General features: G+C 46.5%; 3 protein-coding genes across 3 annotated transcripts; 1 reads left to right on the top strand and 2 right to left on the bottom strand.

Annotated features, from left to right (window-relative positions):
- Nucleotides 1-52,799: 52,799 nt before the first annotated feature.
- Nucleotides 52,800-55,417, bottom strand: LOC124673296 (chloride channel protein CLC-b-like). Its single transcript, XM_047209408.1, has 4 exons — nt 55,203-55,417; nt 54,747-55,125; nt 52,995-54,656; nt 52,800-52,898 (listed from the first exon to the last, which is right to left on the bottom strand). Exons 1-4 carry the CDS (start codon nt 55,415-55,417, stop codon nt 52,800-52,802), a joined length of 2,355 nt encoding a protein of 784 aa, XP_047065364.1.
- Nucleotides 55,418-57,890: 2,473 nt separating this feature from the next.
- LOC124673295 lies at nt 57,891-61,308 on the bottom strand. The gene is made up of 3 exons (XM_047209407.1): nt 60,790-61,308; nt 58,154-59,425; nt 57,891-58,010 (listed from the first exon to the last, which is right to left on the bottom strand). Exons 1-3 carry the CDS (start codon nt 61,306-61,308, stop codon nt 57,942-57,944), a joined length of 1,860 nt encoding a protein of 619 aa, XP_047065363.1. The 3' UTR covers nt 57,891-57,941.
- Nucleotides 61,309-66,298: 4,990 nt separating this feature from the next.
- LOC124677861 lies at nt 66,299-70,303 on the top strand. Its single transcript, XM_047213816.1, has 3 exons — nt 66,299-66,498; nt 67,923-68,035; nt 70,033-70,303. The coding sequence occupies exons 1-3, from the start codon at nt 66,325-66,327 to the stop codon at nt 70,151-70,153; spliced, it is 408 nt and encodes a 135-aa protein (XP_047069772.1). The 5' UTR covers nt 66,299-66,324; the 3' UTR covers nt 70,154-70,303.
- The last annotated feature ends 995 nt before the right edge of the window (nt 70,304-71,298 follow it).

Genomic DNA, 71,298 nt, shown 5'->3' with positions numbered 1-71,298 from the left:
AGCGTGATTAGCGTCATAGCGAGACAAATGTGAATAGCGTAGCGTTCACTTTCCAAACACGCTATAGCGCCGCTATAACGCCAAAATAGCGCGCTATTTTTTTCGTTGGTCCTGACATCGAGATATTTTTATTTCAAATACTTAGTCAAGATCCATTGGAAGCCACTTTTCAGGAGAATTGCTCATTCAGCGAGAGGATTGACCACATGGCCAAGGAACATTGTTGTAATAAACCTGCACTCCTCATTCAGGGTTTTAGGACTATTTTCAGTTTCGTCAGAATAAAACACTTGCCCGTCTGCGAACAAGGCCGTAGCGATAGGATCGTGCGTTGGCACCCCGTAGCTAGTCGTTTTTCCCTTCCGATAAGTTAGCTAGATCGAGCTGGAGGAAGTAGTCGTGGGATGGCGCGACAAGATCGGATCCCAGATCGTTTTCCCAACGTGGCTGGACACGTTCTTTGCTTTGTATCCCTTATATTCAGTTAAGGAAGAACAGAAAAGCTGCAACGCAGTACGCAGCACAAAACTCTCCTCTTCTTCGTGTTTGATCGAGTGTTAGAGCGAGAAAAACCAGTGTGTGTGCAGGTGTTGGCAACTACAAACAGCACTGCACTAGTCTTCTCCTCGACAATGGCGAACAAGAATGGCTGATCCGCCACGAAATCCACCGGGAGGCCGCGCGCTTGCACTTTGAAGCATGACGATGGCCGTTCCTGCGGCGCGCGGCGACGGTGCCCTGCTAGCTCGTCCACCTCGATGGTGGCCTTATGGTACACCTCGATCTCGAAGGTGAGCTTGAGCTTCGGGACCATGAACCGCCTGGCCAGGACCTCGTCTGCCGGCGTGTGGCTGCTGTCCTCCTGATGAACCCCGGCGTCTCCACCGCCTGGTCGTACAGATCGGCGAGGCTGTCACCATCCGGGAGAAGGATGAACATGTAGAATGCAGCTTCTGGGGGCGGTGTGCTGGTCGCTGTTGGAGACACCCTTGTTGTATAGGTTTAGTCTCATATTTATTTCTTATTACATGATGTTAGAGCTAGCTGTATGTATGTAAACATGGCAGAGAGGCATCGGCAAGAGAGCACAACACGCAGCGATAGAGGGAGTGCAGTGCACTGGCTAGACTGCTAGCCATTAGTCGGGTACTTGCATACACGTGTTGTTAGGAGTAGTCAAGTGTTTGTTAGTGGATGGTACATGCATGGATCAAGATGGTCAGAGTTGTGTGGCCGTTAGCGATAGGATAAGCTAGCTGTTAGTGTTGACCGTGTGTGTAGTTAGTGGTGTAGAAATAGGATCAAAGGAGTTGTAGCCCTGACCATGTGTGCGTGTGAGGCTATATAAAGCCATGTGCCCGTATGTATTTCGTGGAGTTTAGAACAAGAGAAAACAAAGCACAAGTGCGGTGCTGCGAAAATACTCGTGTGTTCCTCTCCACCATATGTATGTGTGGTGTATCTTCAAATTCTGTCAGTCACTGTAGTCGATCTTGTAGGGCAGCTTGAGGGCCCCGGAATCCAGGGTAGACGCGCGGCGACCTGCCGCTTGAAGCCGAACCGTCCCGTGGTCATGAACGGCACGCGCGCGCACGACGCTGCCGTCCGGGGTGTGGAACGGCGCGCGCGGTGATGGTCGAACGGCTGCGCCCACGTCCCCTTGAAGTAGAGCGCGCGCGTTGGCGAGGACGACCACCGTGGTCGAGTCGATGGAGCCCGGAGGGAGGACGTTGTGGACGATACAAAATAGAGCCTACACCCAACCTCTGCATAGCAAGATGCACACAACCGTTTCAAAAAGTCTAGAGAGGACAACAAAAAAGTAAAAAAGCAGGATACAAAGTTGAACATTGTTAATGACATTTCTAGTACTCCCTCTACACACACGACTTGTAGCATCTACAAAAGCTTGGAGGTGGTCGGCGCCTCACAGGCTAATCACATTGGTTAATCCGACCACCGGTGATGTCCTTGCCCTACCGCCGATCCTGCAGTCAACCACACAACACACAAAAAAAGATCTTCAGTGTGCCATGGGGGTATTAAAATGCCCGATCTGTACTAGTAAGAACACACTAGAAGGAGAATTTTATGATTAAAAGGTGGAAAAGATGACGGAAGAATGAGTCTTTAAATGCAGTCGCAATCGTCTGCTTAACTCCTGGTCCGACGGAGGGAGAATATTCAAATGCATGTATGAGTAGGTGCTAGAGAGGTAGACTAAGATTTGAGACCATCTTGTACTACTCCAATTCTATATCCTACGTCCGTGTGCCTCTACACCAACATAAATTAGGAATTCATCTACTTTGACAAAAACAACAACTTGAGAGGACCTCACAAACTCTAGAATTCTCTATGAATAACCTAAACTTAATAAGCACATTCTATATGAGGTTATGGAAAGTTCTTTGCTATATTAATACCCGTAACTTAATCTGCCAAATTACGTAAACAAATAAATAGTAATGATACAATGAGCAAGCTCAGATAAACACCTAATGCATTAAGGACTATGAATTTGTTTATTTTTCAGTCGTACAATATTTATTGATGAAATATGTGGTGAATTGTCTTGCAAGAAAATAATATTAAACATTGCAAATTAAATTTTCAATACAGAACATTTATGTGATAAACAATGATATTGTAGAACTACATCAAAATATGTATCTTAATACAAAAGAGAATAAATGTACATCAATAGGAAAATCATATTATTGCAATATTAGTCATGGCCGAATAAAAAAGTTCAATATAAATTGACATCATAATATACAAGTGGTCATTCAATAGAAATATGACTGAAAAAACAGAGATGGAGTGTTGCTAACAAATCTGAGAAGAGCATGAACAAACGTCCCAGAACACCCAATAAAAATTGGAACTTGGACTAATATCTCCGATTCCCAATTCACATCAGAGAGCAAGGCTACAATAAAAGAACAGGTCTGACTTGAGTTTATCCATGATTTGCTCAAGCATGATCTGAATGTCACCCTGGAAGTCGGATTTCCACCTATTTTCCATTGTCAGCAAGACAGTGAGAATGGTGGTCACCCCGAAGGCTAGCACCGCAGTGCTCACCCGTCGGGCAACCATGCTTCATGTCAGTGCAGTCTCGGCGGATGACAGGCTCCCAACAGAGTACTTCTTAACCATGTCTAGCTCAAATTCCTTCAGCGCATTCATATACTCCTTATGACGGGCTGGATCTGCTGTTGGAGATATGCCCAAGATGCAATAATAAAGAGTTATTATTATATCTTTGTATTTATGATAAATATTTACATCTCGTGCTATAATTGTATTAACCGGAAACATTAATACTTGTGTGTTGTGTAAATAGAAAAGAGTCCCTAGTAAGCCTCTTGTTAAACTAGCTTGTTGATTAATAGATGATCATGGTTTCCTGATCATGAACATTGGATGTTGTTAATAACAAGGTTATGTCATTGAGTGAATGATATAATGGACACACACCCTAACAAGCGTAGCATAATATAAGTCATTAAGTTCATCTTGCTATAAGCTTTCGATACATAGTAACCTAGTTCTTTGACCATGAGATCATGTAAATCACTTGCACCGGATGGGTACTTTGATTACAGCAAACGCCACTGCATAAATGGGTGGTTATCAAGATGGGATTAAGTATTCGGAAAGTATGAGTTGAGGCCTATGGATCAAGTGTGGGATTTGTCCATCCCGATGACGGATAGATATACTTCGGGCCCTCTCGGTGGAATGACATCTAATTAGCTTGCAAGCATGTGACACGGTCACAAGAGTGACATACCACGGTACGAGTAAAGAGTACTTGTCGGTAACGAGGTTGAACTAGGTATAGAGATACCAACGATCAAACCTCGGATAAGTAAAGTATCGTGTGACAAAGGGAATCGGTATCGTATGTAAATGGTTCAATCGATCACTAAGTTATCGTTGAATGTGTGAGAGCCATTATGGATCTCCAGGTCCCGCTATTGGTTATTGATCGGAGAGGAGTCTCGATCATGTCCGCATAGTTCACGAACCGTAGGGTGACGCACTTAAGGTTCAATGTTGTATAGTAGCTTCGGAATATAAGATGGAGATCAAATGTTGTTAGGAGTCTCAGATGGGATCCAGGACATGATGAGGAGGTCCGGGTCTGGATAATAAGATTCATATAAAGGAAGTTTATTTCTGGGGTTCGGAAAAGTTCGGGATTTTTTTAGTGGAAGACCAGGAATGTTCTAGAAGGTTCCAGGGGGACCACCAGTGGGCCCACGAACCTAGGAGGGACAACATGGGCCGAGGGAGTGCATCCTAGCCCTAATGGGCCAGGGGCACATGCCCCTCAAGGCCCAGCTGGCCAACCCACTAGGGTTTCCCCAAAACCCTAGGGGGGATCAACTTGGGGGGAAAGAAATCTCCCCCCTCTTTGGCCGTCGGCCCTAGATGGAGATGGGGCGTGGGGGGCCACCCCAACCGACCTCCCACCTATATAAAGAGGGGAGGGGGCAGGGGGCGCACCCCACCCTGAAACCCTAGCACTGGCCGCCCCCTCTCTACTCCACCATACACCTGCTCCGGCTTGGCGAAGCCCTGCAGGTTTTCTCCTCCACCACCACCACCACGCCATCGTGCTGCTGGGATTCCGAGGAGATCTACCACACCTCCGCTGCCCTCTGTAACGGGGAGAGGAAGGACTACATCGACACCGTACGTGCGACCGAATAAGGAAGTGCTGCTAGATTACAGCACTGGGACGATCGACTACATCAACAACGAGATCTGATCTCGTAAGGCGTTGGATCTTCGAGGGTTAGTCTCTCATATCTCTCGTTGTTCAGATCTTCATAGATTAGATCTTGGCTTTTTCTAGATTGGATCTTGGTTTTGTTCTTATTCACGGTAGAAATTTTTTGTTTTCCATGCAACGAACCCATCAGTGGTATCAGAGCAGTGTTTATGCATAGATCTGTTGCACGAGTAGTACACAATGAGTTGTGGGCGCTGATGCTTTTGTTGTCTTTAGTTATGTGTACTTTGATCTTGCGGGATGGTGGGATGAAGCGACCTGGGCTAACTTTACATGACCGTGTCTCATGAGACTTGCTCCACACTTGACATGCAACTTGTATTGCATAAGTGGCTTTGCAGATGTCTGTCTCACCATATTTAAGATTCAATTTACTATTTCAATCGACAACACTAGTATCACCGTTGTGGTTCATGTTCGTATGTAGATTGGATCTTAATCGAAATCCCTAAACCACGTAAAATATGCAAATCAAATTAGAGGCGTCTAACTTATTTTTGCAGGGTTTGGTGATGTGATATGGCTTTGTGATGATGAATATATTTGATGTATGAGATGTTCACTATTGTACTTTAAAGAGCTGCTGAAGGGCGGCCCATAGTTTGCCAGCCGTGGCATCGTCGGTGGAGACCAGGTTGAAGAGCTCGGTGGAGATCCTGGTGTAGATCCATTCAATGACGGTGAGGTCGTCCTTGACCCAGCATGGATCGGCAGGCCGTGGTGTCGAGGCAAGGTTAATGTGATCGCGGAGGCCACAACGACCGACACTAGTAGGAAAAGCCTCATCAGTGGCGCACCAAAAACACATTCTGTGGCGCATGGGTGGTGCGCCACAGAATTCTCGCCACAAAAATAAGGATTTTTTGGCGCACCAGCCAATGCGCCACAGAAAGCTTATTTCTGTGGCGCACCGGCGGTGGTGCGCCACGTAAACAGGAAGTCTTATTTCGTGGCGCACCACCGCCGGTGCGCCACAGAATTTTTTTTAAAATTTCAAAGAAAGTGGCGGCGGATCTAGATCTAGATCTAGATCCGGGGCCGCCGAATTTTTTTTTTATTTTTCTGGAAGGTCGCCGGAGGTGGGTGATTGGTTGCGTGGGTGGGGTGGGTGGGTGGAGGATGAGGCCGGCCGGAGGAGGTGGTGGTGGAATAGGAGGAGGTGGAGGTGGAGGTGGTGGTGGTGGTGGTGGTGGTAGAGGAGGAGGAGGAGGAGGAGGTGGTGGTGGTGGTGGTGGTGGTGGTGGTGGTGGTGGTGGTGGTGGTGGTGGTGGTAGAGGAGGTGGTGGTGGTTGTTGTCGCCGGAGGAGGAGGAGAAGGTGGTTGTTGTGGAGGAGGTGGTCGCCGGAGGAGGTGTTGGTTGTGGTCGCCGTAGTAGGTTGCCGGAGGAGGTCGCCGGAGTTGTTGGTCGCCGGAGTTGTTGGTCGCCGGAGTTGTTGGTCGCCGGAGTTGGTCGCCGGTGTAGGAGAGGAGAGAGGAGAAGTGGAGAAGTGGAGGAGAGGAAGAGAAGAGGAGAGGAGGAGAAGGGGAGAAGTGGAGAAGTGGGAGGAAGAGAAGAGGAGAGGAGGAGAAGGGGAGAAGTGGAGAAGTGGAGGAGAGGAAGAGAAGAGGAGAGGAGGAGAAGGGGAGATGTGGAGAATGGGAGAAGGGGAGAAAAGTGGAGAAATGGAGGAGAGAAGGAGAAGTGGACGCCAGAAATTTCAAATTTCGAACGTTATTTCTGTGGCGCATGGGCACTTGGTGCGCCACAGAATTTTTTTTTCTTTTTTTGTATTTTGCAGCAAAAAATCTTTAACTGCCCGTAACTTTTTACTCTTTTCGAATTTGTAGATTCTAAAAATTGTCCAACCGGGCGGCTGGCCGGCGCGGATCCTCCCTCGTCTGTGGGTGCTCCGCGGTTACCACATCAGCTCCGCGTGGTGCAGCCAGTCACCGTGCAGCGACACCATCAACCGCCGCCGCACCGCCGCCTCCATTGGCGTCCAAGGTCGAAGCTTCCTCCTCCGGCTGTAACGCCGAAACCTTGGGTGAATAGGGTTAGTGGTCACTAGTAGAAATATGGCCTTTTGCACCGGTTGGTAATGGCCATATGCACCGGATGGCCAACCGGTGCAAACCATCCGGTGCAAAAGGCCCCCCCCCTTTTGCACCGGTTCGCTACTGAACCGGTGCTAAAGGGGTCTCCACGTGGCCGGCTGTGGGGCGCTCGGCGGGGAGCTTAGCACCGGTTCGTAATACGAACCGGTGCTAAAGGGTCCGCCGCGGCGAAAAACGTCCCAAAACGCTGCCGCGGCAGAAAAACACTTTTTTTGAATTATTTTCTACTCTTTTTTTTTCTTTTTTCGGAATTTCTAATATTTTAGTTATTTCACAAGGTTAGTCTCTAACTACCCTTATCTCTAATCCAATTACTTACTCATGCTCAAACTTCCCGCTCGGTCACCCATCCTCCCACTACTCTAGCACTAGCACGCTTAACTTTCAAGTTCCTTTCCATCCCGCATCCAAGTGCTTCGCGCGCATGTATGTGATAGTAGTATCATATCAATCCTATTAACATGTCGATCGATGTCATATTTCTTTATTGTTCGAATTTCAAATAATTATTTTAATAAACCAAAGTAATGTTGTAATAATAATCTTGAATAAATAAATAAACATTAACTTTATAATTTGTATTATTTTTAATTATTTTCAATTTTTTAATTTTTAATTTTTTTTGCCAAACCTAAAACCTAAAAATTTGAAAATCTTATAATTTGCTAAAAGTAATAGCAATCTTTATGCAGGATGCAATTATTAATTTTAATTTAAAAAAATAAAAAAATATGAAATCCTAAATTTCTGCAAAAAAACTAAAATATTCCTGCTTTAATATTTTCATTTGGAATTTTCAAAATCTAAAAATTAGCTAACCGGGTAAACCCTGGTGAATTCGGATGTAATTTTGTCCCACGATGATTTTGATATATTATACGTTTTTTTTCGACGTCGTATGCAAAAGTTAATGCGGTTTTACTATTTTTCAAACATTTTTTGCAATAAATGTGAAAATTCAAATTTGTTAATTTTCCCTAATAGTAGGTTGCATAACATACATGAATCTCAAAAGATTTCATTTTTTGAATAATCTATCATTTTCTTTTCTATTTTACAGTGTTAAAAAGGCGATCCACGGAGGGGGGGGTGGAGGTGCGTGGGGAGCAGAAAAACCTTTTGCACCGGTTCGTGTTACGAACCGGTGCAAAAGGGTAGACCTTTTGCACCGGTTCGTGTTACGAACCGGTGCAAAAGATCCCGCACGAACCGGTGCTAATGCCCCCTGGACATGCAGACCGCACGAACCGGTGCTAATGACCCCTTTAGCCCGGTTCGTGCCAAATCCGGTGCAAAAGCAATTTCGAGGACAGGATAAAAGCCCTTGTTTCTACTAGTGGGTGGGGCTACAGAAATACGGTGCTAGGCCATGGAATGGGTGCCGGGAGCGTGGGATCGCCGGCCAGAGCTAGCCGGAATCGGCCGGCGACGGGGACGGAAGAAAGGGAATCGTGGAGGAGGTCAACAGGAGTGATTTTCGTCTCGCGGGAGCAAACATGGCATGCATAATTACTGCTACTTAACTACTCTATGTGTCTTTTGAGATTGGAAACAAACCAACGCACAATCCTTGCCCAAATGTATGGGCGTGGTTAATTATTTGGCACCGCTAGGCATCGGATGCCGATTTAGGCTTCCCATCAGACCACTGTTCACCCGTACGATCGGAAGCTGCCGCACTGTACGATCGAGTCAAACAGAGGCGCATCTAGTTCCTGTAATTTGTGGACGATTGAATGCTTCCATATTAAATTTCGATTGCATGCTTCCGTAGTTGCAATTTCCGTAATGCACGCTGATGTGGCTATCCTTTTATTCTTATTTTTGTCTGCTTAATTGACTGTTTTTAGGAAACAACTTCCCAATATTAATTGATGATTTTTAGGAAACAAATTCCGAATATAAAGGAAGCAGTTTTTTAGAAACTTATTTTTTTCCTATTCTTGCTTCCGCTATTAACATTTTCTTCCAAATATTCCCATCTCGTGGATAATTCGTTTCCATGCTGAACAATTTTTTTATTTAATAAAAATATTTTTTTCCAATGAAACTATTTCCAGAATTGCTTCCATGGAATAGAGATTTATTTTGCGAGTGAGCAACTGCGGATCTTTTGCAAATGCTTCAAGGTTCAAGCGAATACGAGACTGTTTCTACACAAATTGAATCTGCTCCTATCTAATCTACAGATTACTTCCGTGAACCCAATGTTCAACTCATAACCACATGTGTTCGCATGGTTTCGGCTAGTTGCTTCATACACTGGAAATTAGAGCTTTCAATCCATTGTATATATACAAACACCAATCAACTATGCTCCCAAAAAGATTAATACAGGCTTTTCGTCAATTAGAACAATGCTTCGTATTAACATTATGTAAATTTCAATTCATAATTTTCTATGTTTCCTTTACTTCATCTATTTGCTTCATATACATCTGATCAGTGCCGTGTTAGATTCATGAATAAAAAGATGCTCCGAACGAACGCATTACATGGTTTCTGCAAGGATTGTTGATGCAGGAGAACATGGGAGCATCCGCCGTTGCTGGCTGGGGAAAATTTTGCTTGGTCGCCGACGCACCGCTTCACCATGCGTCGACTGTTCTCATGTGGTTGCACTACTTTATGACTGTGAGCGTTGCGTCGATGATGCAATGCATTGACTACTCGTACCATACATCATTCAACTGTCCTGCTAGACTCTTCAAAAGACGCTTAGAATCAACCTCCTTCATGATACCTAGAAATTATAAAAGGCATATCATGGAAAGTAAAAAAATGAACATGATTTGGAAGCAAAAGGAATAAGAATATGGAGCAATATCTATGTACTGAAGAAATAGTACTACCTCTATAACGAAGCAAATTGAAACCTTGACGAAGCCCAATTATGGACATAAGAAGCATAGTAAGTTCTTGACTATGTACTGAGAAGCGTATGTAAGAGATATAAGAAGCATGGATACAAACTTATGAAGCCCGGCCATAGTGCCATCTAGACATGAGAATCATGTATGGCATATATATGAAGCATTGGATCTCTGTAGCAGTTAAATAGCTGGGTGGCTGGCTGCATTGCATCTTACCTGGGAAGCGTATGTAAGAGATATAAGAAGCATGGATACAAACTTATGAAACCGGGTCATAGTGCCATCTAGACGTGAGAAGCACATATTGCATACGGAAATTCAAAACGAAACCCGGGTCCAGATGATCCTGATATCTGGACCACTGAAATTTCTCGGGATCTGGGTGTCAGAGAGTATACCATGGTGTATTACCTACCGTATGCTTATTTTTGAACAGTGTGCTGGCCCATGCATCGACGTTTAATGAAGCCCAATTGGCCGTTGCCCGTGCTCGGTCCAAGAGCTAGGCAGACGATATGAACCTTGGTGGACCGACTACCAGGGCGACATGCCGCGGCCACGCGTCTTGGCACAGGGTTCCTTCTTTTTGTGTGCACACATATTCACCGCCGCATCAGTCTCCCCCAATCTCTGCCCCTCCGATTTCTTACCAAGCCCCCACCCCAAGTCCCAGATCCATGGCCTGCTCCGCTTCATCGTAGTCGGGCGTCACCGGAGGCAATGGAGCTCCTGTAGGAAACAGAGGTCCCGGCGGCGACGCCAACGACCAGCTGCCGCTCATCCCTTCCCCATATTGCGACAGCCGGATCTCGACATCTGTGGCGCGAAAAGGAACCCGCCCCGGCACTAGGTACTACAGGTGCTGATGTTTCAGTGTGAGGCTCCAATCCCTGACCTAGTTCTTAAATCACGTGTTCATCGCTTTTGTCCCCTTTCATCTTTGCCGCTCTGGATCTTGATTATGGGCGCCATCCGCTTGTACGCAGACTGGAGGGAGGGATATGCATAGCTCGTCGGTGCCAATGCCGGGTAGGTTCAGCACGTCGCCCCCAAGCACCAGCCCCTACAAATGCTCAGCACCTGCCGAGGCTGAATCTGCTGGTCACCCACACAGTGGCAACCTTCGCCGTTCTGGCAGTTGTTCTGCTCCAACTCATATGGGCTAGCCGCTCTTAACCACCCCGTGCGCGACTGAACTGTCGCTAGGAAATTAAATAGCAGTATTAGGCAGTGTGTGATCAACTCTATGTTTGCATGTTGTTACCAGATTAAGTATGCTGGAACGACGGTCTGTCTGTGTGCGTGGCAATGGCTACCTAGTTAAAAGTGTTCCCCATTGCTCACCAGTTCTAATCCAACCTTCAGATTTGAGCAAAGTCGAGCCTCTTCCGCCAGCATCGGACATCATCATCCAGTTGAGGTACTTACAACCTACTCTTCTGTCTTTTTTCCTAGATGCAGCGATGCTTCTGTTTCTTCACCCCTTTGCATGCATGCTCAATCAACCACAAACATGCGGTCAGGTAATGTCGGGTCGGCCGCGTCGGAAGGCCGCATGGACGATGCTGCGAGAGAAGGCAGCAAGGGCGAGTCCAAGCACCGTGATAGGCAGTTCACCTCCAGAATCTCTGTAAAGCATGTTGTCAATGCCATCGAAGGGTTCAGTCCTCCTCCCCGCTGGTGTCCGTCACTTGGGGATCGGCCGCAGCCGCACGGACGCAAAAGGAGAAAGTAGCAGAGCCGCGCCGACGCAAAATAGAGAACCGCCCAAACTGCCACGCGCACGGATTTCTCTAGAATTGCCCCGGCAGCCGCGGGCGAGGAAGAAAGCATGAGATGTGATCGGGTCCAGCCGGAACCTGTACCACCCTGCATCGTAGGCCTATCATGTTCCACTGGTCCAGCACGGAAGCTCCGTCAAAAGGCCGCAACCCCGTCTCAGTTTCCACAAGGCCCACCACATTTACTGCCCCACGTATTCCCTCCGTACATCGGATTTCCGCACGCTGTATTCGCGGCATGCACTGTGCAGTCACGCATCCCAACATTAGAATCGTCGGCACAGATAACAGGATCATCTGGACCTGAGTCCCAAAACGCCTCTCCCATATTGCATATATATATGAAGCACCGGATCTCTGTAGCAGTTAAATAGCTATCACATCGCTTGAGAAACCTAGTGGAAGCATACAAATTTAGAAACGAAAAATACCATGCCGATGCAAAGATGTAGGTGATCAAATTTGTGATGAACAAGTGGATATTTGAGAGCCTAAGTCATACGAACGAAAATCAGTAGATCAAGTCCTGTGTTTGTAGGATTGTACATCAAATCATAGATACATAGCAACTGTGGAACCCGATCCTAGTTGGTGGAGCTTGCGGCTGCCGGTGCTCAGATGTACTCACGCACCAGCGAGCTTCGTTATCTGGTATATGAATCGGCTATTAAATCTGATTTCACAAATTCAAAATAGCAGAGGACTACAAGGATTTAGTGCTCGGTAAATTCAGAAATAGGCACACATGGTGACCTAGTTCAGTTGCTATTACTACCTTCTCAGATCTTGTAGTCGCTGAACTGAGCAATGAAGCAACGTATGACGGAGCGGCATGGACTGACCGATGTTGTAGCATGGATATACCGTTAGCTGAAGGCGTAATGAAGTAGTCAGCTCAGGAGATGCCATACATGATTATATCGATTTAAATTTCGATCGAAAGTGGAGAAGATATGAACAGATTGGGACCGGGTCACTTGCAATTACCTTCTCTGATTCGTGTTGTCGGTGAAGGGATTGAGACGACGCCAAGCACAAGTGGAAGCATCTCTGGCCCTCCGCCGATCCCTCAAGTACCAAGTGTTTCCTCGTCGGACGCAGGCTAGGCCGCCTCCGGACCTAATGCTACGATCATTATTTACCGCGGCAGAGCGGCATGTGTTCAAGCGCAGGATTCGTTCTTCTTGGACGTGCAGGCCTCGGCTCGGATGGGAGGGTGCGGCGTCATGGCGGAGGAGTGGTGGCGCGGCGGTGACAGCAGGGCCAACTCAGCTCGTTGGGTGAGAGAATGATTTGGGGCGAGCTGTGTGATCCATAATCGTGAGCTTGATTTCCGGGTGCATTAAGGAAGCATGCGGAGAGAACGGGCCAATTTTTCTCTTCTATGCCAGAACTCTGTATGTGAGCCATGCGATAGAATATACATCAACGGCAGCGAATCAGTCCGATGGTTGGTTTAGTATCGGACCACGATATAGAGTGTTTGCCCTAATTATTTTTCCAACTTAGTTAGATACTTTTAAAACTTCCTAAAAACAAAATGAGTAGGGTAGTACGTACTATCAAACCATATGCATGGTATGGTAGTACCATGCCAAACAATTGATTGATGCATGAATTTAATGTGCATCAAGCATGGTGTGCATGTACCCACCCTATTGTAGTTGTAGATCTGATAATTTTAAAACTTCCGTATAAACAAACTGTGTAATGTATATTGCTCTCTTATTTTCTATCTCTTGTAGCAACCGCCATATGTGATTTTCTAGACGGAGGCGAGGATAAAAATGAGTATGGTGATGGCACGACAACACAAGAGATGATCCACTATATCATATATGACCAAGAAGCGACGCGTTGGTGCTTCGAGAGGGTGCGGCGTTGAGGCAGAATAACAGCATCGGTGTTATGAAGATTGTCGGATTGGCCACACCGGAAGGCAGTGGAGACTACATTCAATGGGTGGAGGAGAGATTGTCTTGATTTTGGTGACGGCAGAGGCCAAGAATGCCAAGTCTTTTTCTAGACGTCGCTTATACAATAGTAGTTGGAGCTAAATGTGGGGGGCTTCTTACGCGGCCAATAACAATATAGCTAGCCAAAATAATTTTTCATTACAGTAAAGATGCATTTGTAATTATTATATGTGTGACACATTATTATTATAAAAGTGAAGCGGTATTCTGTGTTTCGAAATAGGTAGTCTCTACTATTTCATGAGATCAGTCTACCTTAGTAAAAAAATAATTGATATTATATTCTTTGTATTTTACACTCCTGGATTTATGTGCTTGAAAACATGCTACAAACAAAAATTGATAACCAAGAGATATGTGATAATGAATTTCTGAGAGAAGTGCACGCAGAAAGGATGTCTGGAAATGGTGTATGTGGGTCAAAACGGGTAGTTATTCCCTCCTTTCTAATTTAGTGATTGAATAGCATATGGGAAAGATAAAAACTCAAAAAGGAGGACAAGTTGAAATTTCTCCAAGATATTCTCGTTTGTTAAGGTAGTGTCACTTCAAATTCTTATATTGGGTTTTCCTGTTTTACCAAACCCGATGCCCTCTCCTCCATAGTAGCCGACCGGAGTTGGGATATGAGAGGCGCCAGAGTTAGGGTTATGAATAGTAGTAGAAGTTCTAGTAGATATATGTTGTCTTTTTTTTGCGAAAAAGATATATGTTGTCTTAGGGTTTGCCAGTGTTTGGCATTATGTCGGGAGGTGACTTACAAATATTTTGGTCGGGATGTGGAGCTGGCTGGTGGTTTACTTCTTCGATGTGGTGCTACAATGGTCAGAGCCGCAGGCGCTAAGGAGGCGGGCTGTTGGATCCTCCGAAGATAAAGTGACCTTAGCTTGTAGATTGAGTGCATGCAACAAAGTATTGGAGTTTCCCCTCTATGCTCATGGTGATCTAGAGAGGGGTGATCTTCAGGCTCTATACTGTTGGGGGTTATGAAGCTATACTAGGGAGTTCATCCACGATAGCTGCATGGTCACAGTCCTCACAGATGTTCGAAGGGCGACCACTGCCACCTTGCTCCTCGGCTTTAGTTTCTTCCGACCATCGGACGATGGCTCTTCTCAACCTCCAGGATATCATGCCATCAAGGAGGCCCATATGCTTTGATGCAGGTTGCTCCCATATCTTGTCCCGAGTGGTTCTGTCCCCGATGATACCTCGGTTGACAACGTCGGAAAATTCCAGCAAGGTGGAGAAATAACATGACCTCATCACATTTTCCAAAGTTCTTCTAAGATTCTTTGTGCAAAAAAGTTGGCCTATATTGTAATTTCATTTTTTCATGTTACTGTAAAATGTAACTCCACCGTTGTTTAATGAAGCTTCTTGGCTCTTCAGTATCTTCCCAATAAAAAAAATACTATGTACCAATATTAGAACTCCATGCCACGAAACTAGGGTTTCCGATGGTCTTAGGCATGATTTCATGTGTTCCCCTATTATATGGCCATCGGAATGGAAATACACGAATTATCCATACGATTTAATGTGACTTTACTCTTTTGTAGTGATATAAATTGGCATGTGAACATCAATAACTTAAATTGTCCGGTTGTCACAAAAAATTGTTATGCTGCTTCGAAGTGGAAGTATTTCACTCTTAAGTCTGGAAACTTCCAGCAAGATAGTCTAGTTTGTGAAGGAGGTTTCCACGTCAAAGTTGTGTATTGGATTTTCCTCTATACCGACAACTTTAAATATAAACATTAGGTTTCCATGCCAAGGAGCAACTATTTGAATTATTTGGTCCGATTTCATGTAATATCGTACCCCTGTAAACAAAAATTCATCAACCTTTTGTACTTATGAGTTTATGTGGTTTTCCTCTTTTTTATTAATATAGTAGGGAATAAGAACATTACCAACTAAAAAACATGCGAAGGTCTTAAATAAAAATGGTTCGGTTGTTTCAAAGTTGAATTAAGCTTTCCACTCTAAGTTTAGGAGCTTCCTTGGAGACAATCAAAATTGAGATGAAGGTTCCACTCCAAAATTGTGTATTAGATTTTACTTCTTACCACTAAAGTTATATACCCATATTATGATTGCAGGCCAAAGAGCTAGGTTTTCTTGCGTTTAATGTGTGATTTCATGTGTCGTTGATGGCCTGCAAGAACACAGGGTCATTTGTGCATATTTTCGTGGAAGTATTATTTCCAGTTTTTGTATCGTATCCCAAAAGGGAGCGTAGGACGATGTCTATCTGCGGTGTTTCGGTCACCTCCAAGGTGTCACAAATCTTAGGTGAAAGAATTGAAATGGAAAGTGGTGAGTGTAAATGATAGGATTTTGGAGTATTCATAATGCAATAAAGTAAAGTGCATAAAAGTAAACAGCTAATAAGAAATAAACGGGTTTCTGCAGGTTAGAAGGTAGGCGCGGGGTAATTCGGTTCATGGCGATAACGAATGTGCCTAGTGGAATAAATGTAGTAAGCGAATATGATTCTTCCTATTTATATAATTGATAAGGCAAGCAACCCATAAGAGAGAAAGACTCCTCTTGTTAGATTTCATCTTCCTCCAATAATACTTCTAGCTGTTACCAAAGCCATGGTCAGCGCATCTATTAAGGTGATTAAACCGGAGTAAAGCTTTAAGATTGGTGGTTCCTTGTGATTCCTCGAGTATTGCTAGATCCTCTTTGATATCGGCAGTGTCACTCGGGGGTCGCCAATTCACTAGCAAACAAGTTCTTGTTTATGAATTCCCAAGATCATGCTATCTGGACCCTTAAATTAGATAACAAAATTATGTGCACATAAACATTCATACTCATGTATAATAATCATAATCATAGATTCACAAAATAGATGGAATAATAAATGGCACATCACATCTCACCAATCTGCTACATCTTCCAGGCCAATGGAATCTACTCACACATGAGAGGAGAATAACACAATAATATCATAGTAAAGTAAATGGAGTTCATCTTGATTTACCGTAGCAAGCCACAATAGTTGAAGATCAAATCAAATACAAATCAAGATGGAATAGAGGTTCCAATCCCTAATCTTACAAGTATGTATGTCTCTCTCTCCCTCTCTCACTACAAGTGGGGTGTAGTGGATGAGGTGGTGATCTTGATGAGATTGATCTTCGGTGGAGTCGAGGATGGTCTTCTCCTTCTTCAGATCTGATATCTTCTCGTCTGGTGCGAATGGTGGCTGTTGTGTTTTGCTTTTTGTCTTGTTGCCTTCACAAAAAGGGTTTGGTTTGATAAGACGAAGGCGGCCCCAGCCAGTACGGGCGGGTGGTATGGTCATCCTCACCCGTACCGATGCCCGTTAAAGCTCCTAGGGCGTCAGGATGGATTTGGCCTCAAAAGGAAATGTCTTTATTTCATTGCAATTAGCCATAAATGTCCTCAGATCCTCCAGATATAATGGTTTCCTGAAACACATAATTTTAAAGCAAGGTTTCACCTCGATTGCGATATTAGCGTTAGTTGAAACTTAAAATCCAATGGAAACCCAATGAAACCAATAGATAGGCGATGGAAAATCTGTAGTAAAAAGCATCGAAATTTGAGCTATCAGTCGCCTTGTTCCCCGGCTAGCCGAATGGATACCTATCAACTCTTGGGGTTTAAATTTATACCCTTTATCTCTAAAAGTAAACCCCGGCCAGACCCTTAACCCTAGCACTAGCTACACCCCTAATGTAGTAAAGAGAAAATAGAGAGGGAAGTGAAGTCAGGAAAGAGCTAGGAAAAGATATGGAGGGAAAGAGAGGGTAGAAAGAGATCTCTTGGTCATGCCAACATCGTAGGTAGTGCAGGAAGGTCAACAACAACGCGAGAAGAAGCCACCGTTTCATTGGGTGTATATGGTGGTACAACTTTTCGTGCCGTGATATATACCTTTGTTATTGCATCGCCAACGAGCCCTAGGGCACCTGGTTGACGACAATGGGATTCTACGCTGACTCATGGGCAACCAAATGTGCAAGTATCTGTGCATTTATCAAAATTAATTATATAGCTTTAAACAATTGGTATAATAAGAATAAAATGGTTGAAAGTTAATTAGGATTTGTTATAAATGTATTTAATACTTTCCAATAAAAAAGTAAACCTGGTGATCAAATGGATATGTGAACACGCGTTCCCTGCTTGACATATGTTCAAAAAAATAGTATATACCAGTATTAGGACTCCATGCCCGAGAGCTAGAGTTTCTGATGGTCTCGGGCATGATTTCATGTGTTCCCCTATTATGTGGCCGCCAAAATGGAAATACACAAACTATTCATATAATTTAGCATATGAATAACAATAACTTAAAAATGTTCGGTTGCGAAACTTCGAGCAAGCTAGTCTAGTTTGTGAAGGATGTGCCACATTAAAGTTCTCTATTGGATTTTCCTCTATACAAACAACTTTCAATCCCAATATTAGGTCCCCATGGCAAGGATCTAGTATTTGATGCTTTTTGGGGTATGATTTTATGCAATTCCTCCCCCCTCCCAGAAAAAATACACCAAGTTTTTATGCAAAGTTATGATTTTATGTGATTATATCCTATTTTTTTATTGATATAGTAGGGAATGAGCAATATCAACTAAAAACATTCCATGTTCTTAAAAAACTGGTTCAGTTGTTTTAGAGTGGGAGCTTTCCACTCTAGGTCTAGGAATTTCCATCAAGACCATACAATTTGAGATGGAGGTGCCACTCCAAAGTTGTGTATTAGTTGTTACTTCTTACCACTAACGTTATATACCCATATTAGAACTGCATGCCAAAGAGATAGGGTTCCTTATGTTTTATGTGTGATTTCATCTGTCCCCCTTGTTCCACGGCTAGCCGAATGGATAGCTGATAACTATTGGGGTTTAAATTTTATACCCTTTATCTCTAGAAATCTAAACCTCGTGCCGGTCATTCTAACGTCGTAGGTGGTGTAGTAAGGTCAACAACAACGCAGGAAGAAGCCACATTTCCATTGGGTATATATGGTAATACAACTTTGCTTATCGTGATATATACCTTCGTTATTCCATCGCCAACAAGCCGTAGGGCACATAGTTGACGACAATGGGAGTTTGTGCTGGCTCATGGACAGCCAAATGTACAAGTATCTATGTATATATTAAAATTAATTATATAGATGTAAACAATGGGTTAACAAGAATAGAATGGTTGAAAGTTAATCATGATTTATTATAAATGTAATTAGTACTTTTGATAAAAAATGGACTTGGTGATCAAATGGATACGTGAACACGTGTTCCTTGCCCGACATGTGTCTAACGTTATTTGTAACACGTTCAGGTGCGATATGCACATTTGGTCACGAGTGTAAGCAATGTCCCACTTATGTCTACTTTGACTTGATCTCTCTCGCATGTGACTCCGTAATCATATTCTCAAATCCTCTTCTTCCTTCATCCGCGCGTGGACACCTTGAGCTTGCCTCGATCTAGCTGCCACTTTCCTCCTGCTCTCGCGTGAAACAGCGACCCCCCGGGCACGGCTAACGCCCTAGCTAGGACTTCCTCCCGTTGGCTATCTCCATGGCCGTGGACGCCCCATGATGGTCCGAGGAGTCGGTCCAAAGGTGGTAGTAGGTGTGGAGCCGTGCTGGTGGGCAATGCGAGGTGGAGGAGGATGTGCCAGCTACGGGCGAACTCGCGGTCTGACGGCGGAGGAAAGTTAGGGTCGCCGGCGGAGGTTGAGCTCGTGGTCTGGCGCGACAGAGGAAGGTTATGGCCGGTAGCGTTGGAGGCCGGTTCTACTCGCGGTGGGTGGCGGCATCGGTTGGGAGACGTCGTGTGGGTGGGGCCATCCGCACAACGTCGACAAGGAGGAGCCGGAGGTGGCATTGGGCGCTGCACTGAACGCTCTACCTCTATCGTTGATCACCTCTAACACGTCTCGTGAAGCGCTCCTCCTTCCGGAGAATCCACACATGCCAAGAGGCGCTTTGCTACCAAGCCCATTCATACCCATGCATGTCTATCGTTTGATATGTACGAGAAAACTTATTAACGCTAGGCTTGCCCTCACCTTGCTCAACTTAATTAGCTGCCTCCGTACATAATACGGAGTAGTTACTACTAGTTAGGAAAGCTTAATTGCTTAGATCAATCATCAATCTATAAAAAACGCCGAACAAAATTTTAACACCCCGATTGAAACCCGCCAAGATATATTGAGATTCCAGCGCCAAAACAAGGATTTTGGAAAGCAAAATTTGGGCCCAACCCAAATTTGGCCCATCGATCCCAGACCCCCATCTCCCTTGCTTCTTCTCCTCGCCGACGGCCTTGGCTCCGGCCGCCGCCTGTCGATCAGCTGGCCCCGGCCGTCTCCGGCGACCCCTCGCGCTGACACCATCTCCTCCACCTCCCCTGGTTTTGTGGGCTGGAACCATCGATCCCCTGCCCAACGACGAACCCTAGGCTGGAATCCGGCTCGTCGGCGCCGCCTTGTACTCCGGCCGCAGGTCGCCGGGATCCGCAAGCTACCAGCATGCCGCTGTCGAGCTCGGGGAGGATCTCTCTGCCCCACCGCCGTCCACCACCCCTCCACTCCCTTGCGCGCCGCCACTCCCGTGGTCACGCCAATCTCGGCAGCGCAGCCGTAGAGGCCTGTCCGTGTTGAACGCAGCCCGGCATCCCCGCGCTACCTCTGCTGGCGTTCACCCGGGGCGAAAGTTGGCGCCTTCCCCGACCTACCTCTGTCAGTCAGCCACGTATCCGACCTACTGTCTCCAAGGTCATCGGGGCGCCTCCAAGGTCCCCGGCCATGGAGGGCTTCTACCATCGCCGGGATCAACCACGTCAAGCTACTGGTCAGTCCCTCTTCCTCCTCCTATGCTAGATTTTTTCAATTGCTACTCTGCTCCAAGAACATGCTGCTGCACTGCTAACTCCATTTCCAATTTCTTGTTCTGTTGCCTGCTCAGGCAAGGGTGTTTTAAGTTCTAAAGAGGAGCTGGTCTACTGGTATGAAGACGTGTGGCGGTTCAGTCTGAATTAAATAAACAAAGTCTCCGCCTGAGCAGCCGGATGCAAACCCTAGGTCGACGTGTGTGGTCTCTGTCGGCTCCGGCCGTGGTGTTGCGGTGGCTGGACGCTCTCGCTCGCCGCTGGGCCATAGCATCTTCGGGTATGGCTTCGGTTTGGGATTCACAGTCCTGTGCATGTTTCTTGTATGTCATCATCACTGGATTTCTCCCATTTTGCTCTGCTCTGCAGTAGACTATATGCGATGTGTAGCTTGGTGCATATACTTGTGCAGTTGTGCTCTGTGACGATGAGATAATCTAAATTAACTACACCGAGTCTAACTTGTCTTGCTGGAATTATTGTTCTTTGGTACTTTGCTTAAGCAAAAGGATGTTCATTTAGTGCAAAAAGTGGCTTTACTTTTCTGCAGATCGCTCTTGCATTTGGCAGAGAATGTGAATGTCATGTACAAGTAGTAGTTAGTCCACTCCATGCATATATCGATCTTGCTATCTCTGGGATACATGCTACATCATTGTGTCGTGTTATATATTTGAGGTACTTGATATTATCTGTACCTAATATGTGCAGTTGTTACATTATTATTTTGCTCTAAAAAAATGTAATGTCGTTGTGAGAGTGGTGTCATGTTTATACTGTGTACATTGCAAAAAATGCTTCATATGGCTATTTAAATTTTTCTTGAATCGTGGATTTATATATAAGGTATTTTTTTTTTTGAAATGCAGCCTATGCTCTATTTTTGTTAACTTCACTTCCATTTGGGATGAGGATGTTGGCACTCCTCTTGTGCATATGCACGTTTTCTGCCTGCTGCATGTTTCTTTCCTCTTTAATATAGTTAATTAGGAAATTTATGTTGTTTGCATTGTAGATTATGGCTCACTTTAATTTGTTTGGCCTCTGAAAATTTGATATTGGGCACTTCCATATTCTAATGACCTTTATTGATTAATCTGCAAGTACAAGAGTAGGATTTATGGATCTATTTGGCTAGAAGTTGTTTTAGGCCTTTCTTAGATGCACTGCTACTCCTTTTCCTGTTTTTCATCTGTATGGATACTATCCTGGTTTTTCTTTTATATGGATAGAACCGGGTTCCCCTGGTTTGGGCCCTCTTGATTGGGCACTGAAGAACATTTCTTACCATTGCATATTGTAATGCGTATGCACTAGTTTGTGCTTGCTACAACTTTCGTTTCTTTCTAATACACCTAGTTCTTGAAATTCTGTTTCTTGCACTGAAAACTACTTCCATTTGCTTTGCCAACGAATATTCTGTGCTGCTGCTGCACATCTTCAGCAAGGTGGTTCCTGAGTCAGCGATTATCCTTGATAATAATTTTCTGATTAGGGGAAGAATAAAGGAAGATAGGTGCTACATTTGTTTTGTTGTATATGATTCAACCATTTCCTTTGTATTGAAAAGAAGTTTCGTAACTAGAGAACGAAGTGTGCTATTCTTTCCTTCTTTTGCCAAATTTGTTGTACTGACCATGTGTTCTTGTTCAAGGGCAAAGGAGGAGGCCTAACTGGCAGTAAAGCGTAGCTGCACTAGTTGGAAGGTGGAGGATGCAGGGAAGACTTTTTCTTAAAGCTGTAATAACTCTGTGTCATCTGGTTTCAGAAATGGAGCCCGGGCTATGCCCTGTTTTTCTAAAAAAAAAGTTGGTTTAGGACTTTCTTAGATGCACTGCTACTCCTTTTCTCGTTTTTCATCTGTATGGATAATATCCTTGGTTTTCGTTTATATGAGTGGAACCAGGATTCCCCTGGTTGGGGCCCTCTTGATTGGGCACTGAAGAACATTCCTTACTGTTCCATATTGTAATGAGCATGCACGAGTTTGTCCTTGCTGTAACTTTTTTTTTTCTAATACAGCTAGGTCTTGAAATTTGTTGCTTGCGTTGAAAGTTACTTTAGTTTGCTTTGCCAATGAATATTCAGTATTGCTGCTGATGTATATCTTCAGCGAGGTGGTTCTTGAGTGAGCAACAAGAATTTGCGTTGAAAGTATTGTTTTGTTGCATATGATTCAGCCATTTCCTTTGTAATGCAAAGAAGTTTCGTACCTAGAGAACAAAGTGTGGTACTATTATCTTCTTTTGCCAAATTTGTTGTGCTGACCATGTGTTGTTCTTGTTCAAGGGCAAGGAAGAGGCCTGGATGGGAGCCAAGCGTAGCTGCACTAGTTGGTAGGTGGAGTATGCAGGGACAAGTGAGGCAAGCCTTGGTCTCCCCATCTACCTAGCTGCTTCTCCCATTTTGTTGATAATGATCAGTTAGCTTCCTCTAGCTTGCCACTTTGAAGCATGAAAGCGTTTATTTGGTCTTAAATGTGGAATGAGTTTATAGTATGATGATGCAAACTAGTGCCTTGTTTGTGCTTGTTTGTAATCTATTGAATCTTGATCTATTACTATTTGCAGAAAAGAAAGCGTGATGTTTTGTACAGTAATCTATGATTGGAGCAAATCTCATTGATGTGTTGTTTGTGAAGTTTTTTCCTACGCGATATGATGTATACTCCTTTTTTGTTATCCCTAGGCTGTGCTTGTCTGGTGTACTGGACGGGAGGGCATCAAGGGTGACGAGGCTGGGCTGAGGAGTGACTACTCCTGGTCGACCGCCGACTGGCTTCTGTCTTTGGTTCTGGCCTTGTAATGTTCAGGTGTTGAATCGTGTATTCTTGATTTGTCCAGTACAGAAGTTTCGACCGTATTTGTAATCATGATTATTCTTAGCTTGCCTTTGTCTTTGATTAAAGTTCAGCTCGAGATGGATGATTCTGGCTACATCTGAATCTCACAGCTGCTGTGTCGTATGTGTCTATTACCGTGAAGTATTTTGATGTTTGATAAAAAAAATGACGAGATAATTAGCGAATATCATGCCAATTTTTTTGCGAGAACACGGAAACAATTTGTAGCAAAAGAGGTAATAATAGTCACAATGGTTTTTGGATGGATGACGGCACACAAAAAACAAAACTTGAATCGATTGTGACCAGAATGAGATGGACCAATTCGTTTCGCATTGCACATTATGGCAAGAATGCCTGGGAGGAAAGTGATCCATCTCATTAGGGACGTAATCTCGGCTGATTAATTCGGGATCGATCGAGCCGTACCCGCCTAATCTCCGCTGATTCGGGATAATCCGCTAGCTAATTCGGGATAGATCAAATTGGTTCTGGACGAAAATTTCGGAAATGAATTTCGGCAGACGCGCGAGAAGAGACGAATCCCCTTCCACTTCCAGCTGCCTCCCATCCCCATTCTCCCTCCGCACCCCAGCCCCACCGATCGCCGCCGCAGCCCCGGCCGATCTCCATCAACCCCTCTCGCTGATGCTCTGATTTCTCTCTCCTTACGTGTGTGCGCCAGCGTGCGCGTGCGCGGATGGATGGTGGCAGCGGCAGCGGCAGCGGGTTCAGGACCGACGGCGGCTTGCTCCGGCTGCTTGGTCCGGGGACGGCCAGAACGCCCACAGTTGGCTCCTAGGTGCCTCCTGCCACGCCGTCCTCTCTTCCTCTTAATAACAAATTAGCTTGAGTATTACCCGGAACGCCCACAGTTGGATGGCTAGTCGTCGTCCTCGGTGTGAAGATTTGTAGCAGCCCGTGGCCTGAAGAATTGGTCGTTTGTAGTCATGCGAATTGCTAGCAAGTCCCGATCTACTTGATTTCAGTATACTTATATATAGGTGTTTGCTTGTGGTTTCCATCGTTTTCTGTAATTTGCTATTTTATTTATAGTACCGTCTCCAACTTCTTTGTCACTCGAGTCCATGGTTTGGATATAGTAGCAACTTTTGCTTTTTAGGTCATTATACAGACGCCTAGTACCCTCGGTCAATTAAAAGGATCTCAAAGATTTGTCTAAATTCGGATATATCTATGCCCTAAAGAGTGTATAGATACATCCAAATTTAGATAAACATGTGCACGTCCTCTTATGAATATAGGTAGTAGTATAATCCAGATAATTTAACATGTACAGTTTTGCGATCCAACTTTCTTTCAACATCAGATAGACAACCATTACTTGTTTCTTATTAAAAGCATGCCTTTTCAAGACAAGAGGTTAATGTTTGTGCATGTTGGTACTGCAATCAAATTATGCAGTCGCCGTTCTTTTGTGCCATTACTGGTTGTGCATTATCTGAGGAAGGTAGTTGTTTTTAAGAACTTCTTGTGTTCATAGCAAACATGTGCTTCTGAATTTTTGTGAGCTCCAAGTTTTGTTTCTTATGTTTTCGCTATGGTTGAATCTAATACTTCTGCTTTCCAGATAGCGCGTTCTAGTTTTCTAGTCTTCTGATGATAAAGCTAATGTGCATCTCATGATACTTAGCCCTTTGCCGCACGTCCTCGAGTCCCTATAGACTCTGCCTCCTACCGCCCCGTAGGTAAGCGAGTTTCACCTTTTTCTTGAATGAATAGTGTGTGTGGGCTCAAAGGGATTTTAAATATGACTAAAACAGAAGCAAAGGAGACCATCAGGGGAGGGAGCCTGCATCATTTTATTAAGAAGAAACTGCGGGGTGCAACACCTGCAGAGCTGGGGCTCGAACGCGGGTCGCGGGCAGCGCACGCAGCATAGCCGCACGTCGCTGGCCATCTGGTCAACGCCCAGATACCATATGCCTGAAACCGAGGTGTTGGACACATGAATGATATATATTATGTTTCCGCTATAATGTTTTGCGGGTTGGGTTGACAAGATCCACGGGCTAATCATGCCAGCTAACAGACTGCACCATCTTCAGGTGCTGCACGAGCCAATCGGTGTCGTGGCCCAGATCATCCCATCGGAATTCATGCTTCAATGTTTGCCCTGAAAGTTGGCCTTTCTTTGGCTTGTGGTAACATTTTTGCTCTCAAGACTGGTGAGCAGACTCCTCTATCTGCTCCGCATGTTTCTAAGTTGCTGCATGAGGTTGGTGGCATGACCCTCTCATAAATTTTATTGGTTGAGAGAAATAATCATTGGTGTTTTTCAATCAATTATTTCATTTAGCAAGGTGTGGATGAGTTTCCTTTCGTCTCATAACCTTTTTGATTATTGAAGTAGGGTGTCGTTGGATTGTGTAATACTAGGATTAGAAGGGTTGATTATTAGTGTACCACGACCTTTTTGAATAGCTGGCATAATAATTAAATTGTTACCCACAATATGTATTGAGTGGTCTCTTAAAGGTCAATGATATTATACAAAAGTTGCTTCTTTGTTGAACGGGTGGTCAAATGCAATATGTATCAGAATGGTGGTAGTAAATGATTTTTAGAGACCATACAAGATCCAATTGATTCAGAAAGGCTTCAATCCAATGAATTTCATATTTGATTTCCTGCCAACGCAGTTATCAATTCAGCCTTGCTCTGTGGGTGTTGTGCGTGGAAGGTGCAAAGATGATGGGTGGCGAATCCACTGACCACAGCTCTGTCACCAGCAGGTATCCAATCCTTTGCATAAATATCATCTCCCCCTAATTTAGTAGGCTTGCTCAGCGCCTCAGCATGGGTTCTCTGATCTGCGAATAGCACCACTATTTTTGTGTGCACTCAAAGGGTGTCTTCGGTGGCAAGTTCCAAAGCTTCCAGGCTTTATGATTCATGCAGATATTCCTCAATATCATGTTGAATAACCTTGACATATTGTGTTTGTTCAGGAATTATTTATTTATTTTTCTTGCCAAATCATGTTAAGAGTAACGTCCAGTGCATATTTTCTTCGGTATGAGAATAATAGGCTCTCTCTTACTGGCAACATGAGTATATAGTTCATTTTGAAATTAAATGTATGAACTGTGGAGACATCAGTATATCGTTGATTTTTAAATTAAATGTATGAACTTTGGACACAAGAAGAAATTTATTTTTTAATAGCATGCAGTCTGGCACTAGTGTATATTTCTCTTACCATTTGTCTTACTAAATGCACGGGAGCATCAGTGATGATTAACATTATAGGGTGGTCCTTTAGTTGAGATTGCAGAAGTCACACGGGACCCCATAACTTTTGTAATGTAAAATCTACCATTGATCCATATATTTATGTAGAGTGGCAGATATCAAAACCTAACACAATAAGCAGAACAATGGTTGTCACCACGCCCTTAGACGCGATGAAGACTCGGTTGACTCCAGACACACGAGTGTCCATGCAGTTGAGAGTCTTCTCCATCCTACAAAATGAGGGCCATCTTGGGATCTTGAAGGGTGCGATCCCGCACTTCTTCTGGAGGGGTTGACTGTATCCTCTGCATGCAGATCATTTGCTGAAATGGGTATGTAGGGAATGTTTATGCTGCTGTGTGAGGATGAACCGAATTTGTGAAATATACAATTTCTTTTTGGCATGTCAGCGTGCAAGTTGGTGAACATCGATCAATTTGCATGCATTACCGTGCAGAACTTTTGCATAAGTGCATTTTTATGACTTGTCATTTTTTAAACTTGCACTCAACTTATGCTCGCCTCACGGCTCTTTCTTTCCATGGGAAAACTTAAGCTGGAAACATTCATCATTCTTGTTGTTCCAGTCATGATGCTTAGTTTGTAGCATTAATCGGGTGAAAGCCTGATGTTATGTGGTTGATGTCATGCTTCTACATTTCTCATGTCATTTACTAAAGCTGGCAATTGATTCCTGTAAAGGATGTCTACTATATTGTGTTTATATGTGCTGAAGTTGCAAGAGTTTTTCTTTTTTCTCTCGTGTTGTTTGGAGTTCATATTTTAGCCTATTGACAAGGGATTAACTTATCAATGCCTATGGATTGTAGGCTAGGGTTTAGTTAGAAGTAGAGGGCAAGTAGATCTCGAAGGTTTCAGCCGAAAAGTACTCGACGAATATGAAAACTAGGGTTTGCAGACAATGGTTCGATGATCTCCTCGTCCCTCGACTCCCCCTTTATATAAGAGGTGGAGCCGAGGGTTTCGTTTTGTACAAGTTACAGAGTCCGGGACGGTTTCTAACTCATCCCGCCAGATTACAATTAACACTTCCTATTACAACTCTATCTTTTCCTTAAATACATCTTGGGCTTCCAAATCTTCTTATTCTTCGGGTAGTGGGCCTTCAATAAACCCCGGGTACTATATTCGGCGAGGCCCATTTGGGATGCCTATGTCGGTACCCCCGAGATTTTGCTTGAATCATAGAGTCAGGGAAAATCTCCACTGTTTATTTTTACTCGAAAGCTCTAACTTTTATACTTCTTCTCATAAAATTCTATATTGTACAGGGATATTGGTAGTTGGGGCTAGTTCATCTGACGGATCGGGTACTAGTTAACTGCTCTAGTGGCAATCCGCAAAAACCTACTTCAAAATCACGTCCCTGGACATGATCTCGGGATACTGGTGTAAACTTCGACGAGTGCCGCTTAAGGTCTTACCATTCTGTCGAGTCCCGAGTCAAATTTATCGAGTACCTAACGCGTCCGTTAGGATTTTTCTTCGTATCTGTTGATACGGATAAAAGTAGCGAGCGCAGTCTTTGGCGATGCCACGCCCAGCGAGAATGGATCCGGGGTCTTACCTTCGCAAATTTGCGGCATTCGAGAAATTGATCGCAACTTTGGCGTTCTGAGAATATATTGTCGAGTGCTTTTCCGGCTGTTGGAATGGCACATTTTATCGAGTCAAATATGACTTATATTGCTCTCCCGATGGGAGTATATGTAGAGTTAATTATAACTCGAAATATACTCTCTTGCTCGTTCTATTTTTCCTTTGTTAATTTCATCGGGCACGCGAACAGCGTTCCCGATGGGAGTAACTCCCGAGGCTACAGCCAAGAACTTGTGCTTGGTTGTAGGCTCAACATTTTAGTCCACCTTGTCACTATATTGTCATTACTTCTCAATATGAACTCTTTTCTCTTCTTCTTCTTCTCTCTCTTTTTTTATCTCTCGGGTGCGCGAACAGCGCTCCCGATGGGAGTAGCCCCCGAGGCTACAGCCAAGAACTTGTGCTTGACTGTAGGCTCAACATTTTCTATATTGTCATACTCGAAATTTTACTTTTTGTCAAAGTAGCCCCCGAGCATTTGGGCAAAAACTTGTTTCTGACCAAAGGCTCCCGATGTATTCAAATAACTTATCCTGTCGCCATTCTCCTTTTATTTTTCTTGTCGACATATTTTCCCTTGTCAAATTTCCTTCAACTCTATCAATGGTCGAGATTTTTCTGCTTTGTGGGTCCATCGTTCCCACCACGTTGACACGTCGTGCAAGTGGGGGACACACGTCCTCCGCTTTTTACGGCGCACGTACGGTAACGCCTATCTCGATAAAAATAATTTTTTGCCCTTGTATCTAGAAGATCTATTCTCACCACACGATTTCCTCATCCAACGGCACACTGCGACCCCCAATTCTTATATAAACCTGTCTTCAACCTCCGTTCATCCCCTCGCTTGCGCCGCTCACCTGTTCCTCTTCGCAAATCTTCCCCTGCGCCCAATTCTCTCTGATTTCCCGCACTCGCACACATTGCTCTGCCCATTACCGTTGATGCCTCCGCGTGCGCGTTTGACTCGCCACAGCACTCCGGAGTCCAAGATGGCCGCTGAAGATCTTGAGTGGGAGAGATCTAAAATCTCCAACCAAGATGTCAATATGCTGAAGAGGCTCGGCCTGATGAAGAAGGAAGACGCCATCCGCTTTCCCAGCGAAGAAAGCTACCCCAAGCCTCCAATGGAGTATCGGGTTAGTTTCGTTGATCATCTCATCCGCGGCCTCTCTACCCCAATCCATGATTTCCTCCGCGGTCTTCTCTTTGTCTATGGGATTCAACTGCACCAGCTGACCCCCAATTCCATCCTTCACATTTCTATTTTTATCACGCTTTGCGAATGCTTTCTTGGAGTCGCTCCCAATTGGGCTCTTTGGAAGCGCATTTTCTGCCTTCGCCGCAATGGCGCTCACAACGCCACCTACAACATAGGTGGCGTAGTTATCTCGTGTCCGAACCGATGTCGATTATTTCGACGTCAAATTTCCCGACTTCTGTCCAAGGATGGCGCAAAAGGTGGCTCTATATACACGAAGAAAGCGCCAATTCCGTGGAACACAACATAGTTCCTTTCGACGGAAACGCAAAAATTTAACGCCGCTACTCCTGGGACGCCGAAGCTTCCGAAGAAGAGAAAAAGGCGACAGAAACTCTTATGTCTCGTATTCATCAACTTCAAAATACTCGAGGCAAAGAGTTATCTGGTGTCCAAATCACTGCCTATTTTCTTAGGATTAGAGTGCAGCCTCTTCGAGGCTCGCAAAAATCCCCTTTGGACGTACTCGGTGCCAATGACGCCAATAGGCTCTCCAATGATCTTTCGTTAAGGACTTGGAGAAGCTTATTCGAAGAATTACCTCGCTGAGTAAGAGGGATCCTATTCCTTCCTCTTGTCGCGTGGAACCCTACAACTCCACCAATCCTCTCCCCGAGGTATTTTGTCTTCTCGAATTTTATCTTGTTGTGAATTTTCCCTGCATCTCATTGCATTGATATCTCTCTATTTTTCCCTTTGTCGCTATTTTCTTGTAGAATCACCCTACTATGGCTTCCCTTCCTCCTCTTCCTGAGGATGGAGAAGTCGAAGAAATGGGCATTGTTACCGACGACAATCAAGAAGCTCCGTCCTTTGTGAATGATCCCGTGGATTCTCGAAAGTCTGCGGGATCTTCCGAGGACACCACGTCGATCCAATCTCCTCCTCCCGCTGTTTCCCCACAAAGGAAAAGGAAGAGGAACGATGTCGAAGATTCCGGCACTTCCAAAGCCGAAGAAGTTGTTCCTTCTCCTCCGAAGGCAACTTATGATCCTTATGTTGCATCCCTCGTCGGCTCGTAAGTTCCTCGGCTTCCTCTTTATTTCTGTAATCGAAGTTTTTTCTTGTCTTGCTTTTTATGCTATTGCTCCTTACTCGCAGTGATGACGAGGAAGAAGTACCAACTCGTGACGTAGCTCCTCGGACGAGCACGTCACACACTTTAGTTATTTCAGAGAAGCCTGTTGAAGGAGAAGAATCGTCGCCTCCTCAACAGAATGTTGATACATCTACTCTTCCTTCAAGCCCCCTTGTCCCTTCGCCAAAAAGGGCAAGGGTTGAAATGATCGTTGAGCCTCCTCCTCAATTGAGCAGCTCTTCGTCGCAGCTCTTGGATGATGTAAGTTTGTCGATGTCTATATTTCTTCTATTTTGCTTTTGTGGACCCTTACTTTTTGTAATGCCGAAGTTTTCCCCTTCTTTTCTTCTTCTTTGACAGCCTATGATCAAGGATCTTATCCGCATCGGGTCCCAATTTATTGGGTACCGCGAGTATGCCGACGGAACCGAAGGTAACGACTTTTATACTTGCTGTTTTTTCTTGGTTTTTTACTCCTGCTGCTTGTCGCTATTTTTGATCTCTCTTTTCCACATCTCAACAGAAAAACTTGCAGAGGCTAACGAACGTGCCGAGACACTTGCTCAAAAACTTGAGCAAAGTGAGGCGGCTCGCAAGAAAGCTGAGCTTGCCGCTAGCGAAGCTAGAGCTGAAGCTGATGATGCCAAAGCAAAGGCCGCTAGTGTCGAGGAATTGCAGCAAAGGCTCAAAGATGCTGAATCTGCCTTACACGAGCAAAAATCTGCACAAGCTGCACGTGAGCAAGGGATCATCAAGCGTTTGAAGTCGCAAAGTCGACGTACGCTGAGTAATATCCTCAATTTCTTCTATTTTATTGTACTTCCTGTATCTTTGTTTTCAACTAATGTTTTGTCTCATGTGGCAGCCCAAACAGACCAAGATTTTGATGCGGAGAAACCCGTCAATGACCCTCTCCTTGACGCACTTTCTCTTTTGGAGTTCCATGGGCGCGAAATTCGTGAAGGCGTGGCCAATGCCAATGCGGGTTTGTCGGCATTGTTCCCCTACTTCTTCCCGAAGAAAGAGGAACCTTCGACTTTCCTTGCCCTTGCCAAGCTTTTCAATTCATCGGAAGATCTTGGACTGAAGATGCGCCATGAAAATATGAAGGTGGCTCGTTGAAAATACTGTTGCTCGCAGTTGTCGACAGCCAACAGACTCTCGACTGGATGAAGGTTGGCGACACCGATCAGATAGAACAGTCGAGATGGAAGTCCTTGATTAAGGCGGCCAAGCCCAACACGAAGAAAATCTTGGCGTATCTCGGGATCAAGCCAACTTCGACTCCTAGCTCCTCGAGGCCGGAGGTCTAGTTGCATGCCTCCTTGTTTCTTTTTCTGTTTCTTTTGCTCTTGTCGCCATTTTAGTCTTGGCGACAATTACTCACTTAGTCCTCCTGGAGAACTTTCTTTTGTAATACCCATGTAAATTTTCTAGCAAGTAATGAAATTTCCCTTCGTGCTTATCATTGATCCTGGGCCTTTCTTTTCCAGTTAATATTTGATAACTACTCGACTCCTCCTTGTTCTGCCGCTGCTTCACCTGCATCTTCCTTCTCGAAGAAAATACTAGTCGACCATAATCTCCTCGAGAGTTCATCAAGCGGACATTTGTCGGAAGATTTGCAAGAACTTCGGCAACAACTTCAGTCTATGAAGAAACAAACTTTGGCCATGATGGAACGATCTCGAAAAGCCTCTGAAGGAGAAAAACTTGCTCTTCATCAAGCCGAAGAAGCTGTGGCTGCTAGGGATGCTGCTGTACTGGAAGCAAAGGGAGCCACAACCCGAGAAAATAGTATGCTTGAGCTAATGCTGGAAGCTAGCACAGATATGCTAGGTACGTTTTTGCTTTCTTTTGATGCCTCTTCTTTATCTTGTTGTGCCTTTCTTCCAATTTCTTGCCCTGTCGCTTTTAACAGGCTCAGTTCTTGATTCTGCTGCCGAAGATCAGAGAGTGAATGAGAGGACAAATCTTCTTGTTAATCTCTCCCTTAATCATGGGTGTCTGTTCTGGGCCACTCCTGAACGAACCCAACAAATTGTTAGGTTCCAAGATCGTGCTTGCCAGGTGCGCGATTTTCTCAGCTTTTGCACGTCGACATTAACCCTTGTCTATAGGAATCTGTTTCCGCGAAACGAGGTTCCAAAAACTCTTCCCGAATTATTGGAGGTATTCAGAGATGCGCCTCGCATCCATAACTTTGTGCGGGCTCAACTCATCTGCTGGAGCGAGATTTGCCATGATTATGATAAACATTTGTTATCCAAAGTTGGACCTGACGAAGATTGTTGCTGGTTGCCTGGCCAAGAAAACGCGTCAAAAAAATGATATTGACTCAATCGATGCAATGGTAGCTCCTGTAGCTGAATCGATGATAGATGAACTTCTTCGGATGGACTCGGAGTTTTTTACCAAGGGTTCTTATGCTGAGCATAAGACAACCAGGGGCTTGTCCGTAGATACTATCTTGGGATTTAACTGACTTGTATTATATTGAAAACCTTATATCTCACTCTTTTTTAATGTCCCTTCTTTTTTATGTTTCCGAAGGATTTTATTGTATATTGCTGAGGTCCTCTATGTTGTTGAAGCCCCCGAGCCTAACTAGGCGAAGATTGCACTATTTTTCCTTCCTTGAAATCTATTTTTTCTGCTGGAATAAGACATCTTTGTTTGTCCCTTGGGTAGATTGCCCATTTTTGAGTATCTTTGATGTCGAAGTTCTATATTTGCATGGCGAGGTTTTTAAACCAAGGCACTTACGTTTTTTGATGTGTACACTATATTTATGATTGCTGTCTTCCGATTTTGTTATATTTGGCGAGGTATTAATGTACCAAGGCGAAATATTTCAGTGAATCTATATTGTATGTATTTTGAGACTTGGGCGTTTGAGCCCCCGAGCGTGTCGAAAAATAAGAAGTATATCTCCACTATCTTTATTATATTGCAGCACCACGAGCCCGCCTCATTAAAAACCTTTCCCGGCCCCACTCGGTGCCCCGAAAAGGAAAAGAGTGCGTCCGAAAACTCGTGGGTGTTTCGGTACATTGAAGTTTTTACAAGGACTATATTTTAGCTCTAGGCGTAGAACCGCCCGAGTTGCGCCACGTTCCAGGGGTTTTGCTCCTCCACCCCTGTCTTCTTGTCCTTTATTCTGTATGCTCCTCCTCCAATTACTTCCGTGACGATATAGGGACCAAGCCATGGTGACTCGAGTTTTTCATGACTTTTTTGCGTGAGCCGAAGAACTAAGTCCCCCACTTGAAAAGATCTTGGCCGCAAACGTCGGCTGTGATAATTTTTCAGAGTCCCGTTGATATTTGGTGACCCTTGATAATACTTCGTCTCGAGCTTCGTCGAGTGCATCTACATCGTCTTCCAATGCTGTCTTTGACGCTTCTTCATCATATGCTTGTGACTCTAGGGGAGTCGTGCTCTATTTCTATTGGAAGTACTGCTTCCGCGCCATGGACTAGAAAAAACGGGGTTTCTTGTGTCGCCGTATTTGGTGTTGTTCGGATGCTCCACAGCACACTTGGTAGTTCTTCAGGCCAGGTATGTCGAGCTTTTTCTAAAGGTCCCAACAGACGTTTCTTGATGCCATTGCAGATGATGCCATTGGCTTTCTCGACTTGCCCATTGGTTTGAGGATGTGCAATTGACGCAAAGTTCAGCTTGATACCCACCTCTTTGCAATAGTCTTTGAATTCGTTGGATGTGAAATTGCTGCCGTTGTACCGTGACGATGCTTGTGGGGCACTCCAAATCTGAAGACGAGGCCTTTTATGAATTTTACTGCAGATGCTCCGTCTGGTGAATTTATCGGTTTCGCTTCTATCCACTTTGTAAATTTGTCGACAGCTACTAACATATACTCTTTTCCTCCTGGCCATGATTTGTGTAATTTGCCCACCATGTCAAGTCCCCATTGAGCGAAAGGCCATGACAATGGTATTGGTGCTAACTCTGCTGCTGGAGAGTGAGGTTTTGCGGCAAACCTTTGACACGCGTCGCAAGTTCGTACTATGTCCTTAGCGTCCTCAATTGCTGTCAACCAGTAGAATCCTGCCCGAAAAACCTTGGCTGCGATAGCTCGACTACTTGCGTGGTGGCCACATATTCCTTCATGCACATCCTTCAGAATTATTCTTCCTTCTTCAGGTTTGACGCACCTTTGCAAGACGCCTGAAATACTTCGCTTATATAATTCTCCCTTAACCACTGTGAAAGCTTTGGAGCGTCGAATTACTCGCCTTGCCTCAACTGGATCGTCGGGTATTTCTTTCCTGAGGATGTATGATATGTATGGCTGCATCCACGGTATCTGTATTACCATGACCAGGTCTTGATCTTCTTCTTCTTCCTCTTGCTTCTCCTTGGTAGCCCCCGAGGGTTTCTTCTCCTTATTTTTTGATTTTGTCGACTCAGTGGATCTCTCTGTTATCTCTTCCCAAAATACACCTGGTGGGACTGCAAGGCACTGCGATCCGATGTTTGCAAGAACGTCGGCTTCGTCGTTGATCAATCTACTAATATGATTTACTTCGCATCCATCGAACAACTTCTCGAGCTCATTGTACACCTCCTTGTATGCCATCCTGCTATCATTGACTGCGTCACATTGGTTCATAACTTGCTGAGCTACCAACTGTGAATCGCCGAAGATTTTTAGTCGAGTTGCTCCACAGGCTTTCGCCATCTTCATCCCGTGTATGAGAGCCTCATATTCTGCTTCATTGTTAGATGCGTTAGGGAACGTCATCCGAAGGATGTACTTCAACTTGTCGCCTTCAGGTGATATGAGTACTACTCTGCGCCGGCCCCTTCTAATCTCTTGGACCCATCAAAGTTCATAGTCCAGGTTCTCGATAAATCTGGAGGTCCTGTATTTTGCAACTCCATCCACTCTGCGATGAAGTCCGGCAGTATTTGCGACTTTATTGCTTTTCTTTTTCGTACGTGATGTCCCGAGGGAAAGTTCTATTCCCCAAAGGGAGACACGACCCGTAGCTTCTGGATTGTTCGGTATATTTGACAAGGGAGCTTCGTTGACCACTATGATCGGGTGTGCCGAAAAATAGTGGCGCAATTTTCGTCTTTGTCGTGAACACTCCATATGCTAGTTTTTGGTACTGAGGGTACCTTTGTTTTGAGGGCGACAAGACTTCGCTCACGAAGTATCCGGCCGCTGCACTCCATGGATTTTCCCTTCTTCTTCTCTTTCGACAACTAACACCGTGCTAACCACTTGGGGTGTGGCTGCAATATACAACGGGAGAGGTTCCTTTTCCTTTGGAGCCACCGGGATTGGTGGTGTCGAGATTTTTCGCTTCGGATCCTCGAAAGCTCTATCGGCTTCTTCGTTCCACTCGGAATTTATCTCCTTGTTTTATCGGCGCATAAAATGGTAACGCTTTTCTCCTAACCTGGCGACGAATCTGCTCAAAGCTGCGACTCGCCCAGTTAGCTGTTGTATTTCTTTCAACTTCGTTGGCTTCCTCATTGTTACTATGGCTTGTATTTTGTCGGGATTTGCTTCAATCCCTCTTGCTGAAACTAGAAACCCCAGAAGTTCTCCTGCTGGGACGCCAAAAGAACACTTCGTCGAGTTCAGCTTGAGGCAGAATTTGTCGAGGTTGTCAAAAGTTTCTTTGAGATCCTCGATCAGCGTTGCCCCCTTTTTGACGTTATGACGACATCATCGATGTATACTTGCACGTTTTTCCCGATCTGTGTTGCTAAACACTTCTGCATCATCCTCTGATATGTTGCTCCCGCATTTTTTAGACCGAAGGGCATTGTCTTGTAGCAAAACACGCCGTAAGGTGTAATAAACGCTGTTTTGGCTTCATCATCTTCTTTTAATCTGATCTGGTTATAACCAGAGTATGCATCCAAAAAGGAAAGACGTTCACAACCTGCCGTGGAGTCGATGATTTGATCGATCCTTGGGAGGGGAAAGTGATCCTTAGGGCAATGTTTGTTGAGACACGTGAAGTCGACGCACATGCGAAGGACCGTCGTGTTTTCTTCGGCACCATCACCGGGTTAGCTACCCATGTGGCTTCCGTAGATATCTCTACGATAAAACCAGCTTCCTCTAGTCGATTTATTTCTGAAAGCATGGCTTTGCGGTTTGGTTCCGAAAAACGCCGCAAAGGTTGTCACGATCGGTTTCATTGTTGGATCCAAATTTAGGTGGTGCTCGGCAAGTTCCCTGGGTACTCCTGGCATGTCTGCTGGACACCATGCGAAGATTTTCCAGTTCTCACGGAGGAACTCGACGAGCGCGCTTTCCTATGCGATATCCATGTTGTTTGCAATGGATGTCGTCTTTTTTGGATCTGACGGGTGAATCTGCACCTCCTTAGAATTTTTCTCTGTGTTGAAAGTTGATTCTTTGTTTGGCCTTCCGACGTCTGGCGAGTACGTCGTAATCAGTCATGCTTTTCGACGCCAAGTATTCAGCTTGCATCCCGAAGGTTTCTGATAACCGATGGAAATCCTTGTCGCACTTATCGGCTAAGGCGAAACTCCCTTTGACCGTGATTGGTCCCTTGGGTCCAGGCAATCTCCATAACAGGTATGTACAGTGTGGTACTGCCATAAATCTAGCATATGCTGGTCGTCCCAACAGAGCGTGGTATTGCGATGGAAAATCCACGACTTCAAACTCCAGCTTCTCGATTCTATAATTCTCTCGGGTTCCAAACTGGACATCGAGATTGATTTTTCCCAATGGATAGCTTGGTTTCTCCGGTGTGATGCCGTGGAACCTTGTGTCCGTTGGCTTCAAGTTTGCTAAGGATATGTTCATCTTCCTCAATGTATCTGCATACATAAGGTTTAAGCTGCTGCCACCGTCTATGAATACTCGAGAAACATCAAAGCCCGCAATAGCTCGCGGCGAGAATAAGTGCTTGACTGCCTACTGGTCGAGGAACTTGCTGCGGGTGGTCCGCTATGGTGAAGCCGATGTCTTGCCACGACCAATTGAGGTACTCAGCTGTTGGTGGAGGCATTTTCTCTGCCATGAACACCTGTCGTGAAATTACTTTTTGAGCTCTATTGGACGGCCTTCCCTTCGAATCATCGACACTCTGCTCCGTTGGAGTTAGGATCAACATAGGGTGGTGGTGCAGGTGCTGCCGCTATTCTAAGCTGGTGTCGATTGTCCTCTGTAATCGCGGGAGGTGGCGGTAAATGAACTTCGCTCCTAGGCTCCCGAGGGTTTCTCTGTGCTGCTCGAGCGTGAGCATTTTCTGCGTATCTGAACATTGCCTGAAAATTTCGACGGTCTTTCTGCGAGTGCCCTGACTTGTCTTTTCCCGTTGCTTGTCGAGGAAGAAGTGCATCTGGCACGGTCCGTTCAGCATTTCTTCGGGGGACACGAAAGGTCTTGGAAACCTCGGCCCACTATTTTGTCTATTGCGGGAGTCGTCTCTATTGTCGCTTCTCTGCTCATTACTTCTCGATAATCATCTCTATTATTTCCTCCTGCGACGGCTCGGAATCCGGCCGAAATTTGCCCTGGAGCGTCGTAGTTACGATGCTGCCGAGGAAATCGTCGCCTCGATTGATAATTTCGACCACGGTCCTCCTGCGGCGACTGTGTCGTTTATTGTGGACAGCGTCTTCTCCGTCTGCCCATCTATTTGCTATTTCCATCAACGCGGATACTGTTTTTGGATTGGTCCTTCCCAAATCCTCGACAAAGTCTCCACGCCTAATTCCTGCGACAAACGCATCTATTGCTCTCTCGTCAGATATATTTTCTGCTGAGTTTTTTATGATGTTCCACCTTTGGATATATTTTCTCATTGACTCATCTGGCTTTTGTCGACATGCCCTCAGCTCTTCTAACGACGCAGGTTTTTTGCACGTGGACCTGAAGTTCTTGACGAATACGTCTTCGAAACTTTCCCAGCTGTCGATGGATCCTGGCAGGAGTTTTTTGATCCAAGATCGTGCGGCTCCACTTAAGTGCACCTGAATACTTTGCATGGCTGTTGCTCTAGTTCCTCCCGTTAGCTTCACCGTCTCGAGGTAATCAATTAGCCAGTCCTCCGGATCTTGCAGGCCGTCGAACTTTTTGAAGTGATCGGGTAACTTGAATCCTGAGGGGACTCGAGTTTTTCGGATTCGTCTCGTGAAGCACGGTAGACCGCACATATCCTCGTCATTAAGCTCCGGGGACTGCCGATGATCTCTTCTGCTTTGCCTCGCTCTATCGACCCTTGCTTGTGCTCCTGTATCTCTTGCTCCACTTGGTCCTTCCGGAGCTGCCGCCGTTGCTGCCGCAGGTCGTGGACTATTTTGCCTTGTCGCTCCTTCGGGAGGCGTTGCTACGAACGCTGTTCCCATAGCTCCAACCCCTGCTAATGCCATATTATATAATGTTTCCCTTGGATCTCCTGGGGGTGGCCTGGATGCGAGGATGTAAGCTTGTGTCGCCATATACCCAGCTTCTGGTGTCTTAGGGATAATATTTCCTCTTGTATCTATCGACATAAAAGACATGTCGAGGTTTTGAACCAAGTGCTCTCTTTCTGCTTCGGGTATGTGTTGTAACCTTGATCTTCCTCTGTTCCGAGCCTCTCTGTGGCTATCACCCGAAACTCTAGATTGTCCACTTAGATCCGCCCTTCTCCTGCTGGATGCAGAAGCTGCCTCCTTTCTCCTGTTCAACTCAGCTGTCTCGTTTTTCTATTTCTCGGGCGAGTTCGTGCGAGCCTATATTGATAAGCTTGCGAGTTCTTGAGCTGTAGCTGTCGTCGTCATTGGCTCCGAACCATCTAAGGCTTTTGCTGCTCTATCCCAAGCTGCCTGTGGAAGTTGAACTCTGACGCGTGGTGTGGGCCCGTCATATTTAGTGCCCATACCTCTCCTTAGATCTGAGGGATCGACAAAAGGATTTCCCAACTCGTCGAAAGCCTCCGATGTTTCCTCTTGATTTTCGATAGCATAAATCTGATGATATTTGGTACTCAGATCTATGTTGGGTTTGGTGACATCATTGTTGAGATTGATGAAGACCTTGCCCACTGTGATGGATTTGTCGATGAAGTCGTAATTGTCGACATCGCTTGAGCCATCGCTTATACATGAGTCCGCAGATGACTCAAACGATGTGTCACTGAAGATCTTGGCGAGTTTCTCTCTTGTTCTGATGCTGACGTAACGTGTTGCCGAAGTTTCTTCTTCTGACTCAGTTGACGATGCATAGCTTGAAAAATCAGAATCGACCGCCGACGATCCCGACGAAATCGGAATTTCGACACGATACGATCCTTCCTTCTCGACGCGAAAGTGGAACCTTCCGAACGTCATCTCCAAGGGCTCCGCCAGATACGCATATGCATCCAAACGGGAGGGTGGGTGAGGAACAAAATCAACAAGACCAGCAGCGATCTGTTTACCTCGATCCATAGTGTTGCTTCCGGTTGACGATGTCGAAGATCTTGAACGTGCCATCGAGATCGGATCCTTACGCCTCTAATTCCCACGAGACGGCGCCAATTGACAAGGGATTAACTTATCAATGCCTATGGATTGTAGGCTAGGGTTTAGTTAGAAGTAGAGGGCAAGTAGATCTCGAAGGTTTCAGCCGAAAAGTACTCGACGAATATGAAAACTAGGGTTTGCAGACAATGGTTCGATGATCTCCTCGTCCCTCGACTCCCCCTTTATATAAGAGGTGGAGCCGAGGGTTTCGTTTTGTACAAGTTACAGAGTCCGGGACGGTTTCTAACTCATCCCGCCAGATTACAATTAACACTTCCTATTACAACTCTATCTTTTCCTTAAATACATCTTGGGCTTCCAAATCTTCTTATTCTTCGGGTAGTGGGCCTTCAATAAACCCCGGGTACTATATTCGGCAGGCCCATTTGGGATGCCTATGTCACCTATCTCTGGTACAGATTATTCGTTGTACTTGTTAGGTGCCAACCCCAGTATAGTCGGCTCTTACTCTGCATATACCTCAGAATGTAGCTGACAGATGACATGCATGACAGACCAAACTCAATGGTTTTGTAAAAAAATCCAGGTAAGAAGAATGCAGAAAATACACATTTATTGCGCTTAGCAAGAAAATTTTGTTCTGATGATAAGACGTTATAATCTTATTATTGCAGCTTTCCCTGAAAACTATTGCTATTAAATCTGGAGATGGATACATACCAGCTGATGTTTCTATCCCTGCCCTTGATAGAGATAATTCCATCCAAATAAGCTAGGTAATTTACGTGTTAATGTGCCTCTTATCAAGTTAGGTTTGGTATGTAATAACAAACAAGAATTTGGTCTTTTGTTTCTGTTGCTGGGGATGCTATCACAAATGAAGTTCTATATGCTGTACGTTAGTTGGATGTCTATTGTACCTTTTTAAAAATTTACTATCTTGCATTCTTGCCTAAGGTTTTTCTTGTTCTGCAATCTGTCGATGCATGTTGTTAACTGCATGAAATACTTTTTGCTAATACATTTAAGTATTAGTGTATTAAAATTTCGAGTTAAAAGTTACTCTTGCACATCTGTGTTATTTACTGCTTGACTACATACCAATGTGATTTTTGATCTAATAATAATGGTGTACCATGTATGTTGTAGGCTGAAATGCCTGCACGCATGAGAGAGACTTGGAGAGAAAATAAAGCTGAGGGACACTAGGAGAGAAGAAGATTGCGAGAGACCTAGAGAGAAAAACAATTCTCTTCTTTTGACTCTTGTTGAAGTGCTTCTACTCAAGTTAGCTTCTCTATTTATTTTGTTGTTGTTTGAAATCCAGTCTTGATTTAGAACTAAAACTTGGTTGGCTCCTATTTCTTCCGCTCAAGTCAGGGCCGGCCTTTGCTCCGAGAAGCACTGCACAGTGAGGGCATGCATCGGTGACGATCATCAATTGTTTGCAGAACAACCCATTCATGGTGGTGACCTCCTTGTTAGGGTAGAGCTCCAACATGGAGACAATCATTCTGGCACATACCCTCTCATAGGTGAGCTGGCAGATGTGCATGCGTGGCAAGCGGGTCCTCGTGATCAACCCCACATCATACAACAGCTCTGCAACTTGGTCGCATAGGACAGCTAGGTAAATGCATAATCCCTATATACCCATCTTCACAGTCCCTAGATACCCTAGTTTTTAAGGTAATCGTAGTAGTCCAATTATATTTTTGAAGTTGTAACTTTCCAATGGGAAACATTTCCTTATTTAATATTAGCATTTGGTTATCTTCTAAGGTATGGGCAAGAGGTGAAGGAAGAGGACGTGGCATGTTGCCTAGTGGAACCTTTACATGCTCTCACAGTAGGTTTTGAAGGTCCCAAACTTGCAGCTCAGCTCTTATTTTCTGGTATATACTAGCTATGTTTCACACTGTAATTGCTCTGTATTTTCAATTTCCATAAGTTTAGTTTTGAAGCATGATGGTTGAGCTTATTGTTGTTAGCTATTATGTTGGTGCTTGGCACTAAACATTTTCATATTGAGCACCCTTCCATATATTTTAATGGCCATGCTTGATTTATTTTTTCTAAAATGGGAAGTAGTCAACGAATCATAATTTAGCACCATACTACATGGTGTACATGTAGTCATGTTGATTGTTATAATCCATTGCTTATTATAGATATGTACTCAACTCAACTTTGCTGAAAAGGATTCTCTCTTTTATAGCTATGATTCACGAGTCATTGCGCATTTTTTCGATAAAGGGAATATATTAATATCAAGAAGATACCAATTACACCCAGCCTCTGCAACAACGCACCACCCTAATGGTAAAAGAAAACTAAGAAACAAAAGTCCCGCTACAGTATCTCGGGCCTAACAACAGCAGTACATCCACCGCCAAGACAACACCTGAATTACAGACTCTCCAAAAAATGACGCCTCCAAGAAGGGAACAGTGCGCAAACACCATCGTCGCCCGATCAAAGATCTTAGGTTTTCATTCTGAAGATAGTCCCCGCTCTCAAAACAATGCCTCCACTAAGGCCATTGCCAAGCACAACCAGTTAAGGCCAGACCTTGGGTTTTCACCCTGAAAGGTAGGACTCTGCGCTTCACCTGTGTTGTCGCCCCCACTTTCATACCGCTGCTGTGAAGCCCGGAACACCAAGCCAGTCTCTCAACAGCACGGAGACTTGAACCTCCCTTAGCTAGTCCTCCCCTCCAGCCTTCATGAAATTCTCTTCTTCCGACTTTCATCATGGATCCATAGTCACTTGATGTTAACACAGAAAAAGAGCTTCGCGCCGCTCCCTCCAGAACCAATCGGTCGGAATAAAAGCATGGGTGCGCACGACCGAATACCTCCGATCTAGCAAACTCCAGGCAAAGCAGTGTTACATTCGCCGGCGGAGCCTTCCGGAACTCAACCCTCCGGCCAGATCACGAGTTCAGGCCTCCGGTAGGTCCTCCTCTTCACGCAAGAGAGGCCCTAGGACCGCCGCCTTTATACATGTCGGACCCCCACATCGGCGACCATCCCGGGCTGGCCAATCCAGCCCTCCACCGGCGACACCATCGCCGGCTTCCACGCTCCTCCATCTCGCCGCCGGATCGCGGTGATAGATCAAAAGATCCACCACCACCAACCGCAGGCCGACCCTCTCCGGCGCAGAAGAGAGCCACCTCCTCCGTCGAACCCAAGGCTGCTGCCCCGGGCGCCCTCGTGACGCGGAAGAAGCTCGAGATCGCCTCCACGACTGACTAGAGGTGGGGGGAGGGCATGGCGCAGACCGAGGGCCTGGCCGCCGCCCACCACCAGCCCCTGCCGGTGTGCTGCGGATGGAAGCCTACGGGAGGGGAGGGGGACCGCAGCGCAAGAGCCGCCGCCGCCCCATCACCATCCGCGCCGGCCGCCGCCGCGAGCGTCGAGGAAAGGAGAGCCCGTCCGCCGTCCCCCACGCCGGCGAGGAAAGGCCCCCGCCGCCGCCACGCCCCGTGGGTCTTTGCCCCGGCGGCGCTACCGGCGGCGGTTAGGATTGGGGAGGGGTCGGGAGAGGAGGGGTTGGGGAGGGGTCGGGAGGGCAATGAGTGGTAGTATATAATCACCATGTCCATGATAACTACGTATGTATTTTATCTATCAGGCATGTATTCTTGAACCAAGTAGCGACATTCATGTTCAAAAGCAAGGACTATGTTCTCATTTACATAGCTTCTGAGAGTGAGTTGTCATGTCCATGTATGTTTGCAGAGTTACCGTGTGTCATCTTTGTGCCTTCCTTTCTGGGTTGTTTTTTATCTGATATACATATCTGCAATCTTGTTTTTAGTTTTTGTTTCTACACAGATTTCACAATGATGTCCTGAACATTGACACAGTTTTATCTATTGTGCAGGTGGGCTATTACAGCAAGTCGCCCCTGATCGGCCTGTCCATGGAGAATGGCCTCTTGCACAGCATTGGCTCCATCACCGTGGCGCTCCGCTGGTCCATAATCTGGAGCATCATGTATGTGGTAAGAACCAGAGATGAGTTGAAATTGGTTTGCAGCAAGTGGATAGGAGCATGACAACACTCACAACTCACACGCTTGATTGATATGTGTGCACTTCCTTGTCTATTGATGTATGTATCAGCGTGTGTTGCTTAACTTACATAATTATACATAGACTAATTTTCACATGATATTGGCTAGTCACGTTTTCCCGTTGCATTGCTGTTGTTCCATCTTATTTATAACTTAAACAGCTGGATCTCACCAAGTAAACAAGTTGGTGTATGCATGACTTTTCTTGCTTATTACAAGAGCATGCCGAGCTGTGATTATCCGCAAGCTAGTATATACTGTTGATGTTGCGATGGTTGGAAGGAGGTGTTTGGCGGACAGGATGCTAGTTGGTAGGGAGGAGCATCTTAAGGATGGTGCCTGGCGTTTTCTTCTTCATCAATTGCTGCCAATTGACATTTTGGTCTTTGGCTAGTTAAGTTGTATCTGGTAGAGAATTTTGAATGGTTTTCCAAATTATTGCCTCTATGATGGTTTCCTCAATGACGGCAGGAGCTGCATATGGTGCAAATGACTACCTAGCTTGTATAGATAGATTAAGCCCCCATGACTGGCTTGTTTCTCTTGTCTGTGTAAATAGTACTAGTTGTTTAGTGTAGTAGTTGCCGAGGAGGCGACAAAGGAAGGCGTTCCATATTTACAAAGTCACGTTGAAGCTACATGGGGGAGAACAATACAGCCATGTGATGCATGCTGGACTCCATTTTGTAAGAGCAAATGTATCCATTACTGATTAACTCCAGTACAGCTTGGCAAAGGTCCATCACTAACTAAAGTGGACACTAGGCATTCCTTTTTCTGGGTGAAAATATGGCATGGACTGTGCATGGAAACTGGGCCGTTTCATTTTATTTCAAGCCAGATACCTAATCATTGTGCTCTTATTTGGCTCCACAGGTTGCGAACTAGTTGGGGCTGCCAGACAGTTGCTGACATGATCAAGGGAAAGACTCTCGGGGAGATCCGCAATACCTTGAGCATCAAGGAGGAGGAAGTGTGGAGGGAGGGGAATGTTGCTGCCTTGACAAGCATAACCAGCTGGATGAAGTGCGGAGAGAGACCTGAATATCATTGCTTTGACAAACATAACTAGTCGTCTCGTGACCAGCAAGGAAACGACGATCTTTAATTAGTGCCTGGGAGCTAGGATGTTCAGGTCATTTGATGAGCTGACTCTGTCGGGTTATGTTACTCTTGAACGTGATGATGAGGATATGCTGGTTGCTGTAACGCAAGTATGATCATACATCGTGAGGATTCCTTGTTTTGTGTCTTGCATCCGTTCTAGCTGTTATATTTTGTGTTATTGTGGGCTGGCCATTTGTGATTAAGCTATACCGGAATCTTGTGTAATGGTATCTTGATCTCATCATCATTTGTCTAAGTTGCGTAGGATCTTATTCACCGTCTGTGTCTTGGTTTATACTTCTTCAAGCCTACTTTTTTATAGATAAAAGGCAACTAGTGTCCGATTTTAAATTAATGAAGCTCTTAGGTTCGAAACAAGATTGTCGCTCAGATGGAAGGAATTGTTTCTAGTCACAAGACTCATGAAACACGCTGGTGTCCTGCAACTTTTGCCAAATCTTCCTTTATACTGATAGAAATAACAATTCTATTTAAAAAAAAATCTAAGTTTAGTTCACTTGGGAAGGAAGGAAATTCACGAAGAAGGAATTAATGGTTACAATTGTTATCAATCATGAGGGAGACCCCTCCTTACCCGGAACTTGCTGCTACAAGAGTAGCGTCAACGCGCATGGCCGTGAAGCCTCAATGGACGTCGGTGAGCTATGCTTGGACGAGGAGCAGAGCTTCCTAGAAGATTTCAATACCATGATGGAGACGATGCGACACAACTAATGAAGGTGACTTGCGCCTACAGTCAAACGATGACCAGATATGTTGTGACCATGGTCGAGCTAGGACGTGGCAGAGGCTGGTGGGAGATGGTGAAGAACCAGCAGAAGCCATCATGTAAGATGTTCCGACTTGAGGCGGTTAAGGACGTCGGGGCATATAAAGTTTTAGAATTATTCCTCCTACGGTACTAATCCCGAGAGTAGTCCAAACATGAGATTAGGACTAATACTAATCAACTTCCCAATCCTAACCCGCCAATAAATTACCCCCTGTAAACTCCCATTCCATATCCTGCAGTTTCCAAACACGCTGTGAATGAAACAACACTTTTTGATGGAAAAAAAAGAAGAATCCATCCAAGTTTAGTTCACTTTGGAAGGAAGGAAATTCGCCCATGAAGAGGTAATTAAGGTTACCATTGGTATTAATCACGCATGAGGGAGACCCGGACGTCCCTCCTTGAATTACGGAACGCTTCATGGAAAAATATCACTCATTACTAGGCAAATTGGTGACAGTCATTATTAGAATACTATCTCCACGGGCCATGCCTGTATTCGCGACATTAATTAATTCCCTGAATCCTTGTTAACACATCACCGATCCGTGGCACGAGCCGTATTGACCGTCCATCCTTTCCATCTTCAGAATAGAGAAGTACTCCTAGGATTGAAAAGAGAAGCAAAATAATTTCGCGTTCCCGCCATGGTTTGTACGTATCTCTTTTCACTCCCTCAAAATCGAAACACTTTCAGATTACTAGGGAAATCAGTGGCGGTCATTATTAGAATATTATCACCACCGGGCACTGGCCATGCATGCATTCACGGCGAATGGAAACAACATTTTTATTGAAAAGAAAGGAATCTAAGTTTACTTCAATTGGGGAGGAAGGAAACGATTAATGGGAAAAATCGTCCATCTGAATCATGAGGGAGACCCGGAGGTCCCTCCTTGAATTACGAAACGATTCATGGAAACAAATCACGCATTACTAGGGAACACGTATCACCACCGGGCCTGCCATGCATGCACTCTCCGCATTAATTAATTCCCTGAATCCTCCTCGCTAACACATCGCCGATCCGTGGCACTAGCCGTATCGACCGTCCATCCTCTTTATGGTCAGAATCGAGAATTACTAGGATTGAAGAGAGAAGCAAAATAATTTCGCGTTCCCGCCTTGTTTTTTACGTACCCCTTTTCCCTCTCTCAAAATCGAAACACTTCAAATCCTTCTCCTCAAACTTTACTCTATAAATATAGGGAGGGATGTAGCCAACGCGTGCGTCGTGTGCGACGACTTAGACTTTGACTCTTGCGAGGAGAGGAGAGGAGAGGAGACTGCCGCCGTCGCCGACGACTTTGATCTCCGTCGGTCGAGACTTGATCGGCGACTGCAGCTGAGGACGGACGCGAGGAGTGGCGATGGTGGGCGTTTCAATTCGTGGCGCATGTGGAGTTCTTGACCAGATCGCATCAGGTAATCCATCCCATATACATGTGTACATGCAGCTCCGTCCTCTGTTTTTCGACAGTATTCCTTGGGCTGCGGTAGTACTGCTAGTAGTATTTCTTAGCAGGAGGAGTAGGAGGTAAGGGAAAAACGATTGGAATTTTCGGGATGGATTTAGGCAGCCGACGTACGCAACGTACGTAAGTAGGAGGAGTATATCGTATTGTATTATTGCTGCTACGATGTGAAGAATCTGAAATCTTCTTTTTTTTCCTGCTGAAAGAAACAAACTCCTCCTCCCCTCCTCCCCTCGGAAGTTCTAGGTGAGCGAAAAGGTATCGCTCCGCGTCGTCCCCCGCGGGCGACCGGGGCGAACCCTAGCCCCAACCGCGCCGCCACCCCTCCTCCTCCCCTCCTCCCCCGCCGCCGCCGGCGAGCGCCGCCGGGCAAAGCCCGCGCGGTGCCGACGGCGGTGGGTTCTCTCTCACCCGCGTGCGAGGGAGTCTGCGCCGGGCAGGCTCGGCTGGCGGCGGTGCTCCTCGGGGCTTCAAGAGCGCGGTCCGGCGGTGGTGGCAGGGCGTGACGGCGGCGGTCCCAGGCGGAGGCGGTGGCGGGCGCGGTGCGCGGCCATGGGCGGCAGCGGAGGGCGACGGCGGAGATGGCCTGCTGGCGGTGCGGCCCGGATTGGGGCCAGCTGGGCTCCGATCTGGGCTCCGCGGGCCTTGTCCAGGGACATGAGGTCTCAAGACGGCCAGCCCGCCGGACGGTCCCCTTGTTGCACCGCTGCTCGTGCTAGGTCCGGGCCGGGCGGGCCCGGATCCGGCGGCCCCGGCAGCGTGGCGTCCGACCCTCTCTCGTCCGGGAAGGTCGTTGGGATGCCCGGCTGCCATTCAAAGGCGCGATCTTGGATGCCGACAAAGTGACCGGCTCGATCGGCGGCGTGGCGGTGTCGGTAACGGCGCGGTGATGTCCCCGTGCGTTGCGGCGAGGGTGCTTCTTTGCGGCGGTGTGCGGCCTTGGCCATGGCTGTCTTGCGGGAAGCGAGGTCGCGGGGACGCCGCGCATGGTACCCGGCTAACACATTGCGGTTAGGTTGGGGGCGACTTGGCTAGGTTTGGGATGGAGCTGCAGATATGGCTTAGGCGGCATGGGTGTAGCAGCGTGGCGGCACAACTAATGGGACTTGATCGAGACCTAGCGGGCGGCTGGGCATGATCTTGGCCTAATTGGTAGTGCTACCGCGTCCGGACGACGGTCACCTCGCGTGGCGGAGGGCGGATCCCCTTCCCTATCTCGCCGCTGGCTCTGTTGGCTGTTGGCTATGTGTCGGCCTGCCCTGTCCAATCCGCCGGCCTTGCGGTGTTGTGGCTAGGCCATGGGCTCGAGTTCGTGGGATGCGGGGCGGCGGCCCCGGAAGGTGGACTGCGCGGTTGGCTATACGGCGGGCAACGTTGCGGTGGTGGTGGTCTCACTCTTCGGCCATGAGGATGGCGTGGAGCGGACGGCGGGAGATCCCGGTGTTGGCGGCACTTCGGGCCGTGGCGGCTCCCGCATCGTGGTTTGGGAACCTTCCTAGGGGCAGCGGGCGGCTGAGTTCTCGGGCGTGGTGTGAGGCTACTTCCGGCGAAAGCTCGGCGCCGAGGCGCCAACGACGGCGATGCCCGCGGGTGTCGTAACCCTCTTGGGGCGTCGTTGTGGGTACCCTCCCGCGGTACGGCTCCGGGTGAAAACCCTAGACCTCGGTCTCGACGACGGCGGCGTAATGCGTCGTTACCCTCTTGGGGGCGTCGTTGTGGAGCCCCGACTCGACTCGGTCTGTTCCAATGTCGTCGCTAGTTTTGGTTTTCCTTGTTCTTTTTTGTTTATCCTTTGATCTGCTTTGTAAGAGGTTCTCCTCTCCACCATGTATCGGTTCGGCCGTTGCGGCTTTATTTATAAAGCGGGGCGAATGCCTATTTCGAGGAAAGAAACAAACTCGCAGCGGCTGTAGATGTGTTCCGTCCGCGCGAGGCGATTAAGTTTGTTTGGAGGCTTTCTCAAAAAAAAAAGTTTGTTTGGAGGCAGGCTGGAACGGCCGGGTCGGGTACGGCGCCGCGTTGAAAAAAAAACGAACGGGCCTCGCGCGTAGGGAACGTGATCGATCAGGTTGACCAGTCGTCCGTCTCGCGCGGACGCACGCCCCGTATGGGAACGTGAATGGATCAGACTCCTTCCGTTTTAATTCTCCGCGCGCGCAGGCGAGAAACGCTTCTTCTTCATGCTGCTCTAAGGGGATCTTGCCTGTCTCCATATCTTTATGATCCCCAACAGCGTGACCTCGTCCACCAGCGCACCACGGAGATGCAGCAGTGCCGCGACGCCGTGCCCTTAGTCGTCACCACGAAGTCAGTGTACGTCCTCGACTCCAACACCGGCACAACCTGAGAGCTGCAGTGACCAGGCCGCACAGCCTGCAACATCTACAAAAACATGGAGGTCTTTGGCGCCTGCAATGGCGTGCTCTGCCCTGTGTGACGATGCCTGGCCCGGCGGCGCCATTACCCTGGTCAACCCAGCCACCGCCGACATCCTCGCCCTCCCTCTGATCCCGTGCGTCGGCCTGTTCAGGCGCAACAACACGCGCCGCCCTGGCCGGAGCTGGCACCAGGCGTACAGCTTCGGCTACCACCACGCGACGGGGCAGTACAAGGTCGTGCACGTCCCCTGCTTCTTCAAGACCAAGGAGACGCTCCATGTGTTCACGTTGGGGGATGCATCCTGGAGGGAGGTTCCGGTGCCTGACGCCAAGTGCAGACTTGACGCCGGCCTTGTCAGCGTTAATGGGGCTACATACTGGGTCACAGAGGGGTCCAAGGAGAAGATCATGTCTTTCGACCACCCGAGCGAGCAGGTGAGATCCACAAAGCCATTGCCCGTGTCGGCCAGAATGCCCATCCGCCAGTTGACTCAGGTGCACCGCAGGCTGAGCGCTGCCACTATAGCGACCAAATCTATGGACGTGACAGCATCGAGGTAATCTTCAATCTATTATACATTGCATTGCCCTAACCTGAAATGCAATTTTAGCGGCGCCGTGGCCCTCCGATCAAGTAACGTCGTGATTTAAGGACCCCTACCTGCATTGTTAAGTTACAAACAAGGTTATAAATATTGAAACTTAATCATGTGATCCACTTATTCTACAACGTGAATCATGAGGAGAAACAGACGGTTGACACTTGACCGCTACGGCGTCGCTAGAAAAATCACTTTATTGCCGCAACCCTATAATCAGAATAATGTTTATTTTTATTTTTGTGTAGCTAAGAACACAAAGTATTTCAAACTAATATATTTTCCAGGTAGGATACACCATAGAGCATAGCCTGATTCTTTTTAGAGTTTGTAAAACTTGTAAACAAGATGTTTTCATTTTTAAAGTTAAGAAATTGTTGGAACTTCTGAACTATGTTTTATTATTCTATTTGAAAATTTCTCACCAACCGTGACCGTTTTAGGTGTGGGTTCTTGAGAGCACCGGGAAGGAGACCTGGGTTCATCAAGAAAGCTTACGTTATCTCCCCTCAGCATGGCCGTCGGTACAACTTGCACATCCAAATTACATCTATAAAGAGTATGACCTATTGTTTGGGAACCTTGGAGGGAAAGGCCAGAAACTGTTTGGGTGGCGGCATAAGCCAACCAGTTATGTGAGACCGCTGGAGTGCATGGTTTTTAACTATTGTTTCCAGAATCCACTAGTTTCCGATATGAAAGGCGATGTTTGTCGGACACTCGAGTACATCAAGACCACAGAGTTACCGAGTGTTTATAGGCGTTGGTGACCAACTATGAATGGATTTATTTGCATATCATAATTTAAAGTTGCCCTGCTAGTCTGTTCTTTATCTATTCAAATTCTCTATCTTTTTTAAGACAAATTCTTCTATCCTTTTACTGTTAGTTTGTGAATGGATTGATCTTGAGTTAGTATTTCGACTAACTATTAAACATCACTGGTCCTTTTTTTGTCTTTGTGGTCGCCAATTACTTGCATAGATAACGAATGCTCCGAAACAATTTCAGGGAACCAAACCAAGATAACGGCTGCTTGATTATTGCCTATGTTTTCTTATAAAGGACGTTTTTATTAAACTCAATGTTTGGCGTTAAGGCGATACAAAAGAGAGCATACACCTGGCCTTTGCATGCATAGCAAAGTGCACACAACCGTTCCAGAAAGCAGAGAGAGGACAATAGAAACTAAAGCGCAAAATCAAAGATGAACATCACTAATTAACAAGATTTCTAGTACTATGTTGTCATCCACATGAAGAGATAACAACCTTCATTTCGAGCTAATGTGTATCTCATGGATACTCAACCCTCTGTCACACGTCATTGAGCCCATATAGACTTCCCGTGTGCCAACCTGTTTAGGCTCCACAACACGTGTCGTCTTGGCCGGAGCTGGCACCAGACTTACAATCTCGGCTACCACCATGTGACGGGGCAGTACACGGTCATGCACGTCATGTGCTTATTCAAGACTAAAGAGATGCTCTAGGTGTTCACGCTGGGGGATGCATCCTGGAGGGAGGTTCCGGCCCGTGTCGCTAGGTGCAGACTTGATGCCGGCCTTCTCACCGTCAACAGGGACATCTAATGGGCCACGGAGGGGGTCCAAGGAGAAGATCATGTCTTTCGACCACCGGAGGGAGCAGGTGAGATCCACCGGAGGGAGCAGGTGAGATTCAAGATTTCCAGTTCCAGTACTAGAATTTCTATCCCATCAGAAATCCCCAAGGTTATGTGATATGTACTATTGGATGGTACAAAAGACAGTTCAATCAACGACTTTCTGTCACTTGTATTCGGTGATGTACCAAGTGTGGATTCAAAAATATGAAATGTTGTCCATTTCATTTAATGCGGCACCGTAGCAACACATAGGCTCTATGGTAGTAGTAATAATTTTACTTTGAAAAAGGTAAAAGTTTAGAGTAAAACCAAAACCAAAATGGTGGACATATTTCTACAAACTCTAGCATTGCACTCGTTCCATGTTTCCCAAGAAGATAGCAAGACTAATGAAGATAGTCCCTCAGTGCCGCCTTCCATCGACTCCCAGGATAGAGCAGCACCGATCTTTAACCGAGTCAAAGTTTGTCGTCTTACATCCGATCTTGTGTTTGTGCGTGAAATTAAAAGCTCATAACTACTAGACAAAAGCAGAAAAAAAGGAGGAAAACGAACGAAAACCTGAGGTAAGTAGAAACATCTCACGGGAAAAAGAAATCTCTGTATTCAGCATTGGCGTTGGTGTGTAGAGTGCACGTGTGCATGTGTGATTTCACATTAATTGGCTGCAATTATCAGTCGTTGGAGAAGGCAAGCAAACAAACACGAATCTACTTATACACACAAAAAGGTAGAAGTAATTAAGAAATGAGTCATGTTATTGACAAAAATGGTGCTAGCATCGGTCTTATTGTGCCATCTTTTTGTTTGCCAGGTTCGGAAATGCATCCAGGATGTTGTGCGCCCTCAGGTCCTGCCTTGTCAAGATCCCCACAATTGGAGTTATCTGAAGCGGGAAAAAAACTCATGTTTCAATCAAATTTTGCAGGTACATTTGGATGGAATGAAAACATTTTACTTCGCTGAGATTAACTGAGCTCACCTCAGGGCCTTGGTACTTTGGCACGATGAGCATGTGGCGGAGCGCGACGCTTCGGAAGAGCACGACAGCCTTGGCCACCGACATGGTCTCCACGACAGTGTAGGGCGTGGTGTTGGTGAATGGATGGAGGTCAACGTACATGTCCATCTCCTCCTGCGTGAGCTTGGCATCGTCGATCTTACAGCTCTTGTCGGCGAGCTCCACCGCCGAGAACCGCTCCCTGGCCTCCCACTCCTCTGTCTTCCTCTTCTCCGTGAGAAACCACCGCTTGTTGAGAACGGCGACGAGATGCGATCGGAGCACGAGCCCGTGCAACTCCGACAAGCCGGGTCTCGGCCGATCGACCACCGGGAACCCGTTGTGGCCGGTGTTCCGAAGCACATGAACGATGGTGGACACCCTCTCGACGACCTGGAGGCTGATAGCGCGTGGCTTGGCGGCCGCGATCTCACCGACGGTGATGTCCTTCATCCATGGTTCCGGATTGGGCTCCAGGAAGGGCAGTCCCTTGAGATCCAGAATGATCTCATAGATGCTAGGGTTGAAAGAGTCGCCGACGGTCTTGGCGATGAGCAGCACGAACATGGTCATCGGGAGCAGGAGCAGGTTGTTGGTGAGCTCGAGGAAGATGACGCAGAGGGAGATGGTCATCCTCATGGAGCCCGACATGAGCGCCGCGGCGCCGAGCACGGCGTAAAGGCCATGGTCGATACGGGCGACGTCCTGTAGCACAAGCGCGACGATGCGGCCGTAGGCAGAGCCCATGAGGATGATGGGGAGGAAGAGCCCCGAAGGAACGGCAATGCCAAAGGTGAAAAGCCCCAGCACACAGTAGATGGCGAAGAAGATGAGGAGCGAGTCGAGGCGGAACTCGCCGGATGTGCCGGTGGAGAAGATGTTGCGCGTCGCGTCCATGTTGGTGGCGTGCAGGAGGCTGGCCAGGTCGTTGTAGTGGCCGGCAGGGCAGTTGAACTGCTTGAAGTTGCCGCTCATCCCGTTGGTCGGGCACGCGACGCCCAACGCCGGGTCGCACGGGGTGCACGGCACGGCGAAGGGGAGCACGTACAGCCCCGCCGACGTGAACACGCACACGGTTAGAGCCAGTGCTAGCTTCGCCATCCGGCCCTTCCCGTTGATGAGGTTGTAGAGGCGGAGCACCTTGTGGAGAAAGTAGTTGTAGAGGGCGCCGAGGAGTCCGCCGATGACGCCAACGAGAGTAACAATGATGAGGTCGTTGAGGTGGTAGTTGACGGTGACGTCGCCGACGTCGAAGATGATGAGCCCGCCCTCGCCAAACAGCGCGCACCGTCCGTTGCGGCATACCTCGATGAATCCCCGCAAAACAACCACCACGGTGGCCGTGCTGAAGAACGTGCGCCACAGCAGTGTGCTCCGCCACCAGGTGGCCACCTCCTCCAGCGCGAACAGGACGCCGCCGACGGGGGAGCGGAACGCCGCGCACACCCCAGACGAGGCGCCGCAGGTGATGAGGTCGCGCCTGTCACGGTCGTTGTTGAAGTAACGCAGCCACTTCCAGTGGAGGCGGAACCGGCCGGCGCCGCCCTGGCTGAGCAGGTTGGCGAGGCATGCGCCGATGTGCACAAGCGGGCCTTCCTTGCCGAGATCGAGCCCCGACGATACCGCACAAATGCTGCCGATGATCTGAGCATGGAGCAACCTATTAGTTCAGTTGTTCATTTTCATTCACTTGAGGAGCTACGATCCAGTTGCATTTCGATTTTGTGGACGGACCTTGACAATAAGCTGTGGCGCACCAAACATGTCGGGCGTGTCGACGCCGTTGAGGTAGGCCTTGATCTCGGGAATGCCCGGGCCAGCGGCGGTGGGCGCAAAGACCACACAAAGCACGGCAGCCACGAAGGTGAGTGCCAAGTTGAAGCCGGAGAAGTAGAAGAAGCCGGTCCAGTATCTTTTATCTCGGACGAGCTGCACCATGTGGATCATCTTGATGCCGGAGATGTTCTCGATGGCGAGGTTGATGAGCGAGGCGATGACGCCGGTGAGGAGGCCGACGAGGAACGCCAAGGCCCACTTGAGGAAGATGTACTGCAGCACCTCCACGTTGGACCGGCTCCTCCAGTCGTGCTTGAACAGATCGTTCTCGATGATCCTGCATCATACGGCAATGGCAATCCACAATGAATGAAACTTGGCTGCAACAAAGAAATGGAATGCTCGCTCACTCACTCGTAGTCGAGGCTCTCGATGTGCGACACCTTGGCGCCGACGATGGCGAGGTGGTTCGCTGTCAGGGTAGTGTTTCTCCTCAGCAGGGGATGCTCCAGGGAGCTGATGCCATTGCTGGTGCTCCCTGGATCCTCCGGGTTGTCGTGGACACCATTATCGTGTTTGCCTAGACCAGACGTCGTAGCCGTAGCTCCGGCGCTCTGCTCGTCCTCCATGCCCGTTTCTTCCTTGGCACAGAGACAGTTTTTGATGCCTCTGTTTCTTCAAGTTTGGAAACAACAAGGGATGTCAAGGCTGGGATTGGCATGTCTATGCCTGTACATATAAATTGACGGGTGGCACTCGCAGGGCAGAACACTTTGGCCCCTCTTGCTCTTCTCCCATAGTTTTTTCAAGATTCATACTCCCCGCATGGATCTTATTTAGATGCAATTTTGCAAATCATTTGTCAATGCAAAGAGCACAAGTATACTTTTCCTCTTTTATTTATTTATTTGATTTCATATTCCGTTGACATTACACATATAGTTGCCACTCCATATGGACCAATTATCTTCCTTACGAACTCTTCTCTGGAAAGGGAAATAATATTAATCTGAATAACCGATTTATCGCAGCTCTGAAGAATTGATCCTGGTCTTGCCTTTTCGGCCGCTAGTACCGTTGCTTTTCTGGATGCATACAGCTCATGATGAAACAGTTCTTTTACTAAGGACAAATAGAATCATGTGGAGTGTCCCATGTACGGAATCATCTCATGTCTCATGGGTGCAAACAAAAGGCATAGCTCTTGTCCGTACATACGGAGAGATGAACTTCCTGTTGTTTTCTCGACGACACATTCAGGACAGAGGAGTCTCTCGGAATTTTATTAATTAGCTGGTTCATCATATATACAAGCAATTTCCCAATTAGTTGGCTATATGTTCTCTCTGTGCGCAAGAGATTTCTATAATACCCAAAATATCTAAAGAAAACTGCTAGTTGTTGAATGGCAACAGTTTGTGAGGCCAAAAGACATTAGCTTTTCCCTAAGATCTGAAAGGATATGAGCTAAAAGGATAGCTCCTACTCGAATTCACTCTTCCGTGGTCGATCCCTCCACGCAGTCACTCTCATGCGAAGCGTTACCCATCAAGGAAACAAAGTCACCAGGAGTCCAAATCTAACTGTCAAGAAATTGTAATTATCGATGATCCAGAAACATCATCCACAAAAAGAGAGTAAATGAGCCATCTTCCGTAATGCAGCCTAAAATTTGTGATGCTACACTGATGAACACCAAGGAATGCAATGAAGAGCACAGTTTGATTCAAAGAGTACAACAACAGCTGTGTTTTTCCAATGAGACAAGCAGGTAATTAAACTGCAAGATTCTTACTTGCTTGCCCGACCATCCCCACATTTCTGGAAGAAAATTCAGCGGTTTAATAATAAGTAGATGTGAGATCTGCTTGATAATTAGTTGCTTGAGTTGCCCAAAAAAAAGCATCATTCTGTATTGTTGTTTCAGCTTAATAAAAGCCTATCAAAATGCTGCAGTTAAAGTAATGTGGTCGGAAAGGTGTCTTCGCTTTTCATGACTGTGTATAAATAGGCACAAATTGTTCCTGGGTCTTGGTGCAAGGTTTTGTGATATTCCACTACAATGTTTTCTTGCTGCGGTTCTGATAAGCACTCGAAGCCATCGACGACGCTAAACAAATGCCCAAAAGAAGGCCATAGTGTAACTCCAACATATCACCAGTGTCTGAACAGTCAGTTAGCTAAATAATAGACGGTTATTTCCGGAAGGTGTGAAGAACTAGTAATGCTTATAAGGGTAGTAATCATACTGAAAAAAGAACATCCACCTTCGTTTTTTTCTGTTGAAGGGGAATACACTAAAGTGAATGGAGTGCTGGCTGTTTGTTGTTGTGTGAATATAATATACAGAATATACCGTTGAGAGCTAGTGAAATGTCCATGGTTTTAAAGGCGTCGCCTCAGCGTCCAGGCGCTCCCCCTCCGATTTAGAAAAACGCCTGCCTTGGCGCCTTTAAAACTATGGAAATGTCCTTACTGAGAATGAGAAATTCTTAGCCCTGTACTCAGATAATGTGTCTTGTTGCTTTGAGAAACCATTTTGTAGTACACAGCTAATAGAAAGGCAATTAAAAAAATAATGGGAGAGTAACAATCCAATCCTGTAATTTGTATCATTTTCCAACTTTATTTGTACTGAACTCTTTAATTCGTAGTATTTTTAATTCAGGCAGTGAAGAATGCATATGTTGTTGGAACCAACATCTACAGGTCAAACATTTTATATACAGAAAATAAAACTAATGTATGGTACTTATTCACGTGTATGCATGACAGGCAAGAGAACAACAAATGTTGCTCATACAAGTATATCAGAAAGAAATGATCTCTCGGTTAATTTAAAAACCTTCTGGTCAATAGATGACAATAATTCCTGTGCCAGCTCAAATGCATACAATATAATGGGATCAAGAATGATATATTTTTAGATGCAAACAATGTGATCAAGTGAAGCAACCGGCTAAAAGATCATCAAATTTGTCTTTGCAACGGCAACATGGTCAATATAGGCTGAGCAGTACAATATGGTTAGCCCAGGATAGGATTGATCTTCCAAACAGGTCATTTACTCAAAGCTCTAGCACAGAGCTGGCAATGATCAAAGAAGCTAAGAATGGGGTACTTATTTTTGGACATACAGAAGTTCACAGATTATTACTGCTCAAAGAAAGTACACAGATGAATGGTTGTGATTCCTAAAAACATCCATCGTCTTGATTTATTCTACAAATGAATAAACTAACCAGCATTGCATCCTAATACCATGGCAAACCATGAACACATAACATACAGTGTAGTGCAACAAAATAATATGGATTGAGTATCCTTGTTCTTGGTCGACAATCAGCTTAAATTTGAGGGTTCACCTTGTTGCACACCAAGGAAGAAGGCCACGGCATGATGTAGGGATAGGACCACTCCAGTTCGTATTCATAGAGAGAAAAGATCTTTTTCATCTCTTCTTTCTCCAGGCAGAGGGAGAAGAAGTCGCAAAGAGGAACAATGCCGGGCTCCTCAACGGCCATCCAGTGTAAGTGCACAAAGCCCTGCTTAACCGCCACCAGCTTGAGCGCAGACAGATCCTCCAGTTCAATCTCCTTGTCCAGCATCCATTTCTCGGCACGGTCAGCATCGGCTCTCCAGACCCAGACAGCAATCGTGTCCTCCTCATCGATCGCGCAAACCATGCAGAGCTTGTCATCTTTGGTCTCACCAACCACAAAAGGTTTCTGCCCATACATGTATGGCGGCAGATCCATGGAAGAGAACTGCAGCGTCGCGGTGTCGAGCATGATCACGTAGTCGTGCCTTGTCCAGTAGATGCGCCCATCCACAAGCTTACCAGTCCTGGGCGGGAGGCAGTGCTTGTCGTCCTCGGGGTGGTTTTTGTAGATCGCCGCAGCCTGCGCCCACGGCAGAACCTGCCACTCCCCGGTGTCGGACGAGAAGACGACGGCGCGCACCTGCAGGCCGTCCTCATGGACGCAGACAAGGCGGAACGACCCGTGGAGCTCTGACAGGATGTAGAGCTCCCGGACGGCCTCCGGCGGCGCGGGGATCCGGTGCAGCACGCCGGCGAGCGGGTTGTAGGCGGCGAACAGCCTGTGTTCCCAGTTGTGGAGGAGAAGGTAGCCGTGGCCGCAGTTGGTGACGTTCCAGAAGCCCTGGTCGTCGGGGACCCGGGTGAGGAAGAAATCGGAGCCGCGGACGACGGCCGCCTGGTCCGGGTCGGCGAGGCCGCGGAGGGGCACGAAGGAAGGGATGTCTCCGACGCGGTGCCTGACGAAGAGGCCGAGGAGCGGCGGCGGGTGGAGGTCCCGGAACCGGGGGCGGAAGGTGGGGAAGGAGCGGACGGCGTGGAGGAAGGTGCGGCAGGCGAAGGCGGCGCGCACGAGGGACGGCAGCGAGGGGAGGCGGACGAAGATCTCGAGAAGAAGGTCGTCGCCGATGGTGAATATGGTGGTGGGAGCGGGCTGGGGGCATTCCGCTGCCGCCGGCGGCGGCGGCGGCGGCGGTGGCGGCAGTTGGGAGGCCATGGCTGGAGCAAGGATTGACCTTTTTTTTTCTCTTTCCACGGTGAAGACCTTTTTTTGTGCATTAGCTAGTGGGCCGTACTTAGGTCCAATGAGGACAGCCCACTGCAGACAATCGGCCCAGAGAATATAGAAAAATCCATAGCATTCTCTTTTGAGATAAATAAATAAATAATTCAATGGCATTGAAACCAAAGAAAAACATAAAACCATTTGTGTTAAACTTTTAGAAATCAAAAGAAAGTCATAGAATTTACACAGTTAGATTACGTCTGACTTCTCTTGGTTGAGTGAACTAGTTTAAACGAATTTGGCCATGTGTATAGGGTGTGAAGTGGGGTCCCACGTATATCCTAGGTCTTCAAACTCACAAGTCAGAATTTTGTGCAAATGTAGTGAACTATTGATGGGCATTGTCATAGAAGTGAGCTCATCGTCGACTGCTTTGGGAAAGACTTGGATAGCCAAATATGCCGAGATATTTCGCTCCTCTTACCTACGCTGATGAAGCCAGTAAAGTTGCATTCTTGCTCTATCTTAATTTCTTTCATCGATTCTACTTTATCCGTGCAACCATTTGGGGTGTGTTTTGTTAAGACTGCTCGTAGTGGAAGTAACTTAGCTAGTAACATCATATATTTTAAGGTATTTTGGTAACATGCTTAAAGCAATAAATGAAAAAAAGAAGGAGATGGTAACTAGCTATGTTATCATAACATCACACACCACAAGACAAAATGAGGCTACAAACTAATAAATGAGACTTTGCATGATACCAACTCTAAGTTACTTTTTACTATAAAGATAGTAACATGAACTAGTAACTTATGCATGTCACCACTTTATATTACTCCCCACTATAAATAATGTAAGTTAAGTTTGTAGATAAAGATAGCAGCCGTTTCTTGTCGAACCTAGAAATGCAAGGTGGCTGCAAGCCCGTATGTTCGCGCTCCCAAAACAAATAACACCTCCAGTCCAATCTCAGTAGCAAATGCATCACGGTAAAGCTGTTTATTTTTCTGATAATATAAAAACCCAACGGTGAATATAAAATTTAATTCCGATTTACTTTCCAAGCCATAAAGATTCCATATGACACCACAAAGTAAAACGTTGGAATTGGAGAAAGAGAGACCATACCATGGACAATACAGTTCACGAGGCAAGTGCTTAGAGCATCTCTAATAAACTCACCAAAACTGAAAACGGTAAATTCAGTCTAAAAAAATATCTGTTAGGTTGATTTTGCCATTGACGCAGAATAGAAACTGTAAATAGGAACTGAAAAAACGAAATTTAATTCTCGCGGAAGAATTCATCGATGAACACATATTTAGAGTATAGTTGATGCTCCGATTGAGCATCAAACTTTACATAATTTCTACTAAGAACTAAAATTAACTAATAGCCACCGCCGCGCGCGACCTAACTTTGATAAAAATTCGGCCCCGTGGGCCTCTACGCACGGCGGCGGGGGTGGTGGCGGAGGAAGGCGAGGCGGCGGATGTGTCGAGCTCGTACTGCGAGTCGAGCTCGACGATCCCCGCCGCATCGTACTCGCGGACGACGTCGGCCTCCTCCAGGCGCCAGCGTGCTCGCGCCTCCGCCTCGGACACGGCCACCAGCTGCGTGATGACGGCGTCCTCCTCCTGGTCATCGTGGACGTAGTCACCCGCGGAGAAGATAGGCTCCCGCTCCGGCGCCGCCGCCTCCTCCTCCTCCTTCGAGATGTTGTACACCGGCGAGCAAGGGGGGTGGCACGACCCGCCGGAGGAGGAGCCCTCTCCTCCGTTCGCGTACCGCACGAGCTTCCCCGGGGGCGCGAGCCCCCAGTTCGTCCATCGGCGGGCGATGTGGTTGCGCGCGACCTCCAAACGGTTCCATTTGCACCGCTCTGCCTCTGTGCGGAAAACGGAGGGCTGTGGCGGCGAGTCCCCACCGCCCAAACCAATGCCTCCCCTAGCGGAGCTTCCGCGGCTAGCCATGGCGAGGTCGAGGTGCGGCGAAGCGGTGCTGGCGATGCGACGATTTCTCGTCGGAGGAGGTGGAGCGAGGAGGCGGAGCAACGGCAGCGACGGAGGGAGTAGGGTTTAAAAACCGAACTTCCCTCCGCGAACCGTTTTAATACGGGGCGAGGGCCTCGCATTTCTCTGGGTTGGCAGGGTAGCTCCGTGTGTCCCGCGACGGTCGTTCTCCATGACAGTCGCCAGAGCACTTGTTCTGGTTTTCGGCCGTTTTTCGCTAATAAACCGGCCAATATCAGTACTTATGCTCTATTGATGAAAATGGCAAGTCTTTTTGCCTCGTTAAAAAAAAATCATGCAAAATAGATTTCACGATCTTTTGATTTCGGAAAACTTCTTTTTGTTTTTTGTGGTGTTATTGTGATGGGAGTGTCTATTTGCTTCGGCACGGTCTTTGTTTCTTTTTCTTTTTCAGCCGTGTGTATTCTTAATGTCTAGACTTGATCTTGTTATTATATGGTGTAGAGACTAGGTGTAATTAATATCTTTTTACTATTAGTATAAAAGAAATTAGCCTTGGGTTTTACTCTCATCAACCTAAACTCATCTCTGCTATCCACACATGTCCTAAAACCTAAATTTGGTTTGTTCTTCTGAAAGTTCAATGTTTAATCGCCTCCTAGATGGTGCTTCACATCATCATCTATTGCCTATGTATATAACATAGACGCACAATAAATCTACCGAGGATTAAGCACTCATAGCCCGATGACATTGATATTTGTAATGCAAGCATGGCTACCGTACATATTATATAGGAGGTCTAAAATACAATAGTCTGATCCAAACACTACTTATATCTATCCACACCTAATATAGCTCAAAGTTCTAACGTAACCCAACTTGTATATGATATTTCACACAAGCTCAACAAACTTCACCTTGACAAATATTGTCCACCATCTTGGGTCGTTCGGCAAAGCTTCAAACTTCCTGGTTGTTTTTCATGATCTGCTGCTGCTCCTAAACTCCATATGACCCCACCTACAAATATAGTTCCTTCCTTCTTCGTGTTTAAGGGCATCTCCAGCGGCGCGACGCAAACAGACGCTGAGGATGTGTTTGGTAGATCGGGGCAACTCAGATAATTCCATCTCAACCGAGATTTTTAGAGATACATGTGTTTGTTTGCCCGGGTCAGCACATCTGAGCATAGCCCACTTCATACCAAAAACGCACCTCGGCCAGGCCGGACTGTGAAGGTCAAATCGAGCTTCACAACTCGACCGAGCTGAACACATCCCGCAAAACTTCTCGGGTTCCGCGCGAGAGACCCCCCAGACCCAAGCCCGCAAGCCTCTTCTCGCTCATTTTCTTCTCCTCACCATTCCCCTTTGCCGCATGCAACCGCCGCCACTCCCCTGGCGCAGGCCGCCGCCGCTCCCCTGGCGCAGGCCACCGCCTCTCCCGTGGCGCCCCTCCACTGGTGCATGCCGCCCTTCCCCTGGCGCTCCTCCCCTGGATGCTCTCCGGCGAACGACCGCCCCGAAGCGGATCTCGTCGACACAGACCGCCTCGGTGCAGAACTCTCCAGCGAACGTGGCCCCAGGAATCAGATCGTCTTGATGCGGTCGACCGCCCACCACCCATCCCCTGGCCGCCGGACTAGTGAGCTCGCCGGCAGAAAGCTCCAATGGCCCCTCCCCTGGCTCGTCGGCATAGGGCTTGCCTGACCGTTTGCGTCTGCGCGAACCGAAAATGCGTCTGGCATCACCTCCAGCGAGGCGACGCAAAGTGACCGGGCCGTCCGCGGAGACGCAAACCTGGCCCAAATATGCGCCAGGTTTGCGTCTCCGCGGACGCTCCGCGGTCGCGCCAAGCGTCCGCTCGCTTCCCCACGGGCCCTCATGGCAGCGACCCAGGTCGATCGGCCTCGAATTCACAACGCGCGCCGGTGCGGCAACCGTGGCGATCAACCGCCGCAATGGAGCGCCGAACCGCCGCGGAAGAGCAACCGCTGGCCTCTTCGTTATACGCACCGCCGTTAATCCCCTCACATTATAACCCCCATGTCTACTGTAATTCAAGTTCAACCGCCTCCTTCTTCTTCCTCTTCTTCTTCTTCTCCAACACCGGCACGCCATGAGCGACTACACGCTGCCGTCCGACTCGGAGAGCGAGGGCAAGTCACCCGAATTTTTGCATTGGTGGGAATCCCCTGCGACGCCAAGCGATCTGGGCTCCACGCCCAGCGGCCCTGCCTCCACGCCGAGTGAGGAGGAGGAGGACGGAGGCGGCAATGGCAACGAAGGCCAGGAGGAGGACGGAGGCGGCGCTGCCAGCGACGCCGAGGACGAGGAGGAGGGTGATGTCTACGGGTGCTTCTATTCTTGTAGACAGTGTTGGGCCTCCAAGAGCAGAGGTTTGTAGAATAGCAGCAAGTTTCCCTTAAGTGGATCACCCAAGGTTTATCGAACTCGGGGAGGAAGAGGTCAAAGATATCCCTCTCATGCAACCCTGCAACCACAAAGCAAGAAGTCTCTTGTGTCCCCAACACACCTAATAGGTGCACTAGTTCGGCGAAGAGATAGTGAAATACAGGTGGTATGAATGAATATGAGCAGTAGTAACGACGCCAGAAAATAGCTTGCTGGCGTGTAGTTGATGGTGGTAATATGGTAGCAGTAGTAACGCGAGTAAAACGAGTAAACAAGCAGCGATAGCGATATTTAGGAACAAGGCCTAGGGATTAGATTTTCACTAGTGGACACTCTCAACATTGATCACATAACATAATAGATAAATGCATACTCTACACTCTCTTGTTGGATGATGAACACATTGCGTAGGATTACACGAACCCTCAATGCCGGAGTTAACAAGCTCCACAATTCAATGTTCATATTTAAATAACCTTAGAGTGCATGAAAGATCAACACGACTAAACCAAGTACTAACATAGCATGCACACCTGTCACCTTCACACCATGTAGGAGGAATAGATCACATCAATACCATCATAGCAATAGTTAACTTCATAATCTACAAGAGATCACAATCATAGCCTACGCCAAGTACTAACACGGATGCACACACTGTCACCATTACACCGTGCGGGAGGAATAAAACTACTTTAATAACATCACTAGAGTAGCACATAGATAAATTGTGATACAAAACACATTGCAATCATAAAGAGATATAAATAAGCACTTCACTATGCCATTCATAACGGTGAATAAGTATTCCGTGAAATATAGCCTAAGAGACCCACACGGTGCACACACTTGTCACCTTTACACACGTGGGACAAGGAGTCTCCGGAGATCACATAAGTAAAATTCACTTGACTAGCATAACGACATCTAGATTACAAGCATCATCATATGAATCTCAATCATGTAAGGCAGCTCATGAGATTATTGTATTGAAGTACATAGGAGAGAGATGAACCACATAGCTACCGGTACAGCCCCGAGCCTCGATGGAGAACTACTCCCTCCTCATGGGAGACAACAGCGTTGATGAAGATGGCGGTGGTGTCGATGGAGGAGCCTTCCGGGGGCACTTCCCCGTCCCGGCGGCGTGCCGGAACAGAGACTCCTGTCCCCCAGATATTGGCTTCGCGATGGCGGCGGCTCTGGAAGGTTTCTCGTACCGTGGCTTCTTCGTATCGAGGTTTTAGGTCTGGGACCTTTATATAGGCGAAGAGGCGGAGTCGGAGGGGCGACGAGGCGGTGACACCATAGGGGGGCGCGGCCCAGGCCCTGGCCGCGCCACCCTGTCGTCCGGGGCCCACGGGGCCCTCCTCCGGCGGCTCTCGTGTGTTCCGGATGCTTCCGGGCAAAATAGGAACCCGGGCGTTGATTTCGTCCGATTACGAGAATATTTCGTTACTAGGATTTACGAAACCAAAAACAGCAGAAAACGACAAGCGGCACTTCGGCATCTTATTAATAGGTTAGTTCCAGAAAATGCACGAATATGACATAAAGTGTGCATAAAACATGTAGATATCATCAATAATGTGGCATGGAACATAAGAAATTATCGATACGTGGGAGACGTATCAGAGGGCCAGGAAGAGGAGGAGGATTCCGACACCAAGTTCGCCCGGTTGGAGGCGCAGGAGGCGGCGGATGACAAGGCGGCGGCAAGGAAGAAGTCCAGGGCGGCGCGCGGGCGGCGCGTCGTTGTCCGTTCACCGATGACGACGACGAAGACGCCATTTCTTCCAGTTTCAACTCTCGACGGGCGCATCGTTCTCTAGTTCCGACGAGGAGGTGACAAACAAGAGGCGCAGGAGTTTCGACGACGAGGGAGGGCCTTCTAACAAGAAGGTCAAAAATTAGTTTTAGTTTATATGTTTTTAAATTTGTTCTTCTTTGTATGTTAAATATGTTTGAATCTATTCGATTGAAGTATCCGATTAATTGTTTAGGCTATAATCTATTCAATTGGAACAACATGACAGAGTACTACTTTCTCGCGTTTAAACTTGCTCAACAAAAATGAAAATAAGTAGTACCAAAAAATACACTTTCCAAAATGCGTCGGATCGCTGGAGGTAGCCCCCGACGCAAACGGATATTTCGCCCCTGGCGGTCATTTTGGCGTCCGCCATGCGACGCAAACAGACGCCAGCGGATAATTTGGGCGTCCGAAATGTGTCGCTGCCGCTGGAGATGCCCTAACACCATTACACACTAACCAATGATTTATGTGAAAGTGCTTCCAATTTTAAGAAATTTCATCGTCATCCATGTGTCCCCTTTCGGATTTTTTTAAAGAGAAACAAAGTCTACATGAAAGAAACAAAGGAAATAGGATAGGTCATGAAGTAGTTGAATCGGTTCGCCAGGGACAGATGCTGTCTCTACTCTTTTTTTTTTCCACCATTTTAGTAATCCCTAGAAGGGACTGTTTTGTAAATAAGAAAGTGAAGGCTTTTTATTCGAATAGCCCCCTGTTTTATATTGGAAGTTACAGAAACACCGAGAGAGCACGAGAGAGAGAGAGTGGCCGGAAACGAGGAAGATGGCGATGCGGTCCCTGCTCCGCAAAGGCCCCGCCCTCGCCCGCGCTCTCGGGTCGCCGGCGTCCCACGCGCCTTCGCCGACGCCGACGCTCCGTCCCAGATCCCCGACGTTCCAGGCGGTGCAACCGGCGGCGGGGTCTCGATCCCTGTCGCAGGGTCAAGGCGCAGCGGCGGTAAGTACCCTAAAACTCCAGCTTTTCCCCCGTGTTAGCCGAAAGGGTAGAAACTTCGCTTCCCTCCGTCGGCCGTCCGGCGCCAGGGTCGGCGAGCCAATTCGCTTTCTTTTGTTCTCGCTGCCGGTACAAATCTTCAGATCTGTCAGTTGTAGTTCGCGTGGCTCCTGTCCTGTGGAAGGAGGGCGCGTGTCTTGGCGGAAAACACAGGGCCACCGTCGAGCCATGGATCTCCCCTTTTTTTTCCAGCTTTGGAACTCTTGCTTTGGCATACCTTTCGTAGCTTTTAGGTTTGCAGGCTTCTTTTATATGAAATGGAATCTCTTTGTTTGTTCAGTGTCTCTTTCCAATTCCATATATTTCAGCTGCTTCTAATTTGATGGGCGGCCACATTGTACATGGTTGTCACTGTCTGAATTGGTGAATGCCATGCTTCTACTCCATTGATCAGATAGTGACTGCTCTCCATATAAGGCACAAGAAATATGCACTGTGCGGGATTAATGGAGTTTGTTAATCCAGATACTTGAAGGAGCGTTCAACCTGCTATAGTAGAAATTGATTATGGAAAATCTACTCTAGTCGTCTGATTAGATACCTCCTGGTAGCCAGCAGCTAGCCCCACTAACACTGACCAGCCAATCAGCTCTGTCAGTTGTGGTTCCCGTGGCTGCCTTGGGTGTTCATCGTGGTTCGCTCGGCTCCTGCTGAAGGAGTGCATGGATTAGGATCTCGGAGTTGGATGAGTTTTCTTGGCGGTACTTGGGTCGGCTTGCTAGGCCTTGGTGAGTTGTTGCCTGATGTGCGGCGGCCCTGAATGGTGGGCGTGGTGGTAAACTGGTGGCGGGTGCCCCAATGCGTGCTGCTGGTCAGATTCCTCAACTGAGCTATCGGCGTGGGTTAGTAGTAGTCGAGAGTCGCCTGCTCTCAGCCAGATATAGGTGCCTCGCTTCTTCTCGTCACCCCCTGTGGACGATGATACTGTGGTCGGGTACCAGGCAATAGCCTTGTCCGGTAGTTGTTGGCACCAACGATGGTGCCTCTTTTGGCGCCTCTCTTTCCTCATTGGAGGCGTCACCGTGGGTCATGACACTTTGTGGCCCATCTCTGGATCAGGCAGCGACTATGCTTCGTTGTCGTTCCCTTCTTTCTGGTGCTGCCTGCGGAGCCTAGAGTCTGCCGGTTGACATGTTGTGTTTGGTTGGCGGTCGTCGGCGGTGCCCTTCTTGACGTGGTCTTGGCTTTGGTTGGGTGATCGTGTTCCTCGTGCCCCCCTCCCTTGGTAGCCTTGTTGTCTTTCATCCATACGTACTCTAGGGTGGTCTTCTTCAACTTCGTTTGGGTGATTTGTTCACTTTGTTACATTTGATTAGATTCTAACATTTATTATGTTTGCACGGTGCGGCGGTTCCCTTGATTTGCAGGGGCCCCAAGCAGTCTACGCTGTAGAATTGCTGCGGGAGAAATCAGATCGTGCGCATGCAGAGTTCGAGAGGAACATGAAGGTGATACAGCAGCAAATGGATGAGCAGTGGAGGTATGTGATATGCTGATTTTGGTTGTGTGTAGGGTTCTCCGGGGGGTATTTCCGCATTTTGTCTAGGATGCACGCAGTTAATGGCATGGTTGGAGTTTCTGATTTTTCTCCGTGGTGCGGGAATTAGGTATTTTGTGTTTGGCTCCCAACCAAACGGGTCCTGGCATATGAGCATCCGCTCATTCAATTTTGTATGTGATTTGTCAAGCGTGAGCCTCATTGGTATATGTTTGTGTGAGAAAACAGCATCATCGAGGATATGATTTGTTATGCCCTCATGGTGCGGCAGACTGTACAGATTAGCATTCTGACACTGACTGTAGTAGCAGCAGCTACTTTCTCTGTATAAATATTCTTCAGTCCTCTCGCATTTAGGGATCACCTTTTATTTTCTTTGTCATTACTCTAACACCATTGGTTTAGGAGCTGGCAGTTTAATATTCAGATAGCGTGAAAGCGATGTTCTGGAATTAGTGATGTTTAAATGGCAATAGACAGTCTTATACTACCGCTTCTCCTATAGCTATTTTACTCTTTCTCCATAACGGTTGACATTTTCGTTTTTTCACATCGCCTCTGTTTTCCACTAATCCCTCCACCCTTCATAAAGGAGCAAATTTTTACTGCTGCCACATAATCAAAATTATCCTTATATAAATGTTTGATCTGAAATGACACTGAAGATTAGTCACCTAGTGAAAATGTGCAAAAAGCCTCTGAGTCAACTTGAGGTTGGAACTTGACCATTTTTTCTCTAGAAATATAAACGTGGGCTTTAGTCATCAAAACAACTGTTTTGCGTTTGACACTTGCTGTAGTAGCAGCAGCTACTTTCAGCAAATGATAGTTGAAGTATGGCCAGTTTTTAGTCTTGATAGTAGAAACCTTGACGTTGTAGTGAAGCACTTCAAAGCTTTTACTTTCTTTTCTGTAGGATGATGAACAACCTTGAAATGAATAAAACTGCTAGTGCACGCGACTTTTCTATTTTCCCCGGACAATTGTTCAAGTGCTGGATGCTCCAAATTTACACTGATATTTGTTTTTGAGTGATGCATGTATCATGCTTTCTGTCAAGTATACAAGCACATTGGGATAGACAGATCTGTTAGAACTAAAAGCGTGAAAGCGATGTTCTGGAAATAGTGATATTTACATGGCAATAGACAGTTAGATAGTACCGCTTCTCCTATAAGCTATTTTACTCTTTGTCTGTAACGGTTGAAGTATTCCTTTTCCACATCGCCTCTGTTTGCCACTAATCCCTCCGCCCTTCATAACGGAGTATATGTTTACTGCTGCCACAAAATCAAAATTATCCTTATAGAAGTGTTTGATCCCAAATGACACAGTTAGCATTAGTCACCAAGTGGTATTTTTGTGGGAATGTGCAAAAAGCCTCTCAGTCAACTTGAGGTTACAACTTGACTTTTTTTTTTCTCTAGAAATATAAACATGCTTTAGTCATCAAAACAACTGTTTTCGTTTGACATTTGTTGTAGTAGCAGCAGCTACTTTCAGCAAATGATAGTTGAAGTATGGCCATTTTTTAGTTATGTCAAATACGTATGAGAAATTATCATGTGCGTCTTGATACCAGAAACCTTGATGTTGTAGTGAAGCACTTCAAAGCTTCTACTTTCTTATCTGTAGGACGATGAACAACCTTGAAATGAATAGAACTGCTAGGGCACGTGACTTTTTTCCGGGACAATTGTTCAAGTGTTGGATGTTCCAAATTTACACTGATATGCGTTTTTTGAGTGAAGCATGCATCATGCTTTCTGTCAACCACATTGGCACTTGACAGACCTTGTTTATTGCAATTTTTCGTTTCTTACACCGTGTGAAATTTAGCTGTGGCAATGTATGATGTAACCAGACCTGTTAGAACTTAAAGTTTTGTAAATATTTTCTAGTGTTCATTCTTCTCTAATAAGTTGTCAGTTTTTGCTCATTCAATCTCTTTATTTACTGTTATGCCCTTTCATGCACAGGCTTGAGGTTGAGTTCTGGGCAAAGCTTCGCGGGGAGCTGCACACGATTGAGAAGACCTGCAATGTTCTGATGTTCCTGTGTGCGTCTACAGCCATCCTGTCGCTGACCAATGCGATGTAGTGGAGTATGTGAGCGTGTGAGGCTTAAACCAATGATGTTGAAGGAGCCTAGTATGGAGTAATATTTATGTGCAATATCATGCATGTGCTAGATTCTAGGGTTTTAATGAGCTATATGCCGGATCTGTTTATCGGGATGAACACTGGATGTGGTTGCCATCACCCTGGTCAACCCGGCCACTGTCGACATCCTCGCCCTACCGCTGATCCTCTTTACGTGACATCTTTACGTGTCACCATTTTTAATTTTAATATGATTTTGGTAATTGATATATCTTTACATGTCACTAAAGTAACCATTTGACACATTATCTTGAAATTATATGCTTGGCACGTGAGATCTCTTCTGGAAGGTATCCTTATGCGTCGTCAGAGGAATCCTATATATCTTTGGCACCTAGGAATTTTTTTTCGAGCAAATGTATCTTCACACACTATATAAAGGATCTTTTTTCCTAGCAAATGTATTCATGCTTTGTGCTTTGCAAGTCGGATCCTTTTTTCGGCCGGGTATCCTCACGCTTCATCTAAAGTAACCTTTTTTTGGCCATCTGTATCTTTACATGTCGCAGAAAGTATACTGCCCTCAAAATCATATGTTTATCATGTATGATCCTTTCTCTAAGGTATCATCACACATTTTCGAATGGATCCATTTTGGCAGGTAGGCGGACTACATCTAAACGATCGGTATTGGCGGATACGTAGTCCGATCGATTTTCTACTAACATCATGGTCAAACTGAAAACCGTTCAGTGGCTAAGAAGTCCTTTTCCGCGATACTAAGATATCCAAGAATGTGACTCTGAGTAACAGCCGATCGTGTACTCCTAAGCATGATTAAAAGCTAGAACCATCGTATTAAAATTAAAAATTGTTTGGTGCATAAGAATTTGTTTTCCCGACTATTAACATATCCAACATTGTGTTTGTGAGTAATCACTGGTCGTGTATCACTAACCATGATTATAAAATAGAACCATCATATTCAAATTGAAAAAGTTTGGTGTGTAGTAAGTTCTTTTTCAAGCTATTAAGATATCCAATATTGTGTCTAAGAGTAACCGTTGATGGCGTATCGCCATTACTATAAATAGTACCGTCACATGTTCATATTTGAAAACCATTCGGTGCCTAAAAAGTTCT

The sequence above is a fragment of the Lolium rigidum genome, chromosome 7 (assembly GCF_022539505.1).
Source record: "Lolium rigidum isolate FL_2022 chromosome 7, APGP_CSIRO_Lrig_0.1, whole genome shotgun sequence".
Classification (NCBI taxonomy): domain Eukaryota; kingdom Viridiplantae; phylum Streptophyta; class Magnoliopsida; order Poales; family Poaceae; genus Lolium; species Lolium rigidum.
Note: the sequence above shows the minus strand (reverse complement) of the source record. Positions and strands in the feature narration are given on the sequence as shown.

Excerpts from the sequence above, each read along its gene's own strand:
- LOC124673296 (XM_047209408.1), bottom strand. The coding sequence starts at position 55,417 with ATGGAGGACGAGCAGAGCGCCGGAGCTACGGCTACGACGTCTGGTCTA. Across the intron at positions 55,126-55,202 it reads ATCGAGAGCCTCGACTACGA|GATCATCGAGAACGATCTGT; the intron begins GTGAGTGAGCGA and ends CGTATGATGCAG. Across the intron at positions 52,899-52,994 it reads CAAAGTACCAAGGCCCTGAG|ATAACTCCAATTGTGGGGAT; the intron begins GTGAGCTCAGTT and ends TTCCCGCTTCAG.
- LOC124673295 (XM_047209407.1), bottom strand. The coding sequence starts at position 61,308 with ATGGCTAGCCGCGGAAGCTCCGCTAGGGGAGGCATTGGTTTGGGCGGT. Across the intron at positions 59,426-60,789 it reads CCGCCACCACCCCCGCCGCC|TGGGCTGTCCTCATTGGACC; the intron begins GTGCGTAGAGGC and ends GATTGTCTGCAG. Across the intron at positions 58,011-58,153 it reads CTTCCTTGGTGTGCAACAAG|AATAAATCAAGACGATGGAT; the intron begins GTGAACCCTCAA and ends ATTCATTTGTAG.
- LOC124677861 (XM_047213816.1), top strand. The coding sequence starts at position 66,325 with ATGGCGATGCGGTCCCTGCTCCGCAAAGGCCCCGCCCTCGCCCGCGCT. Across the intron at positions 66,499-67,922 it reads AGGGTCAAGGCGCAGCGGCG|GGGCCCCAAGCAGTCTACGC; the intron begins GTAAGTACCCTA and ends CTTGATTTGCAG. Across the intron at positions 68,036-70,032 it reads CAAATGGATGAGCAGTGGAG|GCTTGAGGTTGAGTTCTGGG; the intron begins GTATGTGATATG and ends TTTCATGCACAG.